Below are 72,089 nucleotides of genomic sequence, written 5' to 3' on the forward strand. Positions count from 1 at the left end.
ACTACTACTACTAGTTATTTTGTATTATTATTTGAAAAGAAAGTAATACAAATAAAACTGTAATATTTATATGCCTGTCTGGGCACTAAGAGCATATTTTCAGCACATTTATTATTTAGCCTGATAGTTTGTTTCAAGCTTGCACACCTTCTTTTCTTATAAAGGTTCTTTAAAATGTTTGATCATATGCTTTTATACTTCATGCACTCCAGGGATTCTTAACAAAACATCAACAATCTTGTTTTACAATGCATAGGATCTAAAAACTGCATGCATATCTGTTTCTTTCACTGTATGAGACTTAAAAAAAAGAAGAAGAAGAAGAAGAAGAAGAAGAAGAAAAAAAAAATGAAGAAAAAAAAGAAGCCACTCAGATATGCATTTTCTTAAATATACATCTTCTAACATTATGTTTTTGACTTTGGATATGAAGCTAGAAAAAACAAAACAAAAGGCCAACAAATGACTAACGCAACCTCAGCACTTCAGAAGGGTGAAAGAAAAGAGAGCGAGAATAAAAAAAAAAAAAAAAAGTATATATATATAAATAGCTCCTCATTTAATTTCTACAAGAATTAAACAGACAACGTGGATAAAATAAACATCCTCGGCAAACAGAAATAATTCTGCTCAATTGATTTAAAACTGGCTAAAAGGTCATCCGCTCTTATATTGATGTCACACTGAGTCAGGTTTAAAGATAACAGGAATTTTCCTGCAGGTCATTTACAGCTAGACACACTCGTGATATTGCAAGGCTTCACGTTGCGATTGTCTCAAACGATTGCATAGTTTCATTCCTGTGCATTTACTCTGTCGTTTGACAATCATGTGCGTTATGAAATTGCTTGCTACAAGAAAGACAATGAAGCATGCTAGGACACTGAAAGTAGAAGACCAATAAACTATGTTTATGTGTGTGTGTGTCCTTTCTGCATCACCACACACTCTCTGTCTGGTCTCACAGACTCGTTGACCACTCATGGGTCATCTGATAGCCTATATATGGCACGGAAATTTGGCACCAGCTTTCTCCAAATCAGCTTCAATCAACTGAACGCAGTTTGAGGCTCCTTTTTATCATTCGGCCAAGAAATAAAATAGTGTTTTTAAGGTCTCTGCATTTGCCAAAGTTCATGACAAAGGTCGTCAAAGATTCATGGTGTGTCGTCTAAGACTAAAGCCCACACATGACTGTCGGCTGCATTATATTTAATATACAGGCCTATTGATTTTCACTTTATTTGACAAAAATAGCTGTTCGCCAGTGGATCCTCTGCAGTGAATGGGTGCCGTTGGAATGAGAGTGCAAACAGCTCATGTTAAAATCTACCAACATATTTGTTTTTAATGGACTGTTTTCACGTGTAAACAGCGCCTAATCTGTGCATATTTCTCTCTAGATTCAGATGAGACGACTTTTTCAAGACTTTACAAGACATTATTTGATTGACTGGAGTGGTGATGATTGCTTGTGGAATATTGTGATGTTTTTATCAGCTGTTTGGACTCTCATTCTGACGGCACCCATTCGCTGCATGGGATCCATTTGTGAGCAAGCGATGCAATGCTATATTTTGCCAAATCTGTTCCCATGAAGAAACAAACTCATCTATATTTTGAATGGCCTGAGGGCAAGTAAATTTTAAGCAATTTTTTTTTTTTGATAAATTAATTATTTAAAAGATCAATAAAATACATCTTCGGTGTTATTTTTTCTAAGCAAACCAAATTGGTTGAAGTTGTGCAAAACTCCAGCTATCCTAACCACTCAACACAAACTTTTAAGACAGGATTAAGCTCTTATTTGTGAATCAGCAAAGTCTGCTCAATGTGTTGAATGATGGGAGGCTAATAGCTTTGCAAATTAGAAAGTAATCCCTGTAATTTGGCAAACCTACAGCCTCAGAAGGTTAGATTCCGAGACTGTAATACTTTCATAAGTGTCAAACCATCCACCAGTGGTTTAAAGGAGCTTCATGCTAATCAAGAGCATTACTTGAAAGACGAAAAAGGATTTCTTAAGATTACATAGGTCAACTGCTAATACTCTGACTGCATGTCTGTAAAGAAGCAACATGTGGACTGATTTTTTTATAGTCCCTAATGTATCCTAGAGAGGATAATTTCAATGTGATCTTCCTAACTGCAGCAATTTATGTATGTATGTATATATGTATATATATATATATATATATATATATATATATATATATAATTTTTTTTTTTTTTTTTCTTAATTTCTTAGCATAACCCTTCCACGTTTCTGAAGAGTTTATTTTCAGTGGTTCCTCTTTTATGCACTGCATAAACCTCTGTCTCTCTCTCATTAATTTCACTTTCTATTTTCTGTCCTTCATTCTTTATTTTTTGACATAGTGGTATTAATTAATATGAGTATTAATTAATACCACTATGAGTATTTTTTTTCTCAAATACACGTTGGACACAATTATAGGTACCCCTAGAAATTCTTATGAGTAAAATATTAAAATATAAAGTATATTCCCATACACATTTACAATTTTGAGCACTCCAGGGTTATTATGAACATTAAATTATCCAGCCAAGTCCAAATACCCTTAATCATTCATCACAATGAGAAAAAACAAAGCACGTGTCCTAAACTCCTGAAACATTGGTGTCTCATATTTTAGAGCAGTCAATGCAATTTTGGAAATAAATCAATCAAATCGCTTTGTGTGTGAAAATTTTCAGATGTAAAAACAAATTTTCCTTTGTAAACATTAACATTTTCATAAGTAACTGTAATTTAATTACATATTTTTTTCTCAGTAATTTTCTCAGATTACAGTTGCATTTAGTTTGTAATTAAATTACATAACTCTGTTACATGTAACTAGTTACTCCCCAACACTGTGCATTACATCAAAACCTGAAGAAGATCTTCAACATGACTCATTTTTGACGTCTGCCTTCTTACTGGAAATAATAGCAATATCTACCTCTCATCTTGCTGTGTACTTCATGTTGGAAATGACATTCCTTTAGTCATAAACAATCTAAAACTGATATTTTCTCTTTAAGTAGGGCAGCTTCACCTAAAATATATTTTCCATCTGGAAACATAGGCTATGTTCTTTGCTGTATTCAAGCAGTAGCCTATTTACTCATATTTATGTAACTGCTTAGACCTCTCATCATATGAGAGATATACTTATATTTTGACAATGCTTTACTTGCAGCCAGAACAGATAAAAAAAGCCCTATCAAACTATAGCCAGAGATGGTAGGTAATGTTCCAGCGATTCAGAAAAGCCAAAAAAAGGCTTTGAATTCAGATGTACACCAAGTCAACGAAAATACTTATTTACTGCACTTCCGAATGGCTGCTAATCTACATACATCAGCAGACTGTACAAACAGGGCTATTTTTGAATTTGACATGGAGGATACCCTGCAGGCAAATGACTCCAGTTAATGAACTGCTGCATAATTCATGAACTGATATAAATGCATTGGTTGTGCCTGAGTCCTCTTTTCCAGGTGTTGGGCTCTTTAAATGGTGAATAAGTCCTTCACTGGGCCTCACCATGCAATTTCATAAGGCAGCGGGTATGAGGAGAGCCTCCAGGTGTAATTTCTAGCAAAGTTTCTAGGGACTCATGCTTGATAGCCAAACATCTGTTTATGCTTGTATAAAAAAAATAAAAAATAAAAAAAATAGGATGAATAAACTTCCTCAAGCTTTTCTTCAGCTCTAAAAAATTGTGGCAGCATTTAATTTACATTTTATGTGTTCTTGGCAGACAGTTTTCAACCAATGCCACATACAATGCAATTACAAAAAAAGCAAAAAATTATCTTACATTTTTTATCTATAAATTAACTATTATCAACAGTGACCTTTGCAATGAAGTTCTAAGAATAGCCATCAAGTTGTGTTAGCAGCAACAATAATCTACAATATGAAATAGAACTCTTTTTCTTTTTTTCTTTTTTTTTTTAATAGCAGTGTATAGTGATATACAATTCAAAACATTACAAAAAACATAGACGGAGTATCTATTTACACTGAGTGCAAATAGCCCGCCTTGTTTGCAGAGACTATTTATACTAACCCCGCCCAACAACGTGTTATTGGGCTAGACAACATAACAAAAGACAGCTGTCAATCAACAGCTCCACTGATGAAGGTATAGTAAATGTCAAGGTGCCGGTCTGATCTGGGTTTGTTTATGTTGTGTCCTGGTCTGTCTGGAGCACATGGCTGTCAGTTGGTATTTGTATTTGTCACGTGCTCTATTATCTATTGTTAACCCGCCCCTCTTGTTACCTTATTATCTTGTTAGGGTTAACACCTATTTTAGATCATTAGTCACCCTTTTTCTTCCCCTCTTATTTTCTGTCCTGTGCCAGATCGAATCTCTGCTCTGCTGAGTTAACCTGGCTCTTGTCTCTGTTGACTGTTACCCTGTTCCTATCGTTGTCAAGCCTAGTCTTGCATAGTTTCCTTTGCATTTATTTTATACATTTTGAGATTAGGGTTTTTTACTTTTGATTTAGTTTTGGACAATCTAGTTCCTTGTTGTTTGAGCTCCTGCCTTTTAGTTTAGTTTTTCTTTTGTTTTTGTTTTTCCCTTTCCCCCATTTGCTCCCCAGCTCCCCCTTTGGCTCTGGCTGCTGGGCTCCCTACTGCCTGCCTCTTCCCTCCCATCCCTCGCTGCCCAACTCTACCTGCTTCCCTGCCCTTCCGGTTCTATCCATCCAGCTGCTCAGCTAATATCAGTCTCGTCCACCAGCCTCAGGAAATCCCAGTTAAGTCAGCCAGGCTTCTGCCTTCATCCTCCCGGAACCACTCTCCCTCTCTCTCTCTCACCGTCACCATTCCCTGTGCCCTGTTGTTCATTGGAGAGCTTATCTGTCTCGTAGCTCTTGGACTGTTGCTCTCTGCCAATCACTCAGAAACCCCTTTGCTAGACGCCTCCTGCTGAGCTGACATTCTCTTCCACGGACCTTGCTGGAATCTCTCGTTGTTACCCTCTCAGACAGTGGTTAGTTCCTGAGTTCCTGTTTTGTGTTTGAAACTCAATAAATCTCTGTTACCCCTGCAACAGATCCCTCTTCCTTTACCACCCTGACAATTCGATCTGGCCAGCATGGAATCAGCGGGGTCTGACCAGATCCGGACAGCCGTCCTGCAGCAGGGGGTGCTGCTGGGTCAACATGCCACACTACTCACAGAAACTACCAGAGACGTTGAGGTCATGTCCTCTCAAGTTACTGAACTAATTAATCAAGTCAGGGAGTTGATGCGGGACCAGAACAGCATTTGGACTGCAGCCGCTGCCTTTGCTTCAGCTCCTGTTCTTGCCCGGGTTGCTCCAGAACCTAGTGTGCCAACTCCGCCGCTTTATGATGGGGATCCTAGGGCTTGTTGCCCATTCCTGTCCCAGTGTGCCATCACGTTTACCCTGCAGCCCACAACCTTTGCTCCCGAAGCAGCAAAATTGGCATTTGTTATTACCCTACTCACTGGGAGGGCCCGAGAGTGGGGAAATACAGTTTGGGAGAAACAAACGCCTTACTGTGCCACATTTGAGCTGTTTCGTCAAGAGATGATCAAGGTGTTTGATCAATCAGTCGCTGGCAAGGAGGCAACCAGTCAGCTAGTGAGACTGAGGCAGGGCGAGTCGTCAGTCATTGACTTTTCCATTCAGTTCCGGACACTGGATTTGCTTTGTGGTTTGAATGAAGCAGCTTTTTGGGATGTTTTCAGAGAGGGGTTCAATTCTGAGATTCTTTAGCAAGTCTCGCGCAGCATCTCTCCCTCCTCACAGACCCTATGACTGTGCCATCAACCTTCTCCCAGGCACTTCTCTGCCTCGTGGTCGCATTTACTCTCTCTCAGCACCGGAGAGAGAGGCTATGGATAAGTATATCCAGGAGCCATTGGCAGCTGGCCTCATCTGTTCTTCCTCTTCTCCTGCATGTGCGGGGTTCTTCTTTGTGGAGAAGAAGGATGGTTTCTTGCACCCCTGCATTGATTATCGTGGGCTGAATGACATCACTGTAAAGAATCGGTACCCCCTGCCATTGATGTCCTCGGCTTCCGAGCTGCTGCAGGGAGCGCGAATCTTCACAAAGTTGGATCTCCGCAATGCCTACCACTTGGTTCAGATAAGGGAAGGGGATGAGTGGAAGACAGCTTTTAACAACCCTACTGGGCACTTTGAATATCGGGTGATGCCCTTTGGGCTTACTAATGCCCCAGCTGTCTTCCAGGCCCTGATTAATGATGTGCTTATAATGATGTGCCCTTCAAAAACTCTTTGGTTGCTTTTGCAGTATGCTTTGGGTCATTGTCCATCTGCACTGTGAAGCACCGTCCAGTGAGTTCTGAACTATTTGGCTGAATATGAGCAGATAATATTGCCCGAAACACTTCAGAATTCATCCTGCTGCTTTTGTCAGCAGTCACATCATCAATAAATACAAGAGAACCAGTTCCACTGGCAGCCATACATGCCCACGCCATGACACTACCACCACCATGCTTCACTGATGAGGTGGTATGCTTAGGATCATGAGCAGTTCCTTTCCTTCTCCATACTCTTCTCTTCCCATCACTCTGGTACAAGTTGATCTTGGTCTCATCTGTCCATAGGATGTTGTTCCAGAACTGTGAAGCCTTTTTTAGATGTCGTTTGGCCAACTCTAATCTGGCCTTCCTGTTTTTGAGGCTCACCAATGGTTTACATCTTGTGGTGAACCCTCTGTATTCACTCTGGTGAAGTCTTCTCTTGATTGTTGACTTTGACACACATACACCTACCCCCTGGAGAAGGTCTTGATCTGGACAACTGTTGTGAAGGGTCTTTCTTCACCAGGGAAAGAATTCTTTTGTCATCCACCACAGTTGTTTTCCGTGGTCTTCCGGGTATTTTGGTGTTGCTGAGCTCACCGGTGCATTCCTTCTTTTTAAGAATGTTCCAAACAGTTGTTTTGGCCACGCCTAATGTTTTTGCTATCTCTCTGATGGGTTTGTTTTGTTTTTTCAGCCTAATGATGGCTTGCTTCACTGATAGTGACAGCTCTTTGGATCTCATCTTGACAGTTGACAGCAACAGATTCCAAATGCAAATAGCACACTTGAAATGAACTCTGGACCTTTTATCTGCTCATTGTAATTGTGATAATGAGGGAATAACACACACCTGGCCATGGAACAGCTGAGAAGCCAATTGTCCCATTACTTTTGGTCCCTTAACAAGTGGGAGGCACATATGAAAAAAGTTGTAATTCCTACACCGTTCACCTGATTTGGATGTAAATTGGATGTAATTGGGGATGTCGTGGCCTAATGGTTAGAGAGTCGGACTTGTAATCCAAAGGTTGCGGGTTCGAGTCCCCGGCCGGCAGGAATTGTAGGTGGGGGGAGTGAATGTCCAGCGCTCTCGCCACCCTCAATACCACGACTGAGGTGCCCTTGAGCAAGGCACCGAACCCCCAACTGCTCCCCGAGCGCTGCAGCATAAAATGGCTGCCCACTGCTCCGGGTGTATGTTCACGGTGTGTGTGTGTTCACTGCTGTGTGTGTGCACGTTGGATGGGTTAAATGCAGAGCACGAATTCCGAGTATGGGTCACCATACTTGGCTGAATGTCACTTCACTTCACTCACTAAATACCCTCAAATTAAAGCTGACAGTCTGCAGTTAAAGCACATCTTGTTCGTTTCATTTGAAATCCATTGTGGTGGTGTATAGAGCCAAAAATGTTAGAATTGTGTCGCTGTCCCAATATTTATGGACCTGACTGTACATAGAGTATAGTGCAAAACAAACAAACAAACAAATAAATAGAAAGTATTGTGTGAAAGAATTTATGAACATAGTAATAGTGATGCTTGTCTTTGCAATGTGATGAATGCTTGAGTTCATATTGATATCTGTTCTATTATTAGTCGGATGAAAGCGTTGCATAAATGACTGAACTAATTGCAGACTTTGATATCTTGGCAAATTGGAGTACAGTTTAAGAAATGTTGTGACGATGTGATTACGCCGGTCTGTTTCTCATGAGAGAAAATATCTGAGAAGCAGGAGATTTTCTAAATCTCCATTCTAATCTCATAGCTGTCTGAAAAAAACAACAAAAAAAAAACCCAGCTGAGATATTAAACAGATCTCATTTGCGATTTTTCTTCTTTCGCACGGGTACAGTTGCAATACATTTTCCATTTCCTGTGTCAGTAAGTTGTCTCAGTGTGCCATACGAAGAGGCTTTCATTTATCTAGGCAAAGACAAGTACAAGAGTCTGGCCCCGATGATCATTCAGCTGTTCAAAGACTGTAATCTAATTTTGATTTAAGCATCCATGAGGGACGGGAAGAAATACTGCTCCTATTATCTTGAGAAGACAGCACTGATACAACAACAATGTAAGTGGAGTGGTACCATAGGTTCCGTTTCCCACAGGAACATGCAGAGACCGTGGCCAGTGTGGAGGAATGGCTTGATATAAAAGCAAATGCAATACAACGCAGCTGGATTTGTCACAGGAAACTAGTAATGCATTATGGAGGAAATCACAGTATATACCATGAGACAATATAAATTAGTATATTTGAGTGTACATTTACTAATTTATCTTTTATGTTTGAATTTTCATCCCTCAAAATATTATATAAAATTATTTATTTATTTACTTATTTTTTGCTTGTTTGTTTTTGAGGGGTTAAAGATAAAATATCATTGTACAAGTATGTAATACTTTTTTTATAGTTATTTATAATATTTATAAATTTATCCTTTGCTTAAATTTCAACCCCTCAAAAAAGAAAAAAAATATTATATATATCATATATCATTAAATATATATATATATATATATATCATATTTTATTATTCATATTACATATTATTTTTTTTTTACTTTCGACTCCTCAAAAATGTAAATTAATATATATATATAAAAAAAAAACATTTTTTATCAATAATCTTGGGTGGAAATTCCAAAATCAAAGCTAAAAAAAACCCATATATATATATTGGTCTGATCCTTGACGTGATCGAGTGCAGCAGCGCAAAGTTTATTCTGTGCTTACTTGACCTAATATTTTATGTGTTTTAAAATGTTGTAGATTTCAGTAGCAAATGAGAATCGCTAAAATGGATGCATATATTTTGAGACAAAGGTCTTCTTTATGATTTTCAGTTTTGTTTAAGAATATGTAAAAGTATGGTATTTGGGGCACATTAATTAACATGATAATTAATCGATGGCTGACTTTTCCATTTGTTGATATGACATGGTTAGATTCTGATGGTAAATATCATATATTATGTTGGGTGTCCATATTAGAGATAATAACCATGTTTAGAATGAAACCATCATATTTAAAAACATGATTTTAATCATATCATATTATAAAATATCATTTGTTATTACTACTGTAAATCTATATTCAATTATTATTGGATCTCCTTCAATACTTTCAGAATCTTTACGTATTAAAATTATTTTGTTTCTGTATGTTAAACTATATATATATTTTATTAACATATCGTAATGACAGTGTATTTATTGAACAAAAAAATGTTTTTTTTTTTTTTAAATAATCAGAAAATAGTACAAACTTTGCTAAAGTAATTGTTTTGAACAAGTATTAACTTAGACATTATTAAAAAAAAAAAACAACAACAACAACATTATTTTAACTGAAGTATTTTTATCTATGCCGTGTGCCTTTTACCCCATGCTGGTGGGCTTTTTACCCCGTTTGTGGGGTAAAAGGCCCCTTTTGCCACCTCATACATTTATAAGATTTTTAAACAAAATAAACAAGTTTCTTTTTTTTTCTCTCTGTAATCTTCACAAATTTATCCTTTATAGTTTAATTTTGATCCCCCCACAATTTAAACACAAACAAACAAACAAACAAACATTTTAATAAATCGTTTTGGGTGAAAAAAAGGGATAAATGTAATAATATGTTTAATTAATTAATTTTTACATTTTTATGTTTGATTTTTGATTTTTGAACTTCCTCAGCTGGCGAAGGAAGTACAACCTCTGCTGGGCCTTTTTCACAATAGAGTCAGTGTGAGAAATAGTATTTAGAAATAGAAATAATATTTCTCACAACTGAGAAATAGTGGTGCACAGGAACCTGAATGACCCCACTGCAGTCACAGTGCTTTTCATCATGGTGAGTGGGGGGAGAGCAGGGGGGTTTCTCCTGAAGTCCACTATTATCTCCACAGTTTTGAGCGTGTTGCGCTTCAGGTTGTTAAGACTGCACCAGAAAGCCAGCTCCTTAACCCCCTGTCTGTAAGCAGACTCGTCACCATCCTGAATGAGGCCAATCAGTGTGGTGTCGTCTGCAAATTTCAGGAGCTTGACAGAGGGGTCTTTAGATGTGCAGTCATTGATGTAGAGGCAGAAGAGCAGTGGGGAGAGATCGCAGTCCTGAGGAGTTCCAGTGCTGATGGTGCGGGTGCTGGATGAGAATTTTCCCAGCCTCACTAGCTGCTGCCTGTCTGTCAGGAAGCTGTTGATCCACTGATAGACGGAGGTGAGCACGGAAAGCTGAGTTAGTTTGGGCAGAAGGAGGTCTGGAATGATAGTGTTAAAGGCCGAGCTGAAGTCCACAAACAGGATCCTCACATAAGTCCCTGGTCTGTCCAGGTGCTGCAGTGTGTAATGCAGTCCCATGTTGACTGCATCATCCACAGACCTGTTTGCTGTGTAGGCAAATTGCAGCGGGTCCAATAAGGGTCCGGTGATGTCCTTCAGATAAGCCAAAACCAGTTTTTCAAATGACTTCATGACCACAGATGTTAGAGCCACAGGTCTGTAGTTGTTAAATCCTGTAATCTTGGGTTTCTTTGGTATGGGGATTATGGTCGAGCGTTTGAAGCATGAGGGGACTTCACACAGCTCCAGTGATCTGTTGAAGATCTGTGTGAAGATGGGAGCCAGCTGGTCAGCACAGGATTTCAGACAGGCTGGTGCCACACCGTCTGGGCCTGGTGCCTTCCTTCTCTTGTTCTTTTTGAAGAACTGGCGCACGTCATCTTCTCTTATCTGCAGTTCAGGTGTGGGGGAGCGGGGGGTTGCAGGAGGTGTGAATGGTGTATTTTCAAACCTTCAGCAGAACTCATTAAGGTCGTCTACCAGTTGTTGATTCTCCACAGTGCTGGGGGATGGTGTCTTTCAGACCTTTCCACACTGAAGCCGTGTCACTGGAAGAGAATTGGATCCTTAGTTTATCGGAATAATTCCTCTTTGCCAATCTGATCTCCTTTTCCAGTGTGTATTTGGCCTGTTTATACAAGACTCTGTCCCCATTCCTGTAAGCATCTTCTTTGGCCTGGCGGACCTGTCTGAGTTTTGCAGTGAACCACGGTTTGTCATTGTTATAAGTTAGATGAGTCCTGGTAGGAATGCACGTATCCTCAAAGAAACTGAAATATGATGTTACAGTCTCTGTGAGCTCGTCCAGATCATCAGCAGCTTCAAAAACACTCCAATCAGTCAGGTCGAGACAGGCTTGTAAAACCCGCTCTGTTTCATTAGTCCATCTCTTTACAGTCCTTAACACCGGTTTAACAGATTTAAGTTTCTGCCTGTAGGTCAGAATAAGATGAACCAAACAGTGATCAGAGAGTCCTAAAGCTGCTCGTGGAACTGAGTGATATGCGTCCTTTATCACTAACAGTGATCCAATATATTACTGTCTCTGGTGGGACATGTGATGTGCTGTCTGTATTTTGGCAGTTCGCGGAAGAGATTTGCTTTATTAAAGTCCCAGAGAATGATTAAAACAGAGTCTGGGTGTTGTTGTTCTGTGTCTGTGATCATATCAGCGAGTTTCTGTAAAGCTGTGCTCACGTACGCTTGCGGAAGAATGTAGACACTCACGAGAATGAACGAGCAGAACTCCCGAGGCGAATAGAAAGGTTTACAGTTGATAAAGTGTTTCTAGATCTGAACAGCACATCTTCTTTAACACTGTTACATCTGTAAACCACCTCTCATTGATGTAGAAGCGATTTCCCCGTTGATTCCGCGTCGCAATCTGCTCTGATCAGCGTGAAATTAGGCAGATGTAACGTACTGTCTGGAATGGTGTCGTTCAGCCAGGTTTCCGTGAAACACAGAGCAGCAGAGTTTGAAAAGTCCTTGTTAAACCGGGAAAGCAGAAGGAGTTTGTCCGTTTTGTTGGGTAAAGAGCAGAGATTCGTCAGATGGATGCTAGGCAACGGCATTTTAAATCCATGCTGTCTGAGCTTCACGAACGCTGGCTCACTTCCCCCGTCTGCGCATCCTGAAGCGTCTAAACAGCGCTGCAGCTCCGCTGACTACTATGTTCAGCAAAACATCCGAATAATCGAAAACCGGTTGGAGATTTTGTGGTGTGTTCTGCTGAATGTTCAGCAGTTCTTCCTTGGTGAAACTGATCGTGCTAGACAAACAAAAAGCAGGAAAAAATAACAAAAACACTAAAACAACTGGAGAGCCAAGCATAATGGCTGCCATGCGCGGCACCATCTTGTTATTAGTGATAATAATGATTAGTTAATTATGGGTGGAAATTCAACCATGAAAGATAAAAGTGTGAAAAATATGAATAAAAAATAAAGTAACAGACATATATTCTAAAATATATTTTACCATGAAAAAATGTTTTCTCCATGTTTCCCATACCTGCTCTTATTTGTATTGATACTAACATGATTTTGTACTGATAAAGTATCGGTTCTTTGGTAAACAAGTGTCGAACATGTTCCTGCTCACACTTTTCTTTCTACAGCTTCTAAACAGATGCCAGACTGTATCCGACCCATATTTGCCAATTGAGCCCAGGCTGAGTAATCAAATCACCACCACTGGCTGCTGCTGTCTTGCATGCATAATGAGATTAGCAGGGTGCTCGTGTGCGTTCACCTCGACTGCCCTGCTGAGTTGGGTTTGATCGAACCAATCATCCAAAACCTTTTTACACATGCTAGCTATATGTCCCCCTTATTATTGGGTTTCAAATGTTGCATTACAGCCCCGGGGAAAAAAATTAAAATAAAAAATCAATCGATAATGTGCTTTCATGGAAAAAAGATTTTATGTGCAGAGGATTGTGATTTATGGAGGTTCATGTGTGCCGTCCGTGCTATTCAGATATGAACAGATATGTACTGCGAAATGACTGAATAAGCACACTAATGAAATATTGATGCGTGTTTATTGCTATGTTTTAATGTTATAGATTGTACTGAAGTTTAGTAGTTGTGCTTACCTTTAGCAATGGCATTTAAATCAATAATAATCTCCAACAATCATTTTTACTGAAGGTATTTACAATGTGCTGTAAATAAACAACAAACTGAGTGATATCTAGCACACATTTAATATAAAAAAATACAACATACATTGCAATGACTGCATTATCTATCTGCCATTTAACACTGTAAAAACTTAATTTAATAAAAGTAATTTAATAGCAATCTAATAAGGTTTAACAGTTTTAAAATTGGTGTTTATTTAAAATCAATAATCATTTTTACACAAAAATTAACTGAGCTAAAACCACTGTAGTTATTATTATTATTATTATTATTATTATTATTATTATTATTGTTGTTGTTGTTGTTTACATTTATACTATTTAATTTATCTTTTCAATTTATCTGTTTAAATTTCAACCCCTTGGGGAAAAAAACAACAACAACAAACAATATTTTATATATATGTGTAATTATTGTTTGTTTGTTTGAAAATAGTTTGGGGTGGATTTATTTATTTAAATTGTTGAAAGGTGTCGAAATTCAAACACACACACATATATTGTAGTGGCTGCCTTAATAGATTGCTACCACCTACCACAGTCAAAACATAATTAATATATTAAAAATAATTTAATAAAATGCAAGTTTTAAAAAGGTTTTAAAACACAATGTTCATTTAAAATCAGTAATAATTGATATACAAAAACTACACTGTGTTAATATTGTTCACATATGGGGCATGTGTTTGCTTAATGAAGGTCTTCTGACCGAAACATCGCTTTTTAAACATTTAAAATAAAGGGATTAACAGTGTGCAGATCTTTTTTCTACTTTTTCTGATCACTTTTTGATCTTGCACCTGATCGAGATACTCTTGGATGTGCGTGCCGCCTTCTTTTTTTCACATATGGGGCATGCCACACATTATCATCTGATTAATTTCAAAGTTGCAGTATAATTCATTATATTATCTTAAATTAATTTTCTTTTTTCTTTTTCTTTATTTTTGCATGATAGCATAATATATCAACACAGTAAGATATTTATGAAAACATTTCTAAAATAATATGAAAGTCAAACAAGTTACGCATATGTCAAAGTTTTGTGTGTGTGTGTGTGTGATTAAAAGAAGATGCTCATAGCATAAGGCATATTGTGAAATATTACAATTTAAAATAACCTTTTTCTATATTGTAAAATATGATTTACACCTGTGATCAAAGCTGAATTTTCAGCATCATTACTCCAGTCTTCAGTGTCACATGATCCTTCAGAAATCAATCTAATATCATGAACTGCTTGCTCAAGAAACATTTCTTATTATTATCTATGTTGAAAGTAAGATGAATGTACTGTGAATGCTAGATATGTCAGTATTTATAGCTTCTGTTTGACATGACAGTACATGTTGTTTTGGTATCTGACATTGTTGAGACATATTGAGTGACAGACAAGGAAAAAACACAATTTTTAGAAAAAACAAAAACAAAAGATGTGTGAGATGTGTACTTATTTTTGCAGTTCCGTATCAGGTCCCAAGAATAAGTGAAACTTCATTAACATAAAAAAAACATGACATACATGATATAAGTAGGACATGTTTCTTGTTTAGCAGCCTCTAATATTCCTCAAAAACAATCAACCATCACGTCCCTGAACCTAAAAGCAGCCTCTGCAATCAGCTGACAGGAATATTGTTCCAACAACAACGAATGATGTGGATCCAGAGACACGACCTGTGTAAATCACATTGTGTGTGTGTGTGTAAATAACGTTACCAAATAAACAAATATGTATACACAGGCTTGAACAAATGCCATTCATGACTCTGGGTGTAGGTCACCCATTGGATCCAAAACCAGCAGCCTGCACTTGTTGAATGAAGGTTTGCAACAGGTCAGCACGTCTCTCATTAGAATATTTTTTATTTTTTTAAAACAATACACCAAACAATAAATCATTCATCATGCTTTTCCACCACTGCGACCAATGACTCATATTTAAAAAAAAAAAAAAAAACGTCTTCAATTCCACGCACTTCGCCTCATTAAAGCAACCAGAGTCAACTGTCTAAAAGTATTCAGCACCACTGAATTTGTCAGGTATGAACAGAAAAAGGCAAAGCTCTGGCAGTGAAGGATTTATTGTGACACACACATATACAGATAGTATTTCAGCATTAAAATATCATACACCACCCCTCGCTTTATAAATACAGTTTATATTGTATTAGTGCTACTTTGGTTAATGGGAATATCCTTTCTTCTCAATAAAGCAACAGACATCTTTAGCAGAGTCTACTGTTTTACGACAGATAAATATAGGTTTACAGTTATTATTAAGGAACATGTAGATTTTTTTAAATAAATACAATAATAGTATATGTAATAATGGTTCAGAAATAGGAAATTGTTGTTGTTGTTGTTGTTGTTACTGGACATCTAGGAAATGTGTATCAAAAAAGGTTACTTTATTGCAGTGACTTCATTGCATTGGAATCAAGGAATGAATGAGTGAATGAGTGAATGAATGAAAAAAACCTTAATAATTTATTTTTCTTTTGTCAGTTCATATTGTTTTAAATATGTTAAGATAATTAAACAGACCGACAATTTTTCTGTCTTTAAATGTTCAAGACTGGTTGGGTTGGTCACCTAAAGACTGGTTCAAGCCCAGCAGAGGTTAAACCCCTACACCTGCGACCCATTAACATCACCATTGTACCTCAAATAATTCCAGTATTGTCTTGCTTGCTCCCGCTAGAAATGTCACGATAGCTTGCAGAAAAAAAGCATTTCATTGCAATCCTGTTGAGCATGTGACATACAATAACTAAACTTATTCAACTTTTCCCCACACACAAAAAGTTAGCACATTTCCCAGAATCCCTGGCTGTTGAGAGGCTGCGTTCAGGGATTGGGGAGTCATTTCCTAATTGGTTGGCAGAGGCAGTGTGAGCATGCGTCTCACCCTTGAGAGCCCGCGGGACTTTTCCAGCGAGTATGAGTTTGTGTTAAGCACCTCCACAGTCTGTAGCACTGCCAGCGATCGCAAGGCGATTGGAAGTCGGCCATTGCCATGGTGCTGAAAAGTTAGAGTAACTGATGCATGAAGCAGTAGATGTGCTCTCAAAAAAAAAAAAAAGGAGCTTGTATCATGCATCAGTCAACAGTGCTTCGCACTTTCTGCTCTGCAACACACCAGCCGCTTCCAATGTGGGTCACAAAGTAAAAACAATATATATTTGTTAACGTGAAACGACCAGCATTGCTAGAGGTGTTTTGGGATGTTATTTTTTTATTTTTGTACCGGCCTAATCAGCAAGGCATCCCTTTTGTACCAGCTGCACTAGTATGGAAGAAGAAAAAAAGCAAACAAACTGTTGTTTTTGAAGCTGCGGTTGCTTATTTATCTCGCAAGAGTTGGCAACTGTGGTGATAAAGTAAAGGTTTTATTTGTTAATATGAAAAGACCAGCATTTCTGGAGTCCTTTTGGGATGTGGGTCCCCACCAGGCTTTTAACTTGCTTAACCAGCAATGCTTCCTTTGTCTACCAGCTAGACCAGCCTGAACTAGCAGGGAAAAGCTTTTATATTGGACAAACAATGTAGAAAAGCCATATCAGCACAGGTTCAGGCGCACTGCAGTGATACCAGCAGTGATAATTTGCATTTGGTCTTTAGTGTGTGCGTACAGGGGTTTTGTTTTGACGGATGGGTGGTCATGTGGTGTGTGTATGCATGTCTACTAACAAATGCTAAATGGAAGCCCTAGCCGTTTACCTCACGTCGTGAAGAAAAGACGCAGCATGCATGCAGCATTACTGACTCATTTTATCCCAAAGGCCCTGAAGTGGAAAACAAATGACCTCTCGCATGGACAATGTTTCCTTTACAGCAGATTTCGCCCTAATGTGCCTGTGAAATAAATAACTTCTGAATAAGCAAAACAACATAAAAAGTAAGCAGGTGGTTCAGGGATTTCATTTAATGAGCATAGAGGATTACAAAAAGCCAGAATCATACATGTAGGTCCTGAAACATGGCCTCAGCTTGAAGCTTTGCAGTGCTGCCAAGAAAAATCAGACTAGCGCTCCAAACTATTCATAGATATTTAAATGGCATACTCTGAAAAAAAGTGTATTAAAATGGATTGGGACATGTTCATTTGTCAATAGCCATGGCATCTGAGGTGGCTTAAACATTGTTCGCCTGACATTTTCCAGGAATTTAATTGGTACCGGGCTGAATGGTTGATCAATTTTACTCTGCATAATCACCTGACTTGAACAGGGTTTGTCAGCTATGATGATGAGCTCTGCTGGACACTGTCTTTTGGAGTCATTGCTTTGCTACAAAACGAGGTCTGAATCTGATGAATACTTCCAGCAAAACAGAGTGAAATGAAAATTCACCCTATATTCTAAAGGCATGTTATTTATCTTATTGTAAACGTTTCTTCCATGCATGTGAAAGAAATATACAGTGCATGGAAGAAGAAGAAAAGAAAACAACAAAAACATGCATTTATTCATGAGACAACAATGTATGACATATTTAGACTTTATTAAAACTCTAATTTTGTGAAATATCCTTAAAATATATTAAAAAATATTCTTAAAAAATGTGGGGTTGTAAGATTGTATCCATTTAAAACAATAAAAAAACAGTAATATTATTATATATTATTGCAATTTAAAATGACTGTTCTATTTACTGTACATATTTTTTAGTTAGTCAGTAATATTATTTATTTTTATTATATTTTAATGTCAAATATAATTTATTCCTTTGATGGCAAATCTGAATTTTCAGCATCATTACTCCAGTCTTTATTTTACAAGATTTTTTGATGAATATAAAGTTCAAAAGAACAATAAGTATTTGAAATAGAATCTTCAAAATAATGTATGTTTTGTTGGAATCGGACAAAAAAAAAAAGGCTGAGGCTGTGTCCGAAATCGCCCCCTATACCCTGATTCACTATTCCCTACATTTGTCCATATTAATAATCACAATAGTTGTTTTTATTTTTTTATTTTTTTTTATCTTTGTTATTAAAAATTTGAACAAAAACAAAGACAGGTATCTTGAAATACTGCAGTTCGGGATCGGGATTGCTCGCTGTCTGAGAGACGATTCTTTATGCGCACGTGTCAGATATATTTTGTTTACATCAACATGGGTTTGAACATCACATTTCACTGGTTCAGACTCATGCTATCGAGAATTCACTATGAATATTCATAAATCTGGAATGCTGCGCTTTACAGCTATAGCCTACCAAACCAGTCGTTAAGAAGCAAGCAGAGAAAAAGGTACACCTCTCAGAAAATATACAAATAAACATAATTTTAGATGATTAATTAATATTTGGAGCATTGGGCTCTCTAGACAAGAGTTTAATGAACTCATTCGAACACAATTACCTGATTAATTTCTGTTCACTCTGAGGCAAAAACATGCTTCCATTGCTGCTTTAGCGCCCACAAGTTATCTCTTCCATGTCGGGACTATTTTATGTTTCAAAAAGCCGCTATACTCACATTTCCAACAATGATCAAATTGGCTCACATTCTCAGTCGCTAGATTTCAAAGCCGTCGATAAAAAAGTAAAGTATACCCCAGTTTATTTATAAGGAAGTTTATTAAAATCAGCTTTTTGCATTTCAAACGCACTGTGCAGTTGAGTTCAGAAGTTTAATACAATGCAGGGAAAATGCAGGCGAAGAGAAAATAAAAACAGGCGACTGACATACGCCTCCACACGAACACACAGAACGATATGCCCACACTCTGGTAGGTCTGCACCACGCTGCGTACTGTAGCAAATAGAGGTCTCACACTATTTAATGAAACACACAAAATCACTAGCAGTTCCACACACTGTAGACAAACCACGGGCTTAATGGCGTGGGAGTGTGTGATGCAAAGATGCCTGTTTCCTGTAATTGATGAAGACAAGTAAGGATCTGAACTGACCACCAGAGAGAAAACTCAGTTTAAGCTTAACCGGGCTAAACTGCGGCAGGTTCCTGCGGAGAATGAACAGCGTAATTAGCATGATGGCAAACAAACGTCTCTCTTGCTTGAAGTAGGCTTTAAACAACGGCATAATTTGTGTTTTGTTTTACTTAAGGCTCTTTCACAGCAGAGCTGCTCTGGACACAAGTGTGTTTGACATCAGAGTTTGGTGTAAAAGTTGTTTTCTGATTCTGGTGTGCACGAGAAAGCTTGGACAGTACCGGATGTTTCATGTGAATTAAAGTGTGCGATTGGTATAAAAGCAATGCCAACCTATGTAAGTGATGTATTAGTTCTCATAGCTTCTTGTCTCTGAATAAATCACTTTCAAAGAGAAGCTTGAATACTTTGGATCTTTTCACTGTTAAAAAACAATAAATAAATAAAAAAATCTGTTATTGGCAGAATGTTTGTGTTAATTTCCAGTTAAAGTATTAGAAACAAAAATTAAACTGAACAACCGCTGACACCCTGGAGCTCATGTCTCCGAAACCGTTGAAGCAAATTTTCAAATAGACCTTATCTTTATTAACAAACTGCATATTTGAAGTCTTAAGTCAATGCAAAATCAAAACTGACTCCATTTGCTTTCTTTATACATATTCCTGGTCTTGTTGATTGAGTATCTTCATAATCCTTCATTAAAGATTCAAAAACTTCCACAAATGTAATCCATCTCTGAAGCCAGTTTGCTAAGGATAAAGTCACCAAGCTCTCACTTTAAAAGCTGCAAGAACACAGGACACAGATATAGAGTTGAGATATAAATAAATGCAGATTCGCACAATATATTAGAAGGAATTGCACAGTGCATTGATTAAAAAATGACATGGCATGTGGGCCCTCTTCAGATAGTCTGATTTGTGTCTCCAGTCACGGTTACATATTTTACAAACTCTGAATCATGATGGATGCTTTGCCTAGAGATATTGTTCAGTATTACTAATCTTCAGTTGGAGAAAAGGAAACTCCATATTGACTCATAAGCAAATCGCCACATCCCACGCTAGCACAACAACACGTTTGACCTCAGAACCAACTGTGCACCGAATAACACATCTGGACCACCATTTGCGATTAAAGAAACATAGAAAGAACAGCTATGAGTCAATGTACCTCAACAAAACACCTGTGGCAGGTGATATTGAGAATGATTGGTTTCATTTGGTATTGCAGACGTATTCTTTAGAAATGGCTTATAAACATTATTGCTTATATCGGACGTGTCGCATGTCAGCAATAAAATAACTCCCTTCTATCAGAACAAATATAATAGGGGAAATACAAACCCCATATCTGTTTTATTTTAGAACAGAATGGCTTCAACAGTCCAAACAGACGGCTTTTGGCTTTTTTGCCATTTTTGATGTAGAGATGATTCCTGCTGTAGTGTCATATGGGGTTTTTCTCCACACAGCAGGTGGTGAATTTGCTTCTCGTGTATTTAAAATTAAATAAAGATGTAGATGCTCTACAATAATACTGTCAAAATAATTGTATTTTTATTATTCCATTTATTCACTCCTTTTTAAACTTCATGCCCCAGTTGCATTCTTTATACGTTTGGTTTCTTTTACACATTCAAAGAATATTAATGAACACATTGAGATACTTAATGCAATTAATAAATGCATAAATTTGAACATGCTTTGCATAAAAGGCAAGGTCATCTTGTGGGTGAGTCCTTGTTTAATGATAATGCATGCTCACGAGCACATGTCATTTGTGTACTGATGTATTTATTTATTTATTTTTATTAAAAGGACCATATTTGATAGAAAGAATACTTTTTTTAAAATCTACTGATGTTCTAGTTTAGAGACTGCTTTACAATTAAAACCGTGAATTGATTCAGATATTTAGCAAACCTCAACCACACACAATGCCAGCAAACACAATCCCAAGACAAAATGCACTCAGATTAAAGACACATTCTCTGAAAACAAGTCTTAGAGTTACAGTTCACTCAAAACAAACAATCAAATAACTAACTAAATAAATGTATAATATTTTACACACCATCAAGTTCCAAACTTGCACAACTTTCTTGCTTCTGTGTAACACAAATTTAGATAGTTTGAAGAAATATGGGGTCCAAAACAACATTGAACTCCAATTACTTTCATTGACCTACAGAGTTTGGAACGACATTAGGGGTTTTCGTTTTGGGGGGGAACTATCCCTTTGGAGCCCACTTTAACCTTTAAAACTTTTTTTTTTATTTTTTATCTAAAATACAGGTGAAGAATGGAAGGTTGGTTGCTGTTTTTGTGGAGTAGGTGGTGGAATTTTCACATTGATTAACTTTATTAACGCAATATGCAATTTTATTCTTATAATATTACGATAATTAATCCCGTATTGCCACAACTTTACTTTCAAAATACTACAAGTTTATTCTCAAAATATTACAACTTCAAACTATTATTGCTATGACTTTATTCTCATAATTCTTTACTTTATTCTCAAAATATCACAACAATCTTGTATTACTACGACTTTACTCTCAAAATACTGTGACTTTATTCTCAAAATATTACAACTTCTAACTCTTATTGCTATGACTTTATTATCCTAATTTTTACTTTATTCTCAATATATTACAACAATTAATCTCAAATTGCTATAAGTATACTCTCAAAATATTACAACTTACAACTCACATTTCTTCTACTTTATTCTCGTAATTTTGACTTTATTCTCAAAATATGACAATCTCTTATTGTTATGAATTTATTGTCAAAATATGACTTTATTCTCAAAATATTACAACTTTAAACTCGTAATCTTAGATTGATTTATTTTAATTATTTTATGTGGCAAAAAAAATGGTGTCATACAGGTTTGGAAAAAATTATGAAAATTTTCATTTTGGGGTGAACTAAAATTTTATATATTTTGTCTGAGTAAATGTAAATTGTTACAAATGTGTAGTATTATTAGTAGTGGTATCATTATTATTTTAACTGAAACACAGGAAAGATAAACTTATGTACAGGATTTTGTTTTGAATCACAGACTTGAATACAAGGCTAAGCATATGGACCTTCATCTTGCCTTGCAAGTCCACACCAGTGTGGAAAATCATCTCATCTGCACATTGCACTGATCGTATTCCCACCTGGACAAGGTTGGCAAGACAACCAGGATCATGTTCACAGGCTTCCTGTCGTTTCAACTAAAAAAAAAACCTCAAGGCAATAAAGGAGCATGCTATCACAGTGTCTTGGAACATGGACTGGTTTTCTGATTGGCAGGAGTAGCGGGAATTCCAAGACGGTGTTGAATATGGTGGTAAGCATCTCAGAGAGCCATCTTGGGTTGTTCCCTGGTCACCTTTAACATGGCATACTTCCATTATAATAGCGGTTCATGCCATCTGCATTGCTCAGTTCTTACATCACTTCTCCACGGTAGCATGCATCAGAAATGGACAGTGTTGGGAAGGTTACTTTGAAAATGTAATAGGTTACAGATTACAAGTTACCCTACTTAAAATGTAATAAGTAGTGTAACTTTTCAATTACTTTATTAATGTAACTGATTACATGTGATTATTTTTTTTAATGTTTTCATTTACATTTACATTTATGCATTTAGCAGACGCTTTTATCCAAAGCAAATTACATTGCGTTCAAGTTACAGTTTTTACATTTTATCAGCTCTTGATATCAACCTGATCTCACAGAATTCCGTGTAATGTCCACGGACCCTTAACGCCAAATCCGTGGTGGCATCACGGAATCGCCGAATATTCCGTGATGGGCTCACGGAACTGATATCAATGTAAGTCAGTGACAGGCATCATCCGTTGTCCACGCACGGATAAGCGGATTCAAATATAACTGCATCGGAGTCACTCTTTTTACGTGGTCCACACACGGATCCGCTGATTCAGTTATTTGGAAACGTAAGCCTATATCAGTTTAAATATTGGGGGCACTTTAAGACCTATTTCAAATATACTTCACGTGAAATATTTTTCACCATGCCTGAAGCATTCCTTTGTAGTCGTTTGAGTGCTATAGCTTCCTCTTATCGGCTCACGTTCCGTGACGGTATCACGGAATCTTCCGTGGTCACCTCAGTTTCATCCTCACTGAACGTTATTTAGGCCAAAGAAGTCTTCAAGACGTCGTCTGCGATGGCAGTTAATCTGTCAATCTCTCATCTACCCCTGTTTTCGCTGTTTTCATATAATTCAGTCTGATCAGTTTGTAGCCTTTTGCTTATTGTGAATTTCTGTGGCGGCACCACGGAATCTTCCGTGATAGACTCACGGACAACCTCGGGTCTCACGCAGTTTACCCTAATGTTGTTTCATTTAAAATAATTTGGCCTAAACTTCATCTGTCATTCATCAACCGAAATTGATGGGCCTACAAGACCGAAAGTTCGATGAGTGCTGTAGGCTTTAATGCAAACGTGAGTAGCCTATAATGTTGAGTCTATAACTGAAATCCGTGGCGCCGCCACAGAAATTCACAATAATTATTATTGTGAATTTCCAACCCAGTCTCATGGCAGTTCGTGATATAGTCACGTAATTTAATCTATTTATTCGTGGCAGGGGCACGTTTATTTCGTTATTTTCGTGCGAAAAATAACGAATGCAATCAACCTGTTTATTTATCTAACGTTATTTATGTATTTGTTTATTTATTTATTCATCGATCGATTGATTGTTTATGTCTTTATTATTTTTATTTATTAATAACTCCATCAATCGGTGGTGCTGACGTCATTGTAAGGCGCGATCCCAGGGTGCACTGCGGTTTCCGCTCGGTAAGTAGAACAGTTAATTAATACAGAACAATCCTTACATTTACGGAACAAAAACTGTTTAATCAGGTCAAGAAGTTGTTGAGAACCTTTAGAATCGCAAGGTAGCAGTTTCGTGATGCAATAAATGACAGCAGATATTATAAAAATATAACATGCTGCACCAAATGTGTAGTAGGCTAGCTAAGACATGTTAGCTAATTAAATTCAAGCTTGTTTATTTTTTCATATATAATTATGCAGGATGATATCATAGGAGATTGTGTGATGTGTGTTCAGTTACCCATATTACAGTACGTTAGCTCAATCACAATACTTTATCCATTTATAAATGCTCAGATGAAGAACAGTGTTGCCAGATTGGTGTGTTTTCCAGTAATTGATCAAAATCCACACACAATTATATAGTAAACACACAAATCTTACCAATAATAAATTATACAAATTAACTCATAACTACAACAATATTGTGGCTCATCATATGGCATAATAAAGCAAATTAAGTGTTCTCTGAAGAAGACTACGTTGTAAACTGTTTTCCATGTCTGTCATTTGCCTTAATAGGGTACAACAGAAATATCAAAATGCCACCTGTCCAAGCCCTTTTTATTCCACGTATGACAACTCAAAACTGCACAATCTGCCAACACTGATGAAGAAAATACTGGTCAAAATGTAAGGAGTTCAATATTTTTTTTTTTTCTCTCTCTCTCTCTCTCTCTCTCTCTCTCTCTTATCAGGTCTTTTAAATTTGCCAGCTTCCAACATTCTCCTTTATTTTAACCTCCCTCCACACACACACACACACACACACACACACCAAAGGCACTTTTAAGAGCCACGTCCGTCTTGTTAACCTGTACTTGTCTCTCTGTAGCTCACTCTCTCTCTCTCTCTCTCTCTCTCTCTCTCTCTCTCTCTGTTCTCATCTCTAGTTGTCGTATCTGTTCATCTTTGTTGTGAGTCTTTCTGTCTGTTTGTGTTTCTGCCCATCACCACGAGTAGTTCAGAACTCCAAGAACAATTTATGAAGCTGGATAACCTGGTTGATCATCAAGAACTCAATGATGAACTCCACAGTCTTGATGACTTGCTTGGTGAGCTGCAGGAAGAGGAGGAAGCAGCTCCAGTAAAGACACCTGAACCAAGGGTGCATTGGAGAAAGAGAGACATTGATGGAAACATTGTCTATGCAAGGCCAAGATCAAGCAGGAATCAGTCAAATAAGGGTCAGTATAGTTTTTCATTCATTATCTATTGAATATCTACATTGATTAGGCACTTATGAATGTATCAAACAAGTAATATGTCAGGGAAACTATCAAACCAGAACCACTCATTTGATTTTTGACATGAAAATAAATTGATTACATACAGTATTTGTGTAAAGCAGTATAAACTACACTAAAATATTGGTCTTGGTAAGGCTATGTTTGTTCTGAGTGTGTTGTCAGAAGCCAACCAGCTTGTTTCTTTTTTAAATGATCTGCTTCTACAGCAAGCTGTCTTATTTGCTTTCATCATCTATATGACACCTTATAGATAACTGTACTGTCCACATTTAGGTTTGGGAAATAAAAAGTCTGCTAGTCCTTCTCTCCAACTAAACATTAAACAGTGAGCTTTGGCCATTTCAGGCTGGTTATAAGGGAGGTAAAATTGTGCAACAAGCCTTGGGAGAAGTTGAAAATGTTGTAAATGTTTTTTTGTTTTTTGTTTTAATCTGGTGCAGCTGATCACATTCGGAAAACTGATCTTCCCATCAACGCTCTTGACACTAACTGTGAGGTGACCTTTGCTCCAGAGACTGTTGGTGTGTACTTCATTGTGTAAATTTACATTTTTTTAAATTTGGCAGAATACTGGCCTTTTCACAGTCAAAGGCACTCCATGCAGTACACTTTAATGTATATATTAAAGTGTTGTTTTTAATTATTCCATACTATTTTAACAGTGGTTTCTGCAAGATATCCAGCACTCACTGAGCAATACCTCAGATGATGAGGCATCACCTCTTGGAAACTCAAGAGATCCTCTCCTAGCTTCCTCGAACTGGAGCACACGACAAAGTCTCTTTTCAGAGAGGTGGAGGACAGAGAGACCCTGTCTGGTGAACACCGCTGCGGCACAAGAAAATGTGGCAACACACATCTGCCAACAGTGTGGGAGCAGTCCAGCTGTGGTCCGGTGTGGTGACTGTCGACTACGCCCCTTCTTCTGTGCTGAATGTGATGTCAGCATGCACACCAGACATGTTCTCCATAACCGAGATGCCATGACTCCTGGACACTACCAGCCACTGCCTCCAACAGCTCGTGTTGTAGATAAGGCTCTTTCCCATTGTGGTAAGTTCTGGTTTGTGAGTGTACAACATACATATCATTCTCAGAATCATTAGGCCTCATAAGCTTTACTATTTAAATAATGCCTTTTTGTCTCTTATTGTTTGATATTGAATTGAAGCTTTTTGAGCATCTCTTCTATATTTTTTCAGCAATGTACTTCATTATCTTTGAACCATTGCACTGTTATATTTCTCAGTCAATACAAATGATCTTAATTCACATGTTTGATCTTTTTCAGTACGGCTTGTACCTGTGGAGATTCCTGACAAAATTTGTGGTTGTTCATCAGAGTTATTGAGGGTCAGCAGGGAAAACTGTTGCTGTGATCACAATGAATGGTAAGGGTGTGAAGATAAAAATCTATACATGCTCTACACCCAAGTTTGGCACAGGCCTGTATGTAAAATCTACATATGACTTCTGAGTAATGTTTAAAAAGTATACAAAGTAATGTAAAAATTGTTTAAAGAATCCAAACCCTCATTAATCATAAGGTTTACGTTAAAGTGGATGTTTTTTTTATTTTTCCAGGACAATATGATCTAAGCATGCCTGAGTTGAGTTGTGAGGCATGCCAAGCCACTTGGGCTGCTGGAGTGGTCGACCTAAATCGAAGTGCCTACTGGCCTGCGACCCTTCACTTTGCCACAATTTATGCCACAGATGTCTTTTTCTCATTTGAAGAAATGAAGATGGCAGCACCAGGACTGTCCTACCAAGCATTTGTAAGAATGCTGGATCAGCGAACTGTCCGCTTTGGTCGTGTGAGTTTTGAATTTATTTATCCTACAGTATTGTTAATCTCTTTGTATTGTGGGATGAAACACTGTTTGATGCTAATATATTTGTTGAACATTATTAGCTGTTGGTTTCCTTAATTTTAATAGACTGGCAAGATCTCCACTGACAGTTTTCTGAAAAGTTTTTTTGAGTGGGAGGCTGTGCGATATAAGGTGGACACAATCTGCAAGGAAGAGCCCTTCATCTGTCCTGCGTGCACCCCAGATATGCTGGCAGTTTCAGTAGATGGAAACCGCAAGCATTACCGTTTTAAGAATGCAGCTAGGTATTTCAAATTGTGTATAATATCACACTGTTGAAACAATATTTATAAGAATAAATATCTCTTTAATGTGCACCAAGTACAATTTGATTACAAAGTATCATAAACTTTTGTGTACCTGTTCTGTATTTTTTATTATTATTATTATTATAATTTTTTTTAGATCTGAAGAGCAGGCCATCTTTGAAGATGTATTCATAGCTAAGGATGAAGATGTGACCAGATTTGTGGACTACATTCACAAGACATCCAAACATGTAAAATCGCAGACGATTAGACTATATACAGGACTACACTTACCTCTTACTGAAGAGTTTGTTTAGGAGAGTCTTATTTTCATCAACCATTTTCCATATTATAGGTCAGTGGAAGAGGTGTTTGTGGAGGGGAGTGGTCAGCAGCTAGAGAGACCTCCCAAAGATCTGCAAGCAAGGTAGACGAGGAGGGATTGGAGCTTGCGGTGTGTCGACGCGGAGTGCTGCTCTTTGCTTTAAATATGTACAGGGGTGAAATTTTTGTCTATCCCCTGTACCTGCAAGAAAAGCTGGCCAGTAGGCAAATAACTTTTTTCTGTATGGATGTTACCTGAAAATATTGGGCCTACCTCCAAAGAGTTGCAAAAAGCTGCCCAGAGCTCCAGCACCTTCTTAACATGAAGCCCTTCCTTTCAGTATTCCATGCCAAAGCCCATGATTTTAAATGCGAGGTAGGTGAACTTTGCTATGTGATTATCAAAACTGAACATCTGCAAATGAATGTCAAAACTTTCTCAGCATTATGATTTTTTTTATTCCTAACCAGGTGAAATGGAGTGGTGCATATCAGGATGGGGCTGGTTTAACACTAGGGGAGGAGGTGGAACAGTGCAATGCTTTCCTGTCTAGGATTGCAGTGACCACAAAACACATGTCCAAAGCAGGTAAAATGACCACATACTGCACTAGTTACACTATTAAATAATAAGTAGGAGGAATATGGTAACATGATATTCTCTGTTTGAAGGACGCACAGACATGCTGACTCTCATGGCCATGTGCTGGAATCAGCAAAAGTTCAACAATTTGGGCACCACACTGACCCACCGTTATCAGAAGGTAATAACATCAGTAGAATTTGTTTTAGATGTTCAGTAATGTATGTTATTAGTGTTTGAAGCTGTGCATTGAACATTTGGTTCTTGTTTTTGTACTATCTGTGATTTCTTGTCATTGCAGACCACAAAAGCTCTGCAAAACCTAGAGTCTATGAAAGTCGAACTGGCAGTGACAGAGAGCCAATTGGAAGACTGGCTCAATGATGTAAAGGAGTGGCCAGACGGTGAGGAAATTATGTGTGTGTGTGTGTGTGTGTGTGTGTATGTGTTTATATATATATGTTACTGTTGTAATTTTTCCCACACACTGAAACTCTGTGCTTAGAAACCATTTTGTCTGGTGAGACAGCTTGGCCATGGCAGATACCACACAGTGGTATGTACACTAGTCTTCTGACAGTTCTTATACATACTGACACATTACCCACAATGCTTCAAATGTCAGTCTTCAACCCCATATGATTTTAAAGATTCTTTGAAGGTTGATGTATAACATAAGTTTTTCTCATGCGTTCCAGACTCTGTCGATCTCAGGACAAAGAGAAAGGCATTCGACATCATCATGTCATTGAGACTTCAGGAGGAGCAGAAGATTCTTGTTGCAGAGATGGACAACCACTGGAAATATCTTTCAACTCGTGCTGATACCCTCAGAGAACTGTCCTGCTTGTTTGCCAGTGAGACACTGAAAAGTACGTATTTGTAATATATGGCACAAACTTAAGCATAGGGTTGCCCCTGACCAAAGATTTTGCTGGAAAATGGACTCACAAAATACTCAGTTCCAGGTCCAGGGCTGAGAAAGAATGTTATAAGTTCTTTAAGCCATCATAACTGTTAGACTATTTTGATTTAACTGTTAGTAAGAGTCTGATTTTTACTAAATGCCATATTCCTGTAATTACATTTTACTAAATGCCATATTTCTGTAATTACATAGAGGACGTGTCCTGTCTAATCATTAAAGTAAAAAGTAGACTATTAATGAAAACATATTTCATTGTATCATCATATGTAGCTATATGAGCCATCATTACACTTTGCCCAAATCTCTATCCACACTGTAATACAAAAAAGTTGAGCCAATTTAAATTTTTTAAGGCAACCAGCTTCAGCAGATTTTTGAGTTTTCTCAACTTGTTGTTTTAAGTTTATACAACAAAAAGTTGAGAATCTCCTACAAAAATAACTTGAGAGAACTCAAAAATCTGCAAAAAGCTGGTTGCCTTAATTTTAATTTGGCTCAACTTTTTTTAATTTTTTTTTTTTTTATTGTATTTTTTTATACAGAGCAATTGGTAGCTGAAAGTTGGGAATCTTGCTTGGAGTTGTCCTTGAAACTCTTTCAATTTTCAAATTTTGAATGTCCTGCCCCACATATGTAATTACAGGGACATATTAAATACAAATTAATCCAACTATGACTTTTCTGAAAGACTAACATCTTTGCGTTAGTATTAGGGGGCAGCTCTATTAAACATACACAATGATGACTGTTTATAAAGTTTCTAAGGGAGGCTTAATGTTATTTTGTTATTTCATTCTTTTAAGATTCGCAATGTGGCCTAAGTGAAGAGAGTTTGAAAGGTCTGCAGAGCATCATCCACAGAAAGCAACGTAAAGCCAGAGAAATGAGGGTGCGAGCAAGAGACTGTAAAGTACCAGCAAGTTTTGTCTGGAGCAGAGAACATCAACTTCTTAAACAAACTGTCAGCTGATGACTATGAAAGTGACTCCGACATTTCTGATGACGAACTGTAATCCAAGAGACAGTGACACCTTTTTCTTCTTGACAGTGACCTTGACCTTAACCCTGAATCTAAAGCATGTAATAAAATCTGCTGTTGATCACCTTATAAATATAACCAAAGTGTAGTGTCTGTCTTTTCACTTACATACATAAAAATGAATGCCTGCATGCCTCTACAACCAGTCAGCGGTGGTCATGCAGTGCATTATTGTAAGGCTAAGTACTGTATTAAAGTACAGATTTGAGGTACATGTCCTCTAGATTACTTGTTTCCTCTCATGCCTCTGTGTAGTTGTGCTAGGCTACAGTTCAAACAAGAATTTTTTTTTACTGATCTTGCAGCTCATTTTGACATTGATGATCATATGACATTTTGGTATAAATAAAACTACTCAGTAGTTTATACTTGCAGTATAAGTACAGCCAAAATAATTAGTCAGTTTGTTGATCATAAGTTGATTAAAGCAAAAAGAAATTCATGGTTCCAGCTTAGAAAATTGTAAGATTTGCATTTTTTTAGTTGCTTAATTATGTTTTTTTATATATATATATAATTTTGAGGTTTCAACTGCTCACAGTATTTGTGATATCTTTTTGGGTAATGTGAAATTTCTCACTATTTTCATAATTTTTACAAACCAAACAATCGGTTGAGTGATCGAGAAAATAATTAGATTAACTCATATTGACAATGATCATTAGATACAGTTGTCTATAAAATAGTTGAGCTCAACCAACTACAAGACTAAATAATCATGATTAATAATAATCAAATGAAATATGATACACAGGGGAAAAGGGAATTTTAGGTCTTCAGCCCTGGGCTGAGGAAAAAAAACTGTGGCCACATGCCTGTGTCCTAGTTTAGGATGCTGTATAACAACTGAAACCTGGAATAAGCAGATTATAATAGGGACATAGACAAGCATGACAAAAACAAAAAAAAAAAACATGATGAAGAATCATTATTTCCCAACACTAAATGCACGTTCACCCATTGCCATTGTGCTCAAGGAAAAGGAATGATATATAAAGCAATAATATGTTGCCTAGACATTTTTTTTGTGTAAATTTTAATGTATTACTGTATTATGTTTTCAGAGTCTCACAGCACCATCAAAACCTAACATAAGCATGTTGTAAATACAGAAAGGGGCAGAAATAAAAATGTTCAGGCATAAATGTGACAACAGTTTGTTGTCCATGACAAAGATAGTACACCTGTATAGGTTTTATTGCCCTTCCACCCCCAGGGGACCAGAAGTGCCCCCTGGAAGAGGAAAAAAACGGCACATTTCAAATGGCTGTAACTCAAAGTCCAATGAGCATATCAAAGGGAAAAACAGCAGGACAACTACTTATCCTATGTTTAATAAATAATGTTGGACACAGTTTTCTCACATTTATAGAAAGTTTGTAAAAAAGTGTTTTAAAAAGTGTTCTTAGTAAAATACCAAATTTCGACCTGGCTCTCAAATATATCGTAAAGATTTGCACAATGAACATATTTAGATATCCCTTTGTTCATTAAATATAGCATTTGCTTTATTTAATTACTAAAAGGTTTTTAAACTACATTACCCATAAGCCTTTGTCACGCTATTGATGGGACATGGCACTGTAAGTTGTAGTTCCCTATTTACGCTGTAGGTTTAGGGTTAGGATTTCGGTAAATGGGTAATTTCTTGCAACATAGCAATCTGTAATTGTTCAATGACAGTATTACTGAAGTTATAATGTCAGTAAAACATAGTTTGCAACATGAAGCACCTTATTTTTGCCTAAAAGTTAGTCCAGGCACACCATGTCAAAATCACGTCACACTTGTCCAAATATGGTCATTACGGGATCTTCCAGCTGAAGGTGGGTTATACCAGAAGGTTAGTTAAATATTGGTTTCTTCTCACTAAAATAAAAATATATTAAATATATACAAAGCAAGGGCCTATTGATTACCATGGTATGGTTGAACCGGAGGGTAACTAACTGTGACAGCTGTGTACTGGATAAGAAATAAATATAATAAACTATTTCAAAATGTTTAATTTGTATATATATGTATTGTATAAATGTTTAATTTGTATATATATGTATTGTATAAATGTTTAATTTGTATATATATATATATATACACACACACACACATACGAATATATAATCCTTTCCCAAAATGTATCAGTAAGTCAAACCTTAAAGACAAATGTAGACAGGTGTAGTACAGTATCCTCTCTCACCTAGATACTTGATATTAAAGACATAAAAATAGCAGTTCATTATAAAATTGTACAAATAAAAGCAATCAGTTTTGGTGAAATATAAAAATTTAAATAATCATTCTTATTAATAAATGTATTATATTTCAGACAAAATGGAAACATGTATGTAACTGAGAAATATGTAACAACAAATATATTGTTATTATATTTATTTTATGGTATTTATTCATGTTTGGCACGACAGACAGACAGTTCATGTAAACTTATATACAGAAATGCAAACAGGTAACGGGGTAAAAAGGTGAGAACTGGGGACATGCTCCACAAGGTTTTTTTTTTTTTTTTTAAAAGAAATTTGTTTTACATGCTCATGTGTAGATACTTCCAGGTATTTTTAGAAATATTTGTATTACCTTATATGTCCAAACCGTAATTTTACACCAAAAAAAACTAACATATTTTTGCAACATTTTACAAAAATCAAGATTGAATATATTTGGCCAAAATGTTATAAAAGATTAAGTGCTATACAGGTTATTTAAGACAATATTGGATGATTAGACCTAAAATGCTAAATGTTTGCCCTCTCTCTCTTCACTGTTCCCACATCTCAGACCTCAATTACATAAGATATTAACCTTTTTTTAGACAGTTTAGTAAAGAGTAAAGAAAATACTAAACCACTTGGCAACTGCTAGCAAGTTTTGTAATCAGCCTTACTATTCCAATACAAATAAAACCAGTCTAGCTTTTCATAACTGAATATAAATAGTTATGAGCAGTCTCATTGGATCTAAGAAAATCTCATGGGTCATCTATTTTGCTCTCAAAAAATGAATTGTCACCTAAATCTTTAAAAATAATATCTTTGGGCATGCCATTATAACAAACAGCATGTTTGTAGCATGTCCTCTCCATGCTACACTACCTGGCTGTTACGCAGTTCATGACAAATGTAAAAGGTCTTTAAAATGACAACTTTAAAAAAAAATAAAATACTAAAAGAGTGTATGCACTGTGCAAAAACTTTAATGAAGAACAGCAAGCAAAACAATAACAACAACACACTCAGAATTGAAGTGTGTTTGACGAGTCCAGGTGTTCATGGTGAGTATACTGTCATGGTGAAAGCTGGTGGGGATTTGGAGACACTGGGAAAAAATGCTGGAACTCGCTGGCAGGCTCCCATGTGTCATCCCAAGTTTTGCCACTGTAAGTATCATAAGTGAAACATATCATTAGAATACAGAACAAAAATAAAGATCATTGTTGGGTTTAATTTAATTATTTCACTGATATTTATTGATATTTCTCAATAAATGTGTCATTTATTAAAAAAACATTCTTGGATTAGCTGGAAAAGGGCTATGACTTGCAGAATAAGTTGCAGAATATAATAAGTTTTAACATTTCGGCATGTTTTCATGTTGCAGTCCAAGCAGATCTGCCAGTTCTACAGACTCAGGGATAAGGATCTTGCTCGCTCTGCCATACATCATTGTTCTCCCCTTCTTCATATTTAATACTGCTCTTCTCTTTCTCATTGCCCTAATCTTCCTCATGCATTTTATCACCACTACCGTCACTGTTCTAGTCTTCATTGCAAGACACTACTGGAAACAATTATTGGTCCAAAACCTCAAAAAATAAGATGCAAGTTTATTAATTTGTGTCTTGATGGATATATTGTTACATCATCTAGTACAACTGAGACCACAGATCTCGTTTGACTGCAATCGATCCATTGAAAATCACATGTAGAACAGCATTTTCCATCTTAGAAATATTGCTAAATTATGACAAGTTTAATGTTTCAGATGCTGAAAAATTATTTTATGCGTTCATGATTCACTACTAATGCATTACTGGGTAAATGTCCTGCTCAATAAATAAGCTTCAGCTAGTTGTGTATGTAGTACTTGAATAAAAATATGGTCACATCAGCCCCATTTTATTGACAATACACTGGCTGCCTGTCAACTATTTTTAAAATTGTATAATTACTTTGAAAGCACTGAATTGTCCAGCTCCCACAATCCATTGTGTCCACTTCAATCACAAAATTTTGGGCTCTAACTAATAACTAGATATCTAAATCCACACAAGGAGGTAGATCATTCTCCTTTTTCTATCAAAAATAATGGTATATTCTTTCAAGAATTTGAAATTCAGTCACACTCTCTGAGTTTCAGTCCAGACTACGGACCATCAGCCTTTCTCTTGCCACAGACATCAATAACAGAAACTTCTGTGCTGCTTGCAAGACACCATTTTAACTTTGCCTACATAATAATGGTCATGGAATAGACTACTTAGCAATATAATGGAATGAAAGAGTTAATAAAACACGACTTACCACACAGTGCAAGGCAACCAGTAGACTTTCAATTCTGCTTTGCCCTACACACACACACACACACACACACAATAATTATTATTTGAGCTGTTTAAGCAATTACTGGATAGGGCATAACATATTGGTTTATTATCTTTAAAGGCCAGAATCAGTCACCAAAACAAGCAAGTAGCCTAATAAAAGACATTTTACCTCATTTATTCTTTCCCCAGTTATTTTATCAAATAGGAAGATCTTCTGCCAACTAAATTTTAGGCAACCTTAATGATCAAAAAACAAGGAAAGTTTAGTAAGCAATGAGTGTCATGCTTTGTAGTTGAATCTCAAGTTAATAGTTGTAATTTCACTTGTGAGGTGATCTGTGGTCCTGTCCACTTGTGTCCAAGTGACTTTGTCCCTGCTTTTTGTGGATCAAGCAAAATGTCCTGGGCTGGGTTTCCAAAAGCCCTCCTAGCTTAAAGGTGCAATAGGTGATTGTCTTCAGAAATGTTTTTTGTTATGCTGGTTGAAAGTCTCTTCACATCCTGAAGATGTCATTAAGTTAAGTGGTCTAAATGTATTTAATATGTATTTATATATTCTGTGGAAGGCGTAGGCCCAAGAAATGTACATCCAATCAAAATGCTCGTTCCAAGTGTTTCTATTGGCTTTCCTCCCTGCCTGTCAACATGCATTTGCATACCTCTGCGCACCCTGTTTGCGCAGACATTGATACTTCATCAGCGCGTTCACATACACTACGCAGACAGAGCGAGAATGGCAAGCAAACAACCTGACCTTCCTTCTTGGTATTGTAGTACTTTTACTGATTGTACTATGAAGTTTTCTCACCGGTAAATGACATGTGATGTTTTGTAGTTATGTTGTCTCTGATTGTCTGATCTGTGTGTGTTCATGTGTTCGGGGGGGAGTGGCTTTGGACGGCGATTTGCAGGGAGGGTGGTACATTCGCTTTCAGTGATATCAGGCTAAAGTTAGCATTTTCCAAGATCTCCTACTGCACCTTTGAGTCAGTGATCGACATTAACCACAGCCCTTGGACACTGTCCACTTAAACACAGCTAAATAACTAAAGAAAATAATACAGTGAATTGGCTATGGCTACCAATGACCTGATGACGCGAATAAATTTAATTTGCCTAAAGTCAACTTTGTCTGAGAGCAAATTTATTAATATTGCGTATTAAGGTATACCACGGCAAACAAAACTTACCCTTTCTTTTCTTCTTCACATTTGGCCCCTCTTGACTCAAGGACTGGGAGATGGAAGAGGCAGCAGGTGGAGGACAAGACTGTGGAAGGGAGAGATCTGTGGACATAAGAGATGGAGGAGAGACCGAGGTGGCAGAAGGTGCTGGTGAACAGATTGAGGTTGTTGTCCTTTTCTTCCTTTGTCGCAAAGACTTAGAGCATGGCAGTGGAGGTGGAGGAGGAGAAGACTGTGGAGGAAGAACAGCTGTAAAAGTAGTAGAATATGGAGGAGAGAGAGAAGTTGGAGAGCGTGGTTTAAACAGAGAAACAGGGTTGAGTATAAATACAGTCTCTGACTCCTTTGTGAGATTCTTCGGCTGCTCCTCAGTGAGGCTCTCCTGTTTCATGGTGAGGCTCTCCGGCTGCTCCTCGTTGAGGCTCTCTGGCTCCAAAATGGAACCACTGCACTGCTCCTGACTGGGGCTGTTGTGCTGCTCTGCTATGGGGATGTCACCGTCCAGCTGCTGTGCTGTGGAGGTTGCTTTAATACAAGTTTACATTAATTTCAAATCTGTATTGTATTAACAAATAAAAATACACGTATTTTAAATAATAATTATTTCTGAACACAAATATTGCTCATACCCTTAGTCAAGATAAATTCATAAGCCCTTCTCCTCTTCTCCAAAAAGTTTCTATTGACAGGAGTGGGGTGCAGATGGGTAATTATGTCTGCAACCCACTTATTTGAAGCCTTTTTATTTTGTTTTCCAATAAATAAAATGGGCTTGCAACCCACTGCCTCAAGTTTCCGCACCTGAAATGAAGAAAAGCAGTTACTACACATTAGTTAAACCCACTGAATTATTAGATACATTAGCACTGTGTAAAGCTATTTTATTTTAAGGTCATTTAATGGAGTTTGAATTTAATCTGTTTTTTTATACGATCAAAGTTCAATTTCAGATAAGGACAGTACTCTTATTTTCTATCATTGCCAACATGCCTGACTCATTATTTGACAGAGAACACAACTTATTGATTCTCTTTAGGAAAATTTAAAGACAAAGAGTCTTCCTTTTTTATTAAGGCCACATCATACTGCTAACAGTCTATGATATTCACTATGTGACAAACATGGGCTTTCAGTTACACTTCAAATAACACTTATCAAAAATTGCATTTTACTTACTGCAATACGGGCAGAATCAATTATGCGCCGAACATTTCTGCTTTTCTTGACACCACTTTGTCATTTATCATTTATCACCCCACTGGCTATCCAGTGACACCACTTTGTCATTTATTTTTTGTTTAGTGGACAGACTTCCAAAGCAGACATAATTTTTCCTGCTTGCCTGATCGGGAGTCTGGCGAGATGGGCAGGGCCGGAATTTAGGCCTCGTCATAACTTGACAAGAAATATAAAGTAGAAATATACACAAAAAAAAAAAAAAAAAAAAAACAGACAGACAAGGTGTTAAAATAGTTTTTGTAAGACCTATTGAGATAAACAGAAAGATGGACAGATACAACAATGTAAATAGAGAGAGAGAGAGTGAGCTACAGAGAGACAAGTACAGGTTAACAAGACGGACGTGGCTCTTAAAAGTGCCTTTGGTGTGTGTGTGTGTGGAGTGTGTGTGTGTGTGTGTGTGTGGAGGGAGGTTAAAATAAAGGAGAATGTTGGAAGCTGGCAAATTTAAAAGACCTGATAAGAGAGAGAGAGAGAGAGAGAGAGAGAGAGAGAGAGAGAGAGAGAAAAAAAAAAAATATTGAACTCCTTACATTTTGACCAGTATTTTCTTCATCAGTGTTGGCAGATTGTGCAGTTTTGAGTTGTCATACGTGGAATAAAAAGGGCTTGGACAGGTGGCATTTTGATATTTCTGTTGTACCCTATTAAGGCAAATGACAGACATGGAAAACAGTTTACAACGTAGTCTTCTTCAGAGAACACTTAATTTGCTTTATTATGCCATATGATGAGCCACAATATTGTTGTAGTTATGAGTTAATTTGTATAATTTATTATTGGTAAGATTTGTGTGTTTACTATATAATTGTGTGTGGATTTTGATCAATTACTGGAAAACACACCAATCTGGCAACACTGTTCTTCATCTGAGCATTTATAAATGGATAAAGTATTGTGATTGAGCTAACGTACTGTAATATGGGTAACTGAACACACATCACACAATCTCCTATGATATCATCCTGCATAATTATATATGAAAAAATAAACAAGCTTGAATTTAATTAGCTAACATGTCTTAGCTAGCCTACTACACATTTGGTGCAGCATGTTATATTTTTATAATATCTGCTGTCATTTATTGCATCACGAAACTGCTACCTTGCGATTCTAAAGGTTCTCAACACAACTTCTTGACCTGATTAAACAGTTTTTGTTCCGTAAATGTAAGGATTGTTCTGTATTAATTAACTGTTCTACTTACCGAGCGGAAACCGCAGTGCACCCTGGGATCGCGCCTTACAATGACGTCAGCACCACCGATTGATGGAGTTATTAATAAATAAAAATAATAAAGACATAAACAATCAATCGATCGATGAATAAATAAATAAACAAATACATAAATAACGTTAGATAAATAAACAGGTTGATTGCATTCGTTATTTTTCGCACGAAAATAACGAAATAAACGTGCCCCTGCCACGAATAAATAGATTAAATTACGTGACTATATCACGAACTGCCATGAGACTGGGTTGGAAATTCACAATAATAATTATTGTGAATTTCTGTGGCGGCGCCACGGATTTCAGTTATAGACTCAACATTATAGGCTACTCACGTTTGCATTAAAGCCTACAGCACTCATCGAACTTTCGGTCTTGTAGGCCCATCAATTTCGGTTGATGAATGACAGATGAAGTTTAGGCCAAATTATTTTAAATGAAACAACATTAGGGTAAACTGCGTGAGACCCGAGGTTGTCCGTGAGTCTATCACGGAAGATTCCGTGGTGCCGCCACAGAAATTCACAATAAGCAAAAGGCTACAAACTGATCAGACTGAATTATATGAAAACAGCGAAAACAGGGGTAGATGAGAGATTGACAGATTAACTGCCATCGCAGACGACGTCTTGAAGACTTCTTTGGCCTAAATAACGTTCAGTGAGGATGAAACTGAGGTGACCACGGAAGATTCCGTGATACCGTCACGGAACGTGAGCCGATAAGAGGAAGCTATAGCACTCAAACGACTACAAAGGAATGCTTCAGGCATGGTGAAAAATATTTCACGTGAAGTATATTTGAAATAGGTCTTAAAGTGCCCCCAATATTTAAACTGATATAGGCTTACGTTTCCAAATAACTGAATCAGCGGATCCGTGTGTGGACCACGTAAAAAGAGTGACTCCGATGCAGTTATATTTGAATCCGCTTATCCGTGCGTGGACAACGGATGATGCCTGTCACTGACTTACATTGATATCAGTTCCGTGAGCCCATCACGGAATATTCGGCGATTCCGTGATGCCACCACGGATTTGGCGTTAAGGGTCCGTGGACATTACACGGAATTCTGTGAGATCAGGTTGCTTGATATACAACTGTTTAGTTAGTGGTTGAAATCAGTCTTTAAGAAATCATTCAGTAACTAAATACATACAGAGTACATATAGGGATGCACGGTATCCCGGTACTGGAAAAATACCAGTATATTTTTTTATTTCAAACGGTACAATATCATAATGTTGCTCAATTCGGTATTTCATAAGCTGCTGTTGCTAAGTGAAGTGCACCTGAAGGTGGCAGTACTTCCCAAATTGCTGCGCAAATGTGACAACAGAACAATGCAATGGATCAGATGAAACTATCAACACATCTGAAATTAATAAATAAAGAGAACAGTAGAAGTGAAATATGGCATTACTTTGCATACAAAACTGATGACAAAGGTAAGGGAACTGATCTTACTGCACCTGTATGCACGTGTTGCAATAATTAATGTGTCAACACATCAAACCTTTTTAAGCATTTGTCGCTTGCTCATCCTGATCTTTTCAGAGAATTAAGAGATTGACAGGTGAGTGCATCATTCATAAATTCAGATTTAATTTGAACTTTTATTTACATCTGATCAACGCACATAAGATGTGATACAGTAACAACAAAAGCTCATGTGCATGCGTGACACGCTATTAATTATAGTATTAGTATGTAGGGAATGTTTCTGTCGTGCTGCCGACCGCTAATATGAAGCAGCCGAGAGAGCGATATTTATATTTAATTAATATGAGTCTGAAATCTGAACACAATTTGAGAGAGAAATAATAATGTGATTTGGAATATTACTTTGACTGTTAAAATAACACTTTACAATAAAGCAATATTTGTTGCATTAATTGCGTTACTTTACTTGTATTTATGTTTTCTTCAGCCTCAGTCAAAATGTAATCTTCCCGGTAGGTTTTTTGTTTCATTTTGAGAATTTTTTTTTTTTGCACTGAAAGGATAAGAAGATTTGAATTTATTTTACTTCAGTTATGTATATTTTTTCTCTCCAACATCAAAATGTAACCTAAGTTCCCTGTAGGCTTTTTGATACAGTTTGATACAAAGGTATTAAGATATAATTATTATTTTAATATAATTGTTTTCAATTCACTTATCTTTTGTGGCTGGTTATTTGTCACCTATGGTATTGATTTAGTATTGATACCGAGGTATTACATTCTGGTATCGTACCGAAGCCAAAATTATGATATCAAGCCATCCCTACATAAATACATACATACAAATATGGAAATAAATGGGGACCAGCAACTGGCAACTTGATTACCAACATTCTTCAAGAATTTTCATGTTTGGGCAAACTATCCATTAACATAGTGGTTGTGTTTATGCAACTGCCCCTTTTTTAGCTTTTGTAAATAAATAGCACATTGCTTCAAAAGCATTTCTCCATACTGGAGGTCTAAAAAAGCTAAAACTGTTTTAAATGCCACAGATTGGTCTTTTGGCTGGATATAGGGGCTTTGAAATATACTCAGATGGTCAGGCTTGGAGATCAGATGGTCAAACATATTAAACTACATGAACATCAGCTTGACCAAGTTGGGACACCAGGTGAAACCAGCTACAAGAGCTTAAACCAGCTAAAACTAGCTTAGGCTGTTTTTTTTTTATTTTTATTATTATTATTTATTTTTTTAAATCAGCCTAAAATGATTGAAGTTATTATTAATTGAAATAATCATATTTCTATTAATATAGAATATAGTATTATTAATACATATGAAACAAAACATACACATATACATTTGACCTCACACCATTGCCGTAATGAGATTATAACAAATTGAGAGTGAAGTGAATGAGCCCTAATATTCCATGCCATTTTGAGAACTGCATTTTGATGCCACTGCTGTTAAATGCCCAATTATTATTCCAGCCATTTTTACAATCCTGAACAATTGGTTTTTACCTGCCTAGACACAAGTTTTCATAGCAGACCAGCAATTTTTTGATTAACAATCCAAATAAGATCTCACCATGCAGGTATTCGAGTGGAATCAAACTCAGCGACCTGTTCTCTAACAAGCTATGTCTTCCTCCAAAAAAGTCATCTCAGTACAGTCATACAAGCAAACATCACTACAGCAACCGTGTACGTCAAGGCTAAAAACATGTCATGAAGTGGAGGGAAATCTATAAATCTGCTTTTAAATATTATTGTCTGTCAGACTGTCCTTGTTTAACACTGCGGTTGAGCGTACCTGGTTAGAGAGAAAAAGGGCAGCTGTGATGCAGGTAGTGCGACAGGCCTGTCATTTAGCACTGTGGGGAAGGCCTGTCGCTTTCACATCGACATGACGGCTTCGTTAGCGTCTGTTAGCCCTGATAAGGCCTCCCTACTCCTTGTTAAAGACAATAGATGTTACAGGGTACATGCTTTTTTTTTATTATTTGTTTTTTTTTCCTAGAGGTTTCAACTGCTCAACCATGACAGAGGAGGAAAGCTTATATTCCTAGAGACACAAAAAGAAACATGCAATCATGTTTTGTTTTTTTTTCCTCAAAAGCAACATAAGGTAGTTTAGAAATTTTCTGGTTGGAGATATTGCAACAAACTTTCAACATCACTCTGGTGATTTTATCCTGCACCACCAAAATGTCTCATTTTACAGAATCACAGTAGTTTACCCAAGGATAAACTTTAGTATTACAACAAAAGTCAAGTTAAGTTAAAGCAAAAATAAATCAATCAATAAAAAAAGACTTAAATGTGTATTTGTTTTGCACACAAAGAATCCAAAAGGACTGTAAAACAATGTTTTCTAATATGGAATAATTATATATTTATATTTTTTTAATATGGTAAAATTATATTCTATATGTGTGCATATTTTTTTCTGAACTGAGGTGAGAGTGTCACTGTATGCCTGATACAGACTACAGAATTGTTTCCTTTATGTGACTGTCCTAGATAATTAATTTTAACATATTTCAGCAAAATACATAAATAAATAAAATAAAGAATGTGTGACACAGAATCCTAAAACAGCTCTCTTTTAGTGACTTTGAAAACTGTTCTATAAGACTATGACAGAATGCTGCACTTATGTTTTATGCATTTGCTGAAGTGGGAAACCGCAGTCTTTATCCGATGCATGGAGACTTGTGGATTTGCAGGCAAGGCAGGGCAGCTGGCGTCGAGTGTAAACAGTATATCAGCAGAGGTTATCTGAAGGTGGCTCTCGTTCGCATTATCGCCTGACAAATAGAAAGGGAGAATGCAGACAGGCTAATTGAGCTAGCAACATGGGGCCATAATGGTGACTGCAGCTCCATGCGTGAGTACGGTAGGAGACTGACTGGCTTTGACCCGTCTAATGTATGTACAGTCAAAGCAGTCAGAGAAGAGCACTAAGGAAATGTCATGCTATGATTACATGATATCTATCAAACACGTCAAGAAATCAAATACATGAGGCTTCACTGTCGTGTATAGCGGCACAAAAAAAAAAAAATAAAATAAAACAAACAAACAAAAAAAAACTATTTATTTTGCTCCTATGCTTAGGTTCAGTAAATGTATTCTAATGACAACGTATAGGTCCTTTTGTATGCAATTAAAGTGAAATAACTAAACATAAATATGGGAGCCTGATAAAAATGCTAATTTTAGAAGAAAATTTCAGATGGTGCTTAGAGGCTTTTGCATCTGATCTCTTCATATATATACCCCCAATTTATTGGTATTTAAATAGTATATGTTTATGTTGAACTTTATGGCGAGCAGATGGCGCTGTATTAATCAGTATAAAGTGTTTTTGTTGCTCATGAAAACGTTTCTGAAACGTGTATTTGACAAATATTGCATTTTATTCACTTCATCTGTGACAGAGTATGCAAACACAGCGAGAGCGTCATTACCGTGAGCAGAAAGTGTCCGCTTTGACGTCTCCGCTTTCAATTGACGTATCGGTAAGCCCCGTCCCCCTTAGTTACTGTTGCTCCCTCGGACAAACAATTTAACCATTTTAACATGGAGAGGCACTGAAACATAGACCTTCGTTTATGTGTTTTTGACCTACACATGATGTGAGAAGAGTCTGCTATTTAGGTTTGTCGTTGGCATGGACTCATTAACTTTAATGTTAGTTTTAGCCAGAGATGAGAAAGATGACAAAATTGTAACTTAATGAGAGTATGACAACTTGAAAATGAATGTTTTCCACCTCCATTTGGATTAGGGTTGAATGCTTATGGACATTTTGCTCCGTTTTGTTTGGGTTTAGGAAATGTAATAAAATAAATTCCATTGCCCATCCTCTCAGGATACCTGGAATCAGTGTTACAAGTACCCCAGGCACATCGTTTTTCCATTGTTTCTCTATGGCGCTGAAACCTAAAGATGTCCGAGTTCCGCTCCCTGTGCAACTGATACTCGACTGCCATGGGCTCATCTGCATTCGAGGGGAGGAGCTTACTGATAGGTCAATTCTGCCCCCAACTGCAAGCAGCTACTCTCGAAGACTGGTCTGTGCAGCGCTGCGTGAAATTGAACACACCTAGGGTGTTCTGGTTGGTTGCTTGGGCGTAGCCATGCAGTAGCTAGGTAGGGTGTTCTTGCCCGTTGCCTGGGTGTTGCTATGCAGTAGCTATGTAGGGTGTTCTGGCTGGTAGCCTGGGTGCTGCTGTAAATGTAGGGCCCTTCAAAAGTAAAACACACCACTTCCACATTTCCCCTATAGCATTGCAAATGCAGGCGTGCTTGTGCACACAGCCAGTGCTCTTGTTTGTCCATGTGGAGGGCAAGCGAATGTGTCCTGTTTGGTTGTTTGTCCCGGTCATCAATTCAGACAGCCCTCTGTGCGACTGCCTTTGTTTGTGTGTGTCGGGAGGTTTAGCCCCAAGGAGAGCACGGCCCTTCACAGCCCAGCGGTCTGGTAAAACTTGCCCCATTAGTGAGTTACCTGTTGGCAGAGCAGAGAGCAGGGGCTGCTGGGAGTTTTCCGCAACACTGGCCTCATCCTCCAGCAGTCACACTTGATTCCAGTTAACGCCAAGCTGAATGAGGACGTGAAGATTAGCTCACTGACATTTTCAGGTGGGAGGGAGGTGAAAAATAGGATGTGAGATAGAAAATGCAGAGGAGGCTCTGGATGAACTAGTGGGGGCCACTTAGTCCCGAAAATATTGGTGTAACTGATGTGGATGCGTTGTTATTTTTATTTATTTATTTTTCCACCTAATGTTTGCAATTACAAACAGTGCTGGGTAAAATACTCAAGGGACAAAAAGCTTTTTACGCTCAGCATGACAGCAAACGGCTTGATGAACACAGATGCATGTTTGTCATTATATATATAAATAAATATTTGATTTAAAAGGAGGAACTTAATGCATTTAAATTACATTTTTAGTCGTTAAAAAAGCCTGTCAAGAAAATTTCATCTCTATCATACATATACATATACATATATATATATATATATATATATATATATATATATATATATATATATAAAAATCAATATTTTGCATAATAAAACATTAAGATTATTTACAACATTCTCAGTACTGTAATTTAGGGTAAACAAACAAACACATAAACAATAATTAAATTGTAAAGTATTTACAAATCATGGTAGCCATCGTTGTGCTGGCATTTATGCAAATTTATAATTATTATTATTGAATGACAATATTTTTTTATATGTTATGTATAAAAGGGATTACAAATGGGATGAGCTCATCTGCATTCGAGGGGAGGGGTAATAATATATATATATATATTTTTTTTGGGGGTCAAATTTTTTTTTGTTGTTATTTTAGTATTATTGAAATACTATTATAAATTTTTTAAATCTATTTTTTTCATCTGCAATCTTTCTATCATGAGTTAGATATATGAGTCCTTTAAAATTCCCTATTCACTCTAGTCAAGTCAAGTTAAACAACTTCAGAAACATCAATGATTAAGGATTTAAAAGTTAAACATTTCAGCTGGGAGCATACATTTGATTAGCTTGTAAGCTCAGATAAATGGACAAAGTGAAGTTAGATTTGAGATTTTTCATTTGAAATGAAAGAATAAGAGAGCTGCAGTGTAGATTGTAATAATACTCACCTAAAGTACTTAATTCTATGAAATACAATTGCTTTACATCCTAGTCTGCTTTTAAAACCGTGCACATTATCCCTATAGCCTCCTGCCTTTATTTTTTGGTGCTTAATCCCCAAGATCGTACGCAACGAAGCGACTCGTTTGCCTCGGCCCAGACATTGAGTCATACTGATCTCCAGGTACAGACTGGTCACTGGACCACGTCCCCCTGATCTTTCCTGGCACCTGTCTCCTCTAATGCCGTTGTGCAGGAGGGGAGGCTTCTCTGCATTTGAAGCATGACCCCAAAGTGAGTAAGAGCTGACATTTTATCCTCACACGCTGCCTCTGAAAGCTCACCACCGGCCCGTAATGGGAACTAATTATGCACGTGATTCATGTACAGGCCTATGCATCACCATTTCAGAAATCGGAGAGACAGGTTCTCGGCTGGTTATTTCAATGCGATTTGATTAATTCTTCGAAAGAACATTCTCAAAAATCCAGCACCAGTGATCGCTGGAAGCTAAACCGGTTTGCGCTGACGTTGCTAAATAGTTACCTACCTGGGAAAGCAGTGTTAAATAATATCATGCGCATGTGGAGATTGCGAAACGGCTGGCTGTCACACAACAGACAGCATGATGGACACCAGAAAAGAGAAATCTCACGGATTTGACGCAATAGCGGAAAAAAATAACACATACAGTGTGAAGGAGCCAAATTCTCCAGCACATTGTGTGGGTGTTTGTATTTTCATTTAAAGATACCCTGTTATATGCCTCGACGAACATTGAAAAAGAGTGCAGTGCACTGAAAATAAAAATGGCTTTTTGATTTAATTTTTTTAAGGGAAGTGGTTAAGCAAAATTACTTTGACTAAATTCAACTAAAAACAGGTGCGGGTGCAGATGAATGGTGAGTGTCCTGAGTGATGTAATGTTTCTTGACTTGAATGAGGTTGTAACCGTGGTTCTTGGTTCGCAGGAGATCGTGAGACGGAGATGGAAGTAAGCACACACCTCGGATGATGAGTATGGAGATGATCCACAATGCGATGGAGACTGGAGAGGACGTTTGAGCTAGGAGCAGAAGGTAACTCTGGAGAAGACACAACAGGCACGTAAACAAGGTAGGCATCTCAATGTATCGGTAGGATATCATGGAGAGAGTCCACTATGTCTGAATGAGATCGGACATCGAGTGAAGTGAGGTGTGTGCTTATAAATGCTGACTGATGAGGGAGTTGATGGCTTGCAAGTGCGTCTGGTTAATACTCTGGTGATGGAGTGCATTGTGATTGGGTGAATGAGCCTGACCGAACTGTGACAGCTAACACTAGGAGAGTATTATACGCAGAACCAGACTCAGAGCTAGACATGCACACAGAATGGCTCGGTAAGGCAGCTAACACTAGGAGAGTGTTACACGCAGAACAATACTCCGCAAAGACAGAGAGGAAGTTCAAGGCTTATAAAGCGTGTGTAAGTGAAGTGAAGTGAAGTGAAGTGACATTCAGCCAAGTATGGTGACCCATACTCGGAATTCGTGCTCTGCATTTAACCCATCCAACGTGCACACACACAGCAGTGAACACACACACACCGTGAACACACACCCGGAGCAGTGGGCAGCCATTTATGCTGCAGCGCCCGGGGAGCAGTTGGGGGTTCGGTGCCTTGCTCAAGGGCACCTCAGTCGTGGTATTGAGGGTGGAGAGAGCGCTGGACATTCACTCCCCCCACCTACAATTCCTGCCGGCCGGAGACTCGAACCTTCGGATTACAAGTCCGACTCTCTAACCATTAGGCCACGACTTCCCACAAACCAGTGCAATCAGCTGTGTGATCAGAGTAATGTGAGATTGGTGACAGCTGTGTGTCGTCAGTGCAATGGATGATGGGAATTGTAGTTCGTGGGTGAAGTGCAAGTGTGGTGCAAAAGTCAATGTGATGGAGGAGTGACCTCTGGTGGTGAGTAAACGGAAGTCCACAGACCAGATTTGTGACAATTGCAATGTTTTTATCAAGTGTTTGGACTCATTCTCATCATTCTGATGGCACCCATTCACTGCAGAGAATCAATGCAAATGCTAAATATCTCCAAATCTTTTAAGATGAAGAAACAAACATGTATATTCTGGATAGCCTGCGGGTGAGTACATTTTTGTACATGTCTCTTTACATTTATATTTAGTCATTTAGCAGACACTTTTATCTAAAGCGACTTACAAATGAGGACAATGGAAGCAACCAAAATCAACAAAAGACCAATGATTTGCAAGTGCATCTTTAAATACATATAGCTGCTGCTCCCTGCGCCCGTTTCCAGAATAGGGCTGTGCCTTTACAGCTCGTTCTTTAAATAATTTGTTAAAAAACATATGTTTGGTTTTAATTAACATGTCTATCTTGATATCTGCATTTTAAAGCCATATCAGTTTAAACCTCTTATATACAGTTTTCTGAGCACACGCATCTGAAGCACGCGTACAGAAAGCATGTGAGTGCTAAACTAAACTTCTTTCATGTCTTATTGCGCTTAAACTGTCACAAAAAAGTTACAAAAACACTCTGTGAAGGTAAATAAAAAATTGCATGTTTATATTAGATCTGTGTGGCAGCAGCATAATAATACAGCAAATAAATCAATAAATCCACCGCTCGGTTGTCTCCTCTGAGGCTGGGACTCTAAATAGTGTCCTGTGCTCATCAGTGCAGCCAAAGACAGAACAGTTAGCATGCTTTGCCCGAACTTCTGCTCAAACTGCTACACTGTTGTCACTTGCGAAAACACAATGGTGGCGCCGTAGGTGGAAATGTGTAGATTTAGGGGCGGAAATATTATAACAACATCCCCTTGCTACGTCACAGGGGGAGAAAAATCTGAGCGGCTTGTTTTTTCACAAGCTTAACCAAAATAAATTTACTGTGTTGTGCTTTTTCATGTTTTCTGGGTTGGTAGATGAACCAAGGACCTGATTATGACATATTGAAAAAGTCAGATTTCCATATGTCACCTTTAATACATGTTCGACCTAAACATATGCTCTAGCCTTCAGCAGAATGGTAACCACAAAAACATAACGGAAACTCTTTTAAATGTCAAATATGACTGAACATGACTGAACTGAGTCTAACAGGCCTTTCGCTTTACTCACATTCAATTACAATTTAAAAATTAATTATCCTGATCCAGCCCTATTAAAAGCATGCTGGGAACAATCCATCGCTCCGTTTCAGTTAATGCAACAATACCAATGGACTAAGTAAGTGGATTGAACACAAAGAAATTAAGTTAGGACAGAATGTATGCAGTAGCAGTTATATTGCATTAGCTCATTTTAATTAAGTCCATTGAAGAAGCAGCAGAAATCTTTTTTTCTGCTTTTCATATGTGCACATATGCAAAAAGAAAAATATGCCTATATGATTCATAACTGAAGAAAATTCAACAGCAAGAACTGTTCAGCATTCAAATAAGCCACATGGTCATTGTTAAACCATAAATTTAATATCATTGTGGCTATTCAGAGAGAGAATAAAAAACAGATAGATCAAGCGATTACAGTAATAACTCCGTTGGGAATAGAATATTGGATCATTTTATTTAGGTTGACTGGACACAAAATGCTTGTTCCTGTCTGGGACACTCTGATAAAGGGTTTATTAGATGGGGGGAGAGAGCATTCACCCACATGCACATGCATCATATTGGATGTTGTTTGACATTGAATATAGCCAGGGGCATAACAAATGTATGGCTGTTGTATTGTGGGACAGAGTGAAGGTGATCATGCCATCTTCACAGATTGTCAGGTGATTGTCAACAGGCAGAGCGTACGGTTTGCCATGACTAGCATGATGCATCGTCATGTTATGTGTCAATGAGATTAACTGCATTTATTTATATATTTATTTATTTCCTCCCTCTCGCTCTCCTCTCTCTATACAACTAAATGTTTCACCAGCTTTAACAGGGAGCTGACAGTAGGCAATGGATGCCCAAAGGCAATTAGGGAAAAATTTTCTCCTGCTTGCTCTCTCCTATTTTCACCTCCTCACTCAAATCCTCGCTGAATCATTCATTCACTCACTCACTGAGTTCACTGCTAAAGTATCCTGTTAAATGTGTGGTTTCAACAAAAATGGCAACTGTGGTTGCAAGAAATTCACCATAACAGTATGGTGATAATGTTTCATGTTCATGCAGAATGGTGCATATGTCCCTGTTTTTCAACAGCCATATATTTAATATAATGTTAATATACTAAGCTAATTCAAAATCTGCCTTTTACCTTAAACTGTATAATAACCGGCATAATAATACAGATAGTACTATTATGTGAAACATAATACTATGTGATGTGTTATACATGGACTTCTAAGAATGTATTTTTCTGTTGTTTTTCACCATAAATGATACAGAATTACAGTTTTTACTTTGGGAGTAAAAAGGAAAACATAAATGTGATGTGTGTGTGTGTGTGTATATATATATATAATTATATTTTTTTTTACTTTTTTTCAGGATTTTGAAGAATAAACTAGTATTTCTAATTTGTAACAGTATACACATTTTTATTGTAATTTTTGACCAATTTGCTAAGGGTTTTTAAATAAATAAATACCGACCCATTGAATGGTATATATTGGTATCACATTACTTCACTCTAAGGTGCAGACTCTATTTTTCCTTCTCGCTATTTTATATATTATTTCCATATTTTCCATATTATTTAAAATTTTATTTTACAGAAGATAATGCATAGTATATATTTATTTTTAATCATGCATGAAATCATAGCTTAAAGTTTTTATTTCACATGGAAAGGATCTCATGGGAGCCACCAAGTTGAGCTCACATAACCAAACAAATAGGCTACTCACTTCATCTTGGTATTCATCTATTAATCCTCTCTAATTATGGCTGATCCATTGAGATACACTATGGCTTGCTGATGAACCATACATGTATATATATATATACATATAAAATCTCTGCACCGCCTTTCCCAATAATATAATGCCTAATAGTTTATTAGAATCCCAGTGCAGCTGGTATCCATCACTAAAAGCTGCTCTGGAGAAACAGGCTGCCTGTAGCGTGACATCACTATAGTTGTATCGCTATAAACAGGCTTGAATAACGCCGCGCGTATCTTCTAACGGAGCTGGCAGACGCGTTTCTCGATCCATGTGAGGCACGTGTCTACGCTCTTCCAGATAAGAGCAGAACTATTTCAGATTTTAATTGTGCAGCACATCATGTTCGAGGCAGACAGCAGCAGCTGTATTAGATCTGATTTTCACGGTGCATATGGCTCACAGAACCTCACGGAGATACGTGGATGTATTTCACGGTGCGGTTTTCTGCCTCTCATGATCATCTGTGAACGGAGATCTAAGGGATAGACCGTCAGCCACCATAACTCACCACAACTTCACACAAACAACTACCCACGCGCGCGCACTTACGCACGTAATGATGGATTTAGCCCGATTTGGGTAAAGATGGTTCCATTAAACGTAAGAATGCATCAGTGACCCAGAAACAAAGGGTATAAAAATCTAAATAATTAACACTCCTCCAATGTTTTCAATTTTTTTTTCTCCCTTCAAGAAGCAAAAGACAACATTGTCCCTGAATCAACAGTGCCACCTAGTGTTTGAAGACGGACTGTTTGGGTGCATGTAAGCACTTTTACTTGATGAGCTTCTATTTTAAACATCTGCTTTCTCACTTTTGATGCCAGTTAAAGTGGCATCCTTTTCTGTGATGGCAGATATGACTGCATATTAATGACTGATGGGTTTGAAGGCAGTAATCAATATGACTAACAGGGGCGAGGCGTCTCTCTGAAAGACCCCCATGAGATAATTAAACATCTGCTATTTTCATGTCGTACCTTTTCACTCATAACAAAATTAACGGGATGGCTGATGCACAACTGTTTATTCAAATCGTTTTGCAATCAAAGCACTTGTTAAGATGATAAGTAAATAGAAAATCTTTTTTTCATTAGCAGGCATTTTCATGATAAATATTTCAACAAATAAATTGATCTGTGTTGTTGTAATTGAGTAAAAGCTGGCTTGGTCAACCTGATATTGCCTCAGGTAATTTGAATCTTTAATGTTTACATATAATGGAGAATTGGGCTAGTTGTCACACATTATCTCTTTAAACAAAGAGTCAAATTATGTCATTTTTTATATATATTTCAGAAAAGTTTATTAAATTAATGTTGGCAGATATGTATTTTTAACTCCAAACAATGCCCCCCAAAAAATGTTGTAATATGTTTGCTGTTTAATGAATTTATGTAATCTGAAACACATTTTTTATAACAATTTATGGAAAATAACCCTTTATAAAAAATTATCAATTTTAGTATTTTATATTTCAGAAAGCCATTTCTCTTAAATGTTAATGAACGCAAGTTTTACATTGTGACAACATGCCCCACCATATGGCTAACAAATGTTAAATGAATCTTGCTCAATTTTTTTTGTTTGTTTGTTTTGTCAAGTCCTCATGTACAAAAAATATGTAACTTAATAAACAAATGAATAATTAAATACATGCATACATTTACAGTAAAAAACGTCCCTGCTCTCACAATACATGAAAAAAAAATATATATTTTTCAAAAATAAGAACATCAGCCTTGTATCTCAGTATCAAGTTCATCCTGCCTTCTTTACGATACTATTTATTACTGAAATCATTTTCTTTTGACAACAAGATGGCAATATTGTGGCATCATGTCTTGGTTTTTATCTGATTCTGTGTGCAATATAATCTCTAATTGTCTGCAGTATCCCAGCAGACCAAATGATGAGGGAGAAGTTATTAGAGGTCCAGGCCAGGGATATTGTTCCCACAAGCTCTCTTTCAGACCTCAAACCTGTATTGTGCTCACAAACTAAAGAGAAAGTGCACCCCCAGTTTCTAATTCAGTCTATTAGACATGGTCAAGTAACCCTTTTATTTGAATGGAGGTCTAAAACCTGCCTTATATCTGAACTATTTGTGCTATTTCTGTAGCAGAACTGTGAATACTGTACATCCATTTGAATCCAATGATTAGCTCATGAAAGCCAATTCAATAGTTTTATTTTTATTTTTTTCCAGGGATAAATAGAAAGTTTAAGGGTTATTAGCCATGTCATATCCTTTACACCAACACGTTTATTGAGGGGTTGGCCTTACATTAACATTGTGCGCAGTGCTGCTTCAAGTCAAACACCTGTGTTTTGTTAGGAGACGCACAACAGTTATGTGGCTTTATAGATAATATACCACAATATTAACTTCTTATTGAATTGTTGTGAATAAATATCACATTTTCAGTTTAGTCAGTGTTCAAAAAATGCTGAGAATTCACTTCACGTAACCTTAGAAGAGTGATTACTGATAGACTGTCTAAAAATCACATTTCAGAGAAGAAGAAAATCACCCACTGACTTTCAAAGCTGCTACATAGCAACAGCTTTCTACTTCAAGGAACTTGATAGAAATGTAGTGGAGTGAAAAGTATGATATTTGTCTTTCAAATGTAGTGAAGTTAAAGTCATAAGTTTCCAGAAAAAAAAAGAAATACTCAAGTAAAGTACAGATACTCAAAAAGTGTACCTGCCCCCGTAAGTGATTACCTGCATCCGATAAAGCGTTTATTCTTCAGCTCAATCTCATATTCACAATAAAACATTAGTTTGAATACCCGCTGAGGAAAGCGATATCTTTGTCAGACTATCCTTTCATCTGTTAAGAGTGACTTCCAATGACAGCTCTGTTCAGTGTATTTGTTGACTGCTTCTTACATGCTGTTGTTAAAAGTAAAAATAACTTGTTTACAACCCTCAGTCTCATTCATAAAAACAGTCCCTTGTCGCCATCTAATGGCAGAGCAATGTAACTAATCACATCACACACTCCGTTTCCCAACACTAAATAATATAATTAAGTGCTAGTGATATTTATATAAAATATTATTAATTGAATAATAATAATTTTATAAATAACAAGAAGTGCCATCATTGCTAGGCAATTCAGTCAAAAATAAAAAGGCAGTGCTCTGATATACAGTATTAAAGTTACATAAAATATAACGTGATGAGATTTTGCTCTCAGTCAAAACTGTTTGCCCTGGAAAAAAATAAATAAATAGATTAACGAGACTGCCTGTTAGATTTACCCAAAACAAATTATATATCATGTTTAACCACTATAGAGACATCAGAGCCTGTGGTAAATTCTAGAAGATCTGGCTGAGGTGAGGCACTGACGCCTTGGAGATCACATCTCCGAAAATGTCAAAGCAAATTTTAAAATAGATGTTATCTTTATTAACAAACCACATATTTGAAGTCTAAACAAGTACATTCTATAAAAAAATGTAATATATTTTGATATTTGTTGGACACGTGTGTATTAAAAACCTTTTATACCAGTTTTAATAACATGTCAATTTGTACAGGTCTTCTGACATAATTCTAACAACTACCTGCCTTCTATTATAAATGTGGCTCATTTTGTAAACCTAGCTTTGGCTCCCAGTCGTGTTTAGCATGCAAGATACACCCACGCATCATGAACACATTGAGATTCACTCCAGTTGTACCCACACAGGCTACAGTGCAAGAGAAGTGCAGAGCTGAGACCTTGTTCTGTTGTTAACTCTATATTCTTCTACCTTTCTTTTCCACTTCTTATTTTATTTCCACACATTCTGAAATCTGTAGCGTAATCTCACTCCTCCTAACCCACACACACTTCACAATCACATTACAGAACCATAACAGACTGTCTGTAAAGCACAAATGTCTCAAACAGACTAATTTCTTATCTTTTTCCATCTAACAAGGTTTATTCAGATATTCCTCCATAACAAATTAATTTCACTCCATCATTTTTATATTACATCCTAACAATGAATGAAGGAGAACAAGGCCTTGAGTATTACAGTCAAATCGATTCCAGTTCGCAATTCAGCGTTTTTCTCAAAAGATAACTTCAGAAAAATGACTTTGCTTCTTTTACATGCATATGCTTTTCTAATATGCAAAAATAGAGGGAGTATTTTTAAAGAAATTACTTTTAATGTCTGCACTGTTGTCTTCTGTCTACATAGGCTATTTATTTTATTTATATAAATAACAGTGGTATTTAATAGTATTGAGTAAAGTAGTGGAAACGGTCTGTGTTAGAGATTTTACTTACATTGTTATGCCATTAGATGGAGACAAGAAACTGTCTTTAATAGTCAGTAGCAAAGACTTGCATATTGAAAGGAATGAAACAGGGTTCTTAAGAAGGAAATGATTTTTTACTTTAAAAAACACCTTGTAAGAACCAACAAATGCATTGATCAGCATTAGTGTGAGAAAGTACCCTTAACAGATGAAACGATAGTTCGACAAAGTTACCGCTTTCCTCAGCGGACATTAAAACTAATGTTTTATTGTGAATATGAGATTGAGGTGAAGAATGAATGCAGTATCAGATGCAGGTAATCAAAGTCGCAAAGTCCATCTCTCTCTCATAATACTCTTCTCTACATAACACAGTAAGCTTTTAATAAGGTAATGCAATAAGCTTTCAATGAGATAACTCAATATTCCTTCGTTACTAGTTCTAAAGTAGTCTCGCGTAGCCAGACCTTCAGACCGATGGCTGAAGGTCTAGAATAGATGGCCGCATTCATTGGCCAAGGCCCGCCCATGAGGCCGTTTGACCGACATGTCAAACAACCAATCATAGTACGTTTCGTTTAGCGTAACGTTTCAGGGCGTGGAAATGTCGCCACAATAACAGACCAGTGTGTGAAACTCTTGGATGTATTTTAAAGATTCAATGCGGCAAACTGTTAATATTTCACATACTTTTGAAAATCCAGCGTTTAGTTGACTCTGATAAGCATTCGTTGTCACATTTGTAAACACGACAGCATTCTTCTTTCGTGAGGGGGTTTTGCGCCACTGCATCTTTGTTTCCCGGCGGACTGAAAATAAACGCGTCACTCGCGTCTCCCGGAAATCCGGTTTAATTCAACGAGTCAGATGACGACTTCGACATTCCTGAAGTGTTTCCAGAAAAGTGTGCCATATGCATCAGATGTTTAGCCTATGTTCGGTGGGTGTGACGTCTGAGGCTGAAACTAGTTCTAAAGTAACAGAGGCTTGAGCTCGGTTAAGCATATGCATTTTGCTTATATTTAACTCAATATAATATTTCATTTAATTTATACAACAAATTTCTGCATGGTAGCTTTGATTTCATACTCAAATGATATTCTATCTGAATTATTCTTTACATTCATTTGTGAAGGTCATTAAAATGACAGAATCAGAATAAACAGGGCTAAGCAGAAATCTCACAGGCCAGTTGTCACTAACATAATGACAGTCATCCTCTATTGGATGCTATTCTTTCCATCACTTCATTCTAAACAACATTGTCCTTGGGTGAACTTGCGTCTCGCTATGCCGATCATGTAACCTTTCTATGGCTCTTTCTCCTTTGAACCTTCAATCCCGTTCATCCAATCGGCCGGTGTGATTAAACGTACATCTTAACGTCTCTCTCCACCTCTACTGCATCCTTCCGCCCTACTTAATGCTATTCATTTGCGAGTTTGGCAGCCTCACACCACTCTGTTGTGTGCTCCAAACGTGCATGGGTTTCTAAGCTTGACACGAGCTCTTGGCATCATTCAGGGTGACACAATAGTTTTTACCAGTCCACCAGCGCTCAGGCCTGTCCAGCCGCCGCTCACGGTTGCCGATAAGAGCGCTCTCAGATTTGACTTGGCAGTCGTTTCTGTTCGCTATCAGTGTCTCTCTGGCTGAGAGATGCAGTGAGGACAAACACAAAGGGGTAGGGAGGTGAAGGAAAGGAAAAACTAGTTGGAGAGTAGACGGAAAGGATTGAAGTGGAGATAAAGGACTGGACTGTAGTGGATGCGGAGGATGGGTGATGGTTTCATTAAGACACTAGCTGTGTCCTAACCAGGTGCAACACGATAAGCTGCCTACAAGTGCAACTCCACACAATTACTGCCACATAGAAATCATTTACTTCCCAGTAGCTAAATATTTTAAACAAGCTATATTTACTTGAGAATCAAAATTGCATAGGATAAGGAATAGTTTCTTTACTCAGCATAATGTTGTTTCTAAAAACATCTGGCTGACTGACTTTCTCCAGAACACCAAAGCTGAAAATGAAGTAACTGCATTGTAACTGCATCTACATGCAGTTACAATGAACGCTGACTGAGATTTACAAACATAAAAACAAATAAATAAATACGTAGCAATAAAAGTCCAAAGTTATCTGAAGCTGATCATAGGAGACATCTTGAAGCGTCGATTAAGGATCTTGTGAAGTAATTCCAGAAGGAGCTCTTTGGTTGGATTTGAAGCAACTATTAGCAAAAAAATTAAAATTAAATAAAAATCCAAGGCACTTCTTCTGGTTCAAAAAACCCTCAAATTCTGGCCATCTCAATAAACATTAAAAATGCCTAAAAACTCTGCACACTGATGCATGTTGGCCATCAGCCTTCCTTAGAGTTTGTCTGAAGCTGACTTTAAAATTAATGATTTATTATTATTATTATTATTGCGATGTTAATATTATGAAACAATAGAAGTACCAAAATTATTAATACATACATACACATTATTTCACAAACAAAACTGTTTATTAAATTGTATTAATTTGCACATAACATAATGTATTTATTTATTTATACTTTGGGGACCTTTGGAAAAAAAATACAAATATCACAACAGCGCAATGCATAATGCAATGAGTGAAGTAGAGTGTTATTTTTTTATATCACTGATATACTATATATACATACTTTTTATTAATGTTTTGAATTATTTAAATTTTAGTTAACTTTTTAGCAATTTCATTGTGTTTTTGTCATTTGTATTGGTTTATTTTTCTTAAACTCTGTATGTATGTTTGTTTTATTCAGTTCTATGTATTATATATATATATATATTTTTAGATTTCATTCATTTTGTTTTAGTTTAATTGTAATACTTCAATTTAAACTAAACAAAAATAAGAAAAATTGTCTTAGCAAATAGCTGAAATAAAATGTTTTCCTTTCTCTTTTTTTTTTTTTTTGCATTCTCTTTATTACACAGAAATACTTTTTTATGGTTTTGGATTTCATTTAATTATAATAACCCAGGTAAATTAATCAATGTAATTTCAAGGTGAAGTCTTCTCAAATTATACAATGGCTAAATTAATAATTTCACAAATAAGTAATGCTCATTCTGAAACTCTGCTCACACACAAATTACACACATATTATTTTAATATAAATATATAAGTCTGGTAGGCTGTTGCCTGCCGTTAACCTCTGCCATCACAAACCTAGTTTTAATACAAGCCAGCCAATCAGATTTGAGGAAGCCATTATGGAAAACAATTGGCTTTTTGTCTGTACGTGAATGTGAGTGATGGTGCGAATAGCTCCAGGATAACCCTGCTGAACTGTTTTCAAAACCATCTTTATTCTGTTATTTCCAGTGGCACTGAATTCTAAGTTACAGATTGTGTTGTCAGTTGTAATGGTGTTACACTTTCAAATGCAGGCATATAAGCTGGCCACTAACACAACATTTTAAGACTTTTAAGACTTTATGGCTTTCTCTGCTCTGCTTCAAAATCCTTCAGGCATTAACACTACTCGATCTTCCTCACGGTGCTAAATGTAATATCTCGGCCGACTGTTGGCAGCGGATAAGCTGAGTAAGCAGAGTGTCCTTAGATGTATCGTTCTTGTATAGCTGTAAATCAGAAACGGAGAGTCCTTTAAGCTTGATGGCTCATTCACAGAGCTCCATAATACTCTCTGGGCCGGGATCAGGCCCTCTGCAGTGTCAGACGGGAAGTGGATTCTAGATCCATCACACTTTTCTTGGCCACTCTTTTTGTTTTTGGCCTTTGTGCTACTTTGTATTGGCAGCCATAACTCAGATGGTTTAGAAAGAGGGAACAAGGAACAGAACGGGAGGATGATATGAACAGGACTCAAACACACACACGTTAAGTGTTCTAACCGCCAGAACGCACTTCTGATGTGTGCAGCTTCTTTGGGTTGTCACAGAGACAAAGACATATAGCCTAGAAAAAATACTGCATATAAAAATAGCCTATAAAAGATCTGGATCTATCTGGGTCATTCTCAGGGAACAGAACTGCAGTTTATGCTGGAAAATTAGTATTTTAAGCCATTTCTTCTGACAAAGCTAAAATCTCTAAAATAATACAATTGAAAAATAACAATAAAAAAGAAATGAAGAAATATACATTAAAATGAATATATATACAGCAGTTGTGTGTGTGTGTGTGTGTGTATATATATATATATATATATATATATATATATATTGAAAGAAAGAAATATCGAAATAGAGTAGTACACTACTATATAAAATAATGAAATAAATATACCTTAAAATGATACATTAAATACAATGCTACATTAAAATAATAATAATAACAACAGTTTAATAATATTAATTTTGATTTATTTAATTGACATTTATTTTATCCAATAATTTATTATTAAATACAGTATTTAGATATTAAATTAAAATTGATTAACTTAAATAAATTGATTAAATAATTTAATAAAAAAAAAATATTTAGATTGGTTGTAAAATGTCTCTCTAACCATCCATCCATCTATTTATTTATCTATCTAATATAGCAGCCACCGCTAATAAAAAATGGCTATAGGGTCTGTAAGATTAAAAATGTATTTTCCAATTACTCTTTCATTCGTTCATGAAAGCCTGAGCCAGTGAGGCATGAGAATACTCCAGGTAGCATCAGAAGTGCATCAACAGCGATTCTTACTAAATTAGTTTCAGTGTAATCTCACCACACACAGAACAGATGCATAATCACTGAACTGCTGAGACAAGCTGTGTTCATATCTGTGCGGGAGACACAAGGAACAAGCCATAAAATACATTTTAAAATACATTTAATTAAAATAATACATTGAAATCAGTTATTTATTTTGTTTTTTTTACAATATTACTGTATTTGTGATCAAATAAATGCAGACTTATTATTATTATTATTATTATTATTAGGGCCCGAGCACCGATGGTGTGTCTGCTCTATTTATTTATTATTATTATTCTTTTCCAAATTTAATCGCATTTTTGAGGTGCTCGAAAATTCACAAAACTTTGCGCACGCATCAGAACTGGCGGAAATTTACGTCTGATATGTGACCCTGGACCACAAAACCTTTAACGTCTTAAGTCACTGGGGTATATTTGTAGCAATAGCCAAAAAAAAACACTGTATGGGTCAAAATGATTGATTTTTCTTTTATAAATCACTAGGATATTAAGTAGAGATCATGTTCCATGAAGAAATTTAGTAAATTTATTACCGTAAATATATCAATACTTCATTTTTGATTATTAATATGCATTGCTAAGAACTTCATTTGAACAATTTTAAGGGTGATTTTCTCAATATTTTGATTTGTTTGCACCCTCAGATTCCAGATTTTCAAATAGTTGTATCTAAGCCAAATATTGTCCTATCCTAACAAACCATACATCAAGCTTATTTATTCAGCTTTCAGATGATGTATAAATCTCAATTTCGAAAAATTGACACTTAAGACTGGTTTTGTGGTGCAGAAGGGGGTCTGTGTTTCATAAGTGGGTGTGGAAAAATGTCTCGACAGCGCCACCTATACACATTCAACGGAGTGCGCCTCAAGCTATTTTTCTACATTTACGAAAATCGGTACATACATGTAACACACAAATACCTACAAAAAAAGTCCCCTAGTACGAAATCCGGATCCCAACAGGAAGATTAGATTATTTTGAATTTTCTCAGCAAAATTTATGTCATTTTTGCCATTTTCAGGCTTTGTACTTTAACAAACTCCTCCTAGAGATTTATTCAGATCAACACCAAATTTGGTCAGTGTAATCTAAAGGCCTTTGCGATGTTAAATTGCGAAGATCTTGAGTTTTTGTTGAAGGGCGTGTCCATGGCGGCCTGAACAATTTTGATGTTTCTCCATTAAAAAGGAAGTTACTATAACTCAGACATACAATGTCCAATCTGCTCCAAACTTCACATGTTTGATAAGACTCCTGACCTGAAGATATCTAAATAATCATATTCAGTTATAGTCATAGTGCCACCTGCTGGCAACAGGAAGTGGCATGTTTTACGCTGTAACGAACTACTCCTAGAGATTTAATGACATGAGAATTAGATTTGGTCAGTCTAATCAAAAGGCCTTTGTGATGTTAAATAGTGAAGATCTTGAGCTTTCGTTGAAGGGCGTGTCCATGGCGGCGTGACAAAGTTCGATGTCTCGCCATGGGAATAGAAGTTGTTCTAACTAGCCATAAAATGTCCGATCTACCACAAACTTCACACGTTTGATAAGAGTCCTGGCCTGAACACATCTAAAGGCTAATATTCCATTATAACCATAGCGCCACCTGCTGAGAATATCTTATTTTACACTAAATATCTTATTTTACACTAACTTAAACATGCAATTTTCAATCTGGACCAAACTTCACATGTTTGGTAAGACTCATGACCTGAAGACATATGAAGGCCAATATTCAGTTATATACATAGCGCCACCTGTTGGAAATAGGATATGTCATGCTTTATACTAACTTAAACCATGTCCAATCTGTACCAAACTTCATATGTTTTATAAAAGTGCTGGCGTAAATACATCTACATGTCAATATTCAGTTATAGTCATAGCGCCACCAGCTGGCAGCAGGAAGTTAGACACATATAAATGAATTTGACATATTCCTTATATATTTACCACTCTAAATGCATATTGATAACCATTTGCTGTTTTACTAAAGCCACCGGGTGGCGGTGAGCCCGAGTGCGAAGGCCCTTTCATCGCTGCTTGCAGCTTTAAATATTATGAATGAATCAATGAATGAATGAATGATGCATTTATATAGCGCTTTATTGTGTATTGCTGTACACCCAAAGCGCTTTGCAATCATGTGGGGGGGGGGGGGGGGGGGGGGGGTCTCTCCTCAACCATCACCAGTGTGCAGCATCCACTTGGATGATGCGACGGCAGCCACAGCACAACGGTGTCAGTCCGCTCACCACACACCAGCTACAGGTGGAGAGGAGAGAGAGTCAGTGAGCCAATCAAGTGTATGGGGATTATTAGGAGGCCATGATATACAAAGGCCAGTAGAGGGAATTTGGTCAGGACACCGGGGTTACACCCCTACCATGGGATTTTTAATGACCACAGAGAGTCAAGACCTCGGTTTAACGTCTCATCCTAAAGACGGTGATTTTTGACAGTATAGTGTCCCCGTCACTATACCGGGGCGTTAGGACCCACACAGACCACAGGGTGAGCATCCCCTGCTAGCCTCACTAACACCTCTTCCAACAGCAACCTAGTTTTCACCGGAGGTCTCCCATCCAGGTACTGACCAGGGTCAACCCTGCTTAGCTTCAGTGGGCAACCAGTCTTTGGCTGCAGGGTGATATGGCTGTGACGTGATTATTATTATTAGAACAAATCTGACATTTGAACTTTCACAGTAGGGTTTCATAAAATGTCATGAAAATAATGGAACGAACGAACGAACAAACAAACAAACCAGTAAATAACTTTTCAGTGAATAACATTCTTGATTCTATTTATGAAATTCGCCTGTCAAACAAGGTCAACATTGCAAACATAAATGCATCAGATAATGTTTATATACCTGAAGCATTTCATTTGGTGCAATTTCATTATCAGCTCCTTCCAAACTCATGATGCATAATGCATGAAATGGATATTGATCAAATAAACAGGTGTATCAGGTACCATGTTGCGGAAACGCTTAAGCAGGGAAACAACAGCAAGCCTCAATGACCCCCTTGGGTGTGTGTGTAATCGCTGCAGAATTGCTTTGAGATGTTATGCATGAGCTGTAGCTGTTATCCAATAAACACTATGAGCTTATCGCATGCGAGAGCGGCCGATGCGAACGCTTGTGTTGAAAGCATCACAGGACTGATCCCCGAGATTTGATTAGATGTTTAGGAAGTCCATTTCGTGCCGCAGCTATGGCTAAATGTGAAATTAATGATCAGAGTGGAGGTTAGCTAATGTCTGTGATAGGAATAAAACAGATTTAAGCTGCCCTGCAACCAAGGTGCAAATGATAGGAACCGAAGACGGCTGTGCTCCGTCCCGTAAGTGTCCCAAAACTGATTATAAATTATTCATAAAGAAAACAAGCTGGGGAAGCTATTAGAATGATAAACAAGCAAGGTTTGGCCTCAAAATTGGGGGCCAAAGGGGAAAATGTATTAATATCTGATTGAACTATTTGCTATAGGCGCAGCAACATGCAGTCATTAACATGACATGGGCTGAATTGGAAAATTGACAATTTTATAAAAGCCAAAGTGTGATTTACCAGCCTAATACAAGGGAAAACACTGGGCTGAATATTTTATTAGGCTTGTCTGAGTGTTTGATTTCTAAATATCATTTGCATTTTGACTCTCACAGTTTCATTAGAAAATTCACCACAAAAAACACAATGCAATGCCACAAACTAGGTTTATCTTCACTAAACCTGATCTAAAGATGCGTGGGCTGTATTTTCTTTCACCTTGTTAAGTTTTTCTTTTTGGTTTTTGAGGTTGAAGGCATGACACGTTGGCATCTGTCTAATTTTACAGAAGATATTAAAGATATAAGATGACAGCAATGTTGTCAAAACGATCCTGGTTCACATGGATCCGTGAAAATGACCAACAAGCTGTATATGCACGCCAGGCCAGTAGTTGGCAATATGATTTTGTGAAGAAACACTATTCACCTGCACACTTTCCTATAGACTGAACTTGTAAAATACATGCACATGACTTGCACTGACACTTGCTTTCAAATAGAATTTTTTTTTTTTTTAAATTGTAACAATATCCCACAGTATTACTGATTTTACTGTATTTTTAATCATATAAATGCAGCCTTGGTGAGCAGAAGAGACTTCTTTTAAACACATTAAAAATCTTACTGACCCAACGTTTTAAACCTTTTTGTGTATTTATAAAAGAAGCATTTGTGTGTAGGCCTAATTGTTTGTATTTATTAGAATTATTATAAATGCATTATAAACTAAATAAAAAAATAACTGACAATACTGATCTAAAAGTACACACAAAAAATAATTTAATTTAGAAATAATAAAGTTAGAATTATTGTATTGTTAATATTGGTTTAATTGATTTAATTATAACAGAGGTTTCAAACGTTTGTGCATTTAGTTTATGTCATCCAGTGAGTCGAAAGTCTTTGATGGAAGTGTTTTTTTTTTATTAACCTCCAATATGTAGAAGAGTATTTGAGTTATTTGTCACGCATCTACAGTCCGTACGGGTGTCGACATGCTGTTCCTCTCCGTTACATCCCACAAATGCTATTTCATCCTCCTCTCCTGCAGTAGCTCATAGCGTCAGAGACTGATGGTGTGCTAGAGGTCATCCAAAGAGTAATAGAAGTTTTAAACTCAGTAACACTGTGGTCTAACATCAGCAGCGGTCTCTCTGGGGCCGAACGGGGGCTGGTGGAGACCGTCTCTGGGGCCGAACGGAGGCTGAAACGGATCATAGACAGAGAGCTCTGCAGCCTTGGTGATGACTCACTCGTCCAGAGGCCACTGAAGTTCTCGAATGTTCTCAATGCTTGCTGGTTTTCCAATGTTGGGCTGTCAGTTGGTTCATTTTTGCTCAGTGTTTCATTTGGATGAAAGAAAAATGCTTTCCATATCCTTGTTGTTAAAGGGATAGTTCACCCAAAAATGAAAATTCTGTCAGTTATTACTCACCCTCGTGTCGTTCCAAATGTTACGAAGCTACGAGAATAACATTACAGTTGAACCACTGATGTCATATGGACTACTTTGTCGATCATCAGATGTTCCCCTTTTCTCGCCTTGCTCAAAAACACTTACAGTAACACTTAAATTCAACATTTACAAAATAGATGCATAATAAAAAGGATACTTTCAATATTTTGGTGGCTGATGCTAGGCTTCAACTCTTACATTACAGTTACAGCCTTTGCACGATAACACATTGCTTTCAGTAGCTTGAGAAAGTCCATTCTAGTATCAGTGTCAGTCCATTTAGGAAGAGGAGGATGCAGAAGTGTGTGGGTTTGACTCTAGGATGGCCTGAACACAGCAGCGGCTGTCCGTCCTTGCAGTGATAAACCTTCTTTTTATCTTTTTATTTCTCCCTCTCTGTGGTGTGGTAATATCATTTTCCTCCTGCGATTGCTCAGCTCTTCTGTGGGTTGTGTTTCTATATTAGTTTGGGCCTTTATTTTGGGCTCCACAACACATTTGAGGAAACCACTTTCTTTTGAGCTGTATTGTTGCCAGTTTTCTCCAGATCCCGACCTGAGTGCAGGTTGCATGGATTGAAAAATAACATCTATTCTACTGTTTTTTTGTTTTGTTTTGTTTCTACTTCACAATTTGAACAGTAAATGATTCTTATTTTAGAATATTTATTTTTTTATTTTTTTGAAGAGGGAGTTTTAATACACTTTGTCAAAAAAGAAGCTACATAATGCAGCACTTAAATTACAGTACTACAATATTTTACTGATATTTAAATGACACTGTAACTAGAAGTTTGCTTTAGATGTAGTGATTTGACATTTCGAAACACTTGTTTTTTGCAAATAAATAGAAATATGTGCAGTTACACTCTTTTAACCAGCAGATGTCCTCAGTATGTACCATTAAGAGTTTTAGGATTAGTAACTTTATCTAAACGCATCTCAGTTGGCTAATCAAAGTTTTCGGGATCATAAATATATATAATGTATACATTGCAATATAATTTATTGCATTGAATTGACTTTGTGTCTGCTGCACAATGAGTTCATTCATATGTTTTGCTGACTTAATTTAACAAACATAATTTATTAATTTCTTTATTTTATAATGATAAGTCCTAAATTAAGGACTAAATTAAGTAAACTCGGAAACAATTACCTTCAAATTAATCTCTTAGAGTTGACTATTAATTAGCAGTAGGACAAATATATGCTATATAACTCTGTAGTTTTCTAAACGTGATGTATTGGATGAGCAAATAATAACTAATTTATCTGTACACCGATATATATAATTTTAAATGCTAATTAAACATAATGCAATTGGCTAATTGAAAAAAAAAAAAAAGCAACTTAATCATATTGAGGAACACTTTTCCACAAAATAAAGAAGTGTGTACCAAAATTAGAACAAGTCAGTTCACACAAATAATGTTTTGTATTTCTTTCTTTATTATGGAGTTAAGTCCTGGAGTGAATTAAGTCAACCCCAAAACAATTACACTCAAATGAACCTCTTTGAGTTAACTATAATTAGCAGTAGCACAAATGAACACCAAATGTGATGTATTGGATGAGCAAATAAGAATTGATTTATCACTACACCAATACTAGCAGGGCTACAGCTCAGTGTGTAAAAACCCACACACCGCAATCATCAAACACCTGCCACTGCTCAGCACAATGGGAACCATAAAAACTCCAGCAGAACAGAAACCCCTACAAACCTCCAACAAACACACTAAAACCACCAAAACTAGAGCTCATGTGAACTTCATTTACTCTCCTTAAGTCTTTTTCAACGCTTGTTGGGAAATAGAAATCCACTGTCCAGTCAACAAAACTTATCACATACTCTAGTGATCTGTTTTTTGTAGAAAAAGAGAAAGAAAAGAGCTACACAGCACACAAAAATACCAGACTATTATGTATCAGTAAATGGAGAGTCAAAAAAAAAAACCTTACGCTTAACCTAAGGCTAAATCAAATCACAAACACCAATTACTTTATGTAATATTTGGTTGTCATTGCAGCTAAACAAGAGAGTGACGGGAATATAATGATTACTGACAGCCCAGTAATAAACTTAGTTGTAGTTAAGGCTTGTAGTTTCATTACCAAAAACTGTTCAAATTCGCAAGGTCCCTATGCAGACTTCACTTTGAAAATCCCTGCAACATCAATAAACACAGAAAAAAAAAAAACCTGCACTGACTTGGGGGTTTGACGATGACACAATATAATAACAAATATGACACATGTATATATATATATATATATATATATATATACAGGGGCATAGCCATCATTTCAGAAGTGATTTGTTTATATACTACAAACACTTTTTTTATCCCATGAGGCAGAATAGTTTTTATACTGTAATGAATGCTATATCAATTAGCACTGCATTGTTCATATACTTTATTTATTACCTGGAGATGACTTGAAAAACACAAATAAACCATATATTGTCGCAATCGTAAATCCAAACTCGTCATTTTTTTCAGTTTTCATCCATTTCATATATTAGGAATTTCATGGTGCAGCTTTCTGCGTGAGAGCTCCTTCCGGCTTCGAGTATGAATGAAACACACACTGCATGTAATGAGCGTTTAGCGCTCCGTGATGTTCATCTCGCCTTATTCTGGGTCCGAATACAACATCAGGTCATGCAACAGACTATCCTGTCTCTGAATTTAAATCTATATTTATTCACACCAGCTCTTGAAAACCTTTATGCCAACACACTTGCCCGAAAAAGTGCGGGGGACGAATTTACGTGATATTAAAAGTGAACACGTCCCCCGCGTCCCCTGGACAGTGTTGGGGAAAGTTACTTTGAAAAGTAATACATTAGAATATTGCGTTACTCCCTAAAAAAGTAACTAATTATGTTACTTAGTTACTATTTATGGAAAGTAATGTTACGTTACTTTCGCATTACTTTTTAAATATGAACAGGGCTTGATTGTTTTTAATATAAGTTCTATTTATAGCAAATGTAAAAGCCCTTTCACACCAAAAAGTGTAATGAATAAGCCTCAGGCTGAAGGAAGAGTAAATTCACGTCTGTACAGTATAACGCAGGAGAAGAAGGTTCAACAATCTTCGGCAATAATAAAAAAAAAAAAAAAAATGAAGCATAATTGTTAGTTTATCTAAATTAATTTTTGCTTATTAGTAGGGTTGAGCTGGATCATCAAAGGTCAGCAGCAAAGACATTTGTTAATAAAATGGGATTAGATACATTTGTGTTCTTTAACATATTTAATTATTGCAGGTTTGTGTCATTATTCTGAGTTTTAATTCTTTTTGATGAATACTAAATCTGTTTGATGAATGAATTAATTCTATCACATTTAGTCTAGAACTACAGAAACATCATGTTCACACACAACACCTCTGTATTTCCGATTTCTCACAATATGGGGACAGGAGACTTGTCAGTCAATAAATGGGAAAACATATGTTTGTGTGATATGCAGGGGACAGATAGAGGTCTTGATGTTGGTCAGATATCTGTGATGGCATCAGTCAGCAGGTATATTAACAGTCATTTAGTGGAGTTGTTTTTGACTTAAATCTGTTTTTAGAGCTGTTTAGATTAACACAGCAGACCTTGGCCGATAGGGGGCGCTGTTCTATTTTGAGAATTTAACTGAGACTCCACCAATGTTCTTTAGATACATTTTTCCAGACATGTCTGTCTGTCTGTCTATATAAAGGAAAACTATCAAAAGAAAATGCATTTTCAATACTAAACTAATGAAAGGCATAACAAATCTTATAACTTCCTGTTCAGTATGATAGAGTTCAGTAAATATATTCTATATATTATATTTATTTACAAACTGCAAAAAGGTTGAGATGTGTATGATTGTAGACGGAGCAAGTCTAATTTATATGGAATATTTCATTTCTTTTGTTGCTTTCTTACTAAACTGCTTCATTTTTTTTTTGTGAAAAAATAAATAAATAAGCAGAACTTATTTGCAATATGTGTCACATTATCTACTGATAATTTAATAATAGATTACACAAATTACATGTATTATAAATGGAGCTCAGAAATTCAGAGAATGATGTTTCCTATTCATAAATTTAGCCGAAAGTGTCACATCATCAATGTCTGCATATATCAAAGTACTCTAAATGAGAAGTTATTTTAATATTCGTCTGTGATATGATATACTGTATAGAGAAGCTACAACCGTTTCCCTGAATGTAGATGTTTTAACAATCAATAGCCACATGATGGAGTCAGTGATTCATGTTTGAAACACTATGTGGCCAGTGCTGAGCTTGTTGAATCCTTTTCATTTTTATAGAAATCCATACAATATGACCGATAAAAATTCACAGGTAAAGTTTCCAAATAATGCTAATTAAAAACATTGTGATTTTCACAAATGCATGCACTAAATTTACAAAATACATTTTAAAATTGCAAATGTAACCAATGTAAATTTGTCCAAGCAGCTTTAAAACATTATAATTTGATGTTTAATCATATCAATTATCTATATTACTCGTATTTAAATATTCTTACTTGATCATTTTTTGAAGTGTCATTTGAAATGCATTGTTCAAAATGTGTTGATGGGTTCTAGATCCATAACTAAAGCTGAAATGCAGTGCACGTCAGCTGAGTATCGCTGCTGTGTTCGGATCAGTGTCTCTCAGAGGAACGTGGCGTGTCTATAAAGGGTCTCACTCATACAGGTCACTGCAGAAGTCATGTAAAATCTCCATCAGGAGCATCTAGACTTGTTTATTGATTTAAGACATTTGGAGGCTCGTGACGTTGTGTGAAGAAGGTTAAATACTGAGGAATGCGACTTGACGTTTCTTTGCAGTGACCTAGAAAGTTGCCAGCAAATAGAAGTTCATAAAAAAACAGCAAGTTAATAAAAAGCGTTCATGTGGATAAGTACTACAGATCGGAGCTTCTCACATGGTTTAACTTTGAACTGAACCTTTTAGTAAAAATGTAAAGATTTTTTATTTTTTTTAATTACATACTGAAGTTAATTTATTTGCATAATATTTGTATATAAATAATTAATATTAGCCTGAATTGCATAGTTTGTATTTTGTATTTCTATTGATAAGTTTCATGCTGTCAGACAGCGAGTCATTTTACAAAACAGAAAACACGTTTTTGCAAATGAAACTGCCTTTAATTTAATCCAGGTTATATAATAGTTTTGTTAGTTTTGTTGTTGCTTTATGGTGATGGCATGTCACACAACCAGTCCGTGTTGGCATCTGTCTATTTTGAATTGATTCTACTATGAATTTATTTTTATTGTACAAGCAGGCCATCCAAGATGTAGAGTTGTGTTTCTTCGTGAGAACAGATTTTGAGAAATGTTTCATCACATCACATGTTCACCAGTGGATGCTCTGCAGTGAATGGGTGCCGTCAGAATGAGAGTGCAAACAGCTGATAAAATACATCGCAATAATCCATGCAATTCCAGTCCAATAGCAAACAGACTGCAGACACTGTTTCTATTATAATCTGCTCAGAATAACACCCTTTGAGGTGTCCATTTATGCCGTCAGAGAGTGAGGAGCCTTTAAAAAATAATCAGGGATTTTCCAACTAAAAGCAGTGCGCTATTTGGAAGGAGCTGAGAAGAGAAGGACTGAAATGTATAAAATGTCTCCGAGAGTAATCTCTTGTCTGAAGAGAGCAGCGCTGGCATTTATAGCGGAAGCTTTCCCACTCATTTTCTCAGGGGTTGAGCGGGATGTTTGATGGGTGCTTTCAGGGAGACTTTGACTTTCATTTTAAGCACACACACACACAAAAAAGAGAAATTGGAATCATTTCTAACTGACTGTTGCCTCCACTGGCAGATCGTTCAGGGTCCAAAGTGAATTAAAACTAAGAAGGGATTGCCTGAGATCTTGGGTATTGGAAACTGACAGTAATTGTCTTGTCCTGTGCTATATATTATTCATGTCACTCAAAGCAATGTTTCATCCAAAAATAAAAATACTGTCATAGTTTACTCACCCTCATGCCACTCCAAACATGTACTGTATGACTTACTTTCTTCTGAGGAAAACACACAAAAAAAAAAAAAAAGATTTGTCCATGCGCGGTGAACATCAGTGGGGTTCAATTTTGTTTGGACTTCTTGTTTTCTGCAGAAGATGATAGGGTAACCAGAGTTTACATTTTTTCAGTATTTGTGATATCCATTTCAGTGGTAGACAAAAACAACAACAACAAAAATCCTATATAATTACATTAAATTATGTTTAGAACTTTAATAGTGTGTTAATGTTTCTATATATATATATATTTTTTTTTTAAAGGAAAATGTAGACATATTGCATAAAAACTGAAACATAAAGATGTGAATACTTTTTAAAGTCATGCGACTTCCTCACATCATGTAAATGTACATTGAACACGTCATCAGTCTCACATAATTTTATTGTTTATTTTACATTTATATTGTGTGTCCACATAGGATGGAAACACTGCTTTATTTATTTATTTATTTGTTCGTTCGTTCATTCATTGTATTTTTTTTTATGAAAGGAACATTAATATACAAGATTATGAAAATGCATATACTATTGAGTTTGTATAAACCACTCAAAAATATTAAAGAAGGGGAAGTAAAGAAGAAAACTATGATATTTTGGGGTACAGCTGAGCATATATAAACTACGGTGGCCAAGAGAGCTCAACGTAAATAGAGAAAAGACCTGCAAATTAAGCGGGAAAGGGAAGTGGTGTGTGGTCAAGTATGGTGACCCATACTCAGAATTTGTGCTTTGCATTTAACCCATCCAAGTGTACACACAGTAGTGAACATACACCCGGAGCAGTGGGGTGTATGCCATTGCTGCGGCGCCCGGGGAGCAGTTGGGGGTTCAGTGCCTTGCTCAAGGGTCTCACCTCAGTCCTGGTATTGAGGAGAAAGCGCTGGACATTCATTCGCCCACCTACAATCCCTGCTGGACCTGAGACTCGAACCCACAACCTTCAGGTTACAAGTCCGACTCTCTATCCATTAGGCCACGACTGCCCTTAAGAAAACAACTTCATCAATTTGAAAACGCACACGCTGAAAATGCTCACAACACAACCAAAAAAGAAACCCACTGCAAATACTCACAGCACAACCAAACAAAGAAACGCATTTCTTTATTTGTTTGCGTTGTGAGCATTTGCACCACTTGCTGTCAAACTGATGACGATGTTTTCTTGATTTGCTGGTGCTTTTTCTATTTGCATGTGTTTTCTGAAGTTGCAGCGCTTTGAGCGCTCTCGGCCACCGTAATAAAGTAATACTTTTTCTCAATAATAATCATTTTTACAGTTCTTATAGCTTTATTATTCAAAGTGTCTGTAGTACTGTCAATTTACAACCCTATTTTGGTCAACAAAATCATAAAGTTGTGTTTATTATTAGTGACTTTGCATGTAAAAATGTCAATAAATATGAGGAAATGAAAAGCATTTTCAGAAGA

General features: G+C 36.7%; 2 protein-coding genes across 10 annotated transcripts; one reads left to right on the forward strand and one right to left on the reverse strand.

Annotated features, from left to right (window-relative positions):
* The first annotated feature begins 24,026 nt into the window (after positions 1-24,026).
* Positions 24,027-30,415, forward strand: LOC306873508 (uncharacterized protein). Of its 6 annotated transcripts, none has more exons than XM_079422846.1 (15): positions 24,027-24,058; positions 24,620-25,284; positions 25,788-25,868; positions 26,010-26,400; positions 26,639-26,738; positions 26,932-27,164; positions 27,288-27,466; positions 27,627-27,720; positions 27,825-28,169; positions 28,265-28,382; positions 28,466-28,557; positions 28,678-28,780; positions 28,882-28,932; positions 29,075-29,248; positions 30,108-30,413. In XM_079422846.1, the coding sequence occupies exons 9-15, from the start codon at positions 28,116-28,118 to the stop codon at positions 30,272-30,274; spliced, it is 759 nt and encodes a 252-aa protein (XP_079278972.1). In that variant the 5' UTR covers positions 24,027-24,058; positions 24,620-25,284; positions 25,788-25,868; positions 26,010-26,400; positions 26,639-26,738; positions 26,932-27,164; positions 27,288-27,466; positions 27,627-27,720; positions 27,825-28,115; the 3' UTR covers positions 30,275-30,413. The 6 variants fall into 6 exon arrangements, with proteins under 6 accessions (XP_079278972.1, XP_079278975.1, XP_079278974.1 ...); XM_079422849.1 differs by having other exon boundaries at positions 24,620-24,730; positions 25,061-25,284; positions 26,932-27,466; XM_079422845.1 differs by lacking the exon at positions 24,027-24,058 and having other exon boundaries at positions 24,620-24,730; positions 25,061-25,284; positions 30,108-30,415.
* A 2,322-nt stretch (positions 30,416-32,737) lies between these two features.
* Positions 32,738-38,607, reverse strand: LOC306873478 (uncharacterized protein). Of its 4 annotated transcripts, XM_079422800.1 has the most exons (8): positions 38,532-38,607; positions 37,858-37,968; positions 36,715-36,886; positions 36,417-36,610; positions 36,092-36,317; positions 35,071-35,138; positions 34,879-34,922; positions 32,738-33,732 (listed from the first exon to the last, which is right to left on the reverse strand). In XM_079422800.1, exons 4-8 carry the CDS (start codon positions 36,474-36,476, stop codon positions 33,642-33,644), a joined length of 489 nt encoding a protein of 162 aa, XP_079278926.1. In that variant the 5' UTR covers positions 36,477-36,610; positions 36,715-36,886; positions 37,858-37,968; positions 38,532-38,607; the 3' UTR covers positions 32,738-33,641. The 4 variants fall into 4 exon arrangements, 2 of the variants coding, with proteins under 2 accessions (XP_079278926.1, XP_079278925.1); XR_013784498.1 differs by lacking the exon at positions 35,071-35,138 and having other exon boundaries at positions 33,536-33,732; positions 36,427-36,610; XR_013784499.1 differs by lacking the exons at positions 35,071-35,138; positions 38,532-38,607 and adding an exon at positions 38,429-38,507 and having other exon boundaries at positions 33,538-33,732; positions 36,427-36,610.
* Positions 38,608-72,089: the final 33,482 nt, after the last annotated feature.

The sequence above is a fragment of the Barbus barbus genome (genome assembly GCF_936440315.1).
Source record: "Barbus barbus genome assembly, chromosome: 8".
NCBI lineage: Eukaryota > Metazoa > Chordata > Actinopteri > Cypriniformes > Cyprinidae > Barbus > Barbus barbus.

Coding starts and splice junctions, on each gene's coding strand:
- LOC306873508 (XM_079422848.1), top strand. CDS start 28,116: ATGAAGCCCTTCCTTTCAGTATTCCATGCCAAAGCCCATGATTTTAAA. Junction 28,558..28,677: donor TGACCCACCGTTATCAGAAG/GTAATAACATCA, acceptor TTGTCATTGCAG/ACCACAAAAGCTCTGCAAAA. Junction 28,781..28,881: donor TGTAAAGGAGTGGCCAGACG/GTGAGGAAATTA, acceptor CTCTGTGCTTAG/AAACCATTTTGTCTGGTGAG.
- LOC306873478 (XM_079422799.1), bottom strand. CDS start 36,916: ATGTGTAGTAACTGCTTTTCTTCATTTCAGGTGCGGAAACTTGAGGCA. Junction 34,923..35,070: donor CTGGGGAAAGAATAAATGAG/GTAAAATGTCTT, acceptor GTGTGTGTGTAG/GGCAAAGCAGAATTGAAAGT. Junction 33,733..34,878: donor TGGTTGCCTTGCACTGTGTG/GTAAGTCGTGTT, acceptor TGATACTTACAG/TGGCAAAACTTGGGATGACA.